A 70,851-nucleotide genomic window follows, 5' to 3' on the forward strand; every position below is an offset into this window, starting at 1 on the left:
GACTAATGACTGTGCCATTCTATTCTGCAGTGAGAAGGTTAGCCTAATTAAGGCCCTCCTCACAACACTTTGGGAAAAGTATCTAATTATTTAAATTTTAAAAGGCTTTTTGGAAGTCATTCAGATAGAGAGAAGTCATCATTTTGACTATTCAGATACTGAAGCCATGAAATTCATCTTTGAATTGTTTAAAAAAACAAGTTTCTAATAACATATTGATCTGCTTTAAAGTATTTGAAGCAGTGTTACCATCTGGCATATGCTGGCAATAATAACATGTTTTCTTTATCATTCCTGTGTGTCAAGGCCAGGGGGACCCTCATGGCTACCTGAACAATTATTTAAGAGAACACAATTAGCCACATAAACCATAGCCTATTGTTGCAGTTGGAATACCATACCAACCAAAAAGATCTCAAAAGTGAAAACTGCATGGCATTGCATCAGAAACCAGAAGAGAGGGTTGAAAGACTCATTCAGTATTTGTCCAACTAAAATGTAACTGCATCCTGTCATCACAGACATCACAGGTGATATTCCAGTGCCTACTGAGCCACTTCAACTCCAGACACACGATAAGTTGCAAACTATGTTCTTAAATCCTTTACTCAGGTGTACTTTAATTAATTTATTCTCTCTACCAATGCAAATGTGTTGCTAATTGTTAAAGGTTTCCACAGGCCACTGAACCTGAAGGAACACTATACTATGATGAATGACAGAATTCCATTTTACAATGAGCTGACTTTAGGACGAAAGATTATCCTACCCTTTTGAATTGCTGGGTGGTTGAAGTGGTTGGTTTTATACTGTGATCATTTTAAATATGTGTACTTAGCTTCTATTATTATCTTTTGTGTCAACATATTTTCTGTTGAGGTTTAACTACAAGGACATGAGTAAAAAATATTTCTGTGGAAATTGACATTTCCATATCGACAGACATATTAAGCTGAAAAAATATATCCAGTAGACCAATATCATTTTTATCTAAATCTGGTGCAGCAGTCATTATCTTCTGAGCAATCCTCTAGCACAGGTACAGCAGATACAGTTATCCCTCCAAAGGTAAGTCCTAAGCAGTACTTGAAAGAGGTCCATTTAAAAAGCAGTTGGATGTATGGCTTGTGTAAAGAAGCCCAGCTTGGTGCATGTGGCACCACACTGGAAGACTGATGAAGTGACTGATGGTCAAATCACACAGTCCTGTGTGTGTGTGTGTGTGTGTGTGTGTGTGTGTGTGTGTGTGTGTGTGTGTGTGTGTGTGTGTGTGATGGGGCAGAACAGTGGTAAGTCTATTGTGCTGTCTAGTTTCTATTTAAAACCCAACTATATGTTCAGATTTTAACATTGTGAAATTTATTCCTGTGGTCAACCTGAATTCATCCCACTAGTTTTGTAAATAATGTTTATGCTATTGAACAACAGCAACCGTGCTGACACAACAGTGGTTCAACGACAAGTATATACACTTTGAAATATATAAGAGACAAATGTACCATTTTCTTCAGCAAGGCAGACACCTGGTCATATCAATACATTTAATGGACATTGGATATGAATTCAATTGTTGTATTAATTATCTATAAATAGTGTAACTGATTTAATGTAAAATGAAATCCCAATAAACAAATACATGCCCCTATCATTTCCCTTCTCATTGCTTGAGTCTGCAATGATCTAATCTTTTTCATGGTTAGATTGAAGACGTATTATTGTAAGAAGTGTGACCAGAAGGCGATCAGACAAATGATTTATGAGGGCCAAAAACACCACAGTCACCACACTGTCGCCACACAGTGATAATATTTTGATGAAATACTTTCTGCCGTAAGATGTGTTCTCACATCTCACAGCTCTCTGCTGTGAAAAAACAAACTCCAGAAAGCCTTTCTTACTCATACATTGTCCCTGATTGTCTAACATCATCACATGAGTAAAAAAATATATGTCCAGATGAAAATGTAAGTGACATCACAATTTTATTATCTTTCCAGAAATCTCATAAAATCAATAAACCCTTAAAAGTCATATTTACACAGGCCTATAATATTTTGTAATCAAAATTAAAAACATAATTTTTCAAACTTTCTAGTAGACAACTGTTCTGTTTTGATGTGCTTTCTCAACCATCAGTATAGATAAATGGTTTTGTTTAGAAGGAATCATCTTAGGAATTGTGATCACCTCCCTACAGATATGCACTGTTCTAATCTTAGTATTTGTGGCCCTGTCCTTCTCTCTGACCACAGTTAACATAAATGCCCCCTTTCAAGGATGGCCATAACCTTCCCAGGTGTAAAATGCAGCTCTCATAAATGACCATAAATGAAAGCCTAATCACATTTTACACAGAATCGCTATAGGTCCCTTGCCCTGCAGTTGTGGCCGGTGAATCATGAACCAATCAAGGTGCAACTCCTCCAACATCATACTGTTCAGAGCTCTCGACAGAGCTGCACTATCACTATGCAAGATCCTTTGTTCTATCTACACAAGCAAGCAAACTGTGCTAACTTCTGACTTCTCAAGAGCTGACACCTACTGTAACTACTGCAAATTTCAATACAATCCAACTTCAAACGTGAAGGCGAAGACATGTGTTAGAAGACACATTTTGGACTGAACCCACTTGGTCTGCCAGATAGGATAGGCTACACTAGTCTACACAGCATGGGGTAGGCTAATATTATGACTGTTATATTACTGGCCTACCCTAATATCCATTAACCGGACTGGCAATCAAGACTACAGTAGATCATGTCGAGTTGTTTAGTTGAAAATTAAATGTCACTGCAATGTTTGACAGTCGTGACACCGGTAGCGATGAGGATCATTATCAACTGGAGAAGTTGATAACATAGCGATAAAACATCTAACAAAATGAACAACAACCACCAAATAAAACTGCATTAATGGCGATTATTTAAAAAGCGACCATCCTCAGGCTTACACAACTAATTCTAAGATAATATCAAAAAAGAGGCTACAAAATGTAGCCTACCCAAACAGACAGTGGTGTCAATAGAAAGTCGTGGCAAACACAATCTCGAAACACCTGCTGATGGACAGTGTGTGATCCCTGCACTTGCATGGGTTTTCAACCCACCAGCCATTTATTCATAATACTTCCAGAAGTAGACCGCTCTGTGTTAGTTGGACACGATGGCTCCCTTTGCCAGGACCTTTCTCCTGAAAAGGTTTAAGCCTAGGCGCTTGCGCGCACACAGAGAACACGCACACACAGAATAAAGCTTTTAAAGAGGGGATAATGTAACTTACGTTAGCGCAGTAGAAACACCTGGTCCATCATGACGATAATTATGTAAAATCGTCCAATACATACACAGTCTTAATCACACATTGTAACAGCTCTATTCAGTGTTATTTAATACATTTGTCTTACCTCTTAAATTACAGCTCTGGTGTCCTTGTATTTTCTGTGACGCTTTAATTGGAACGTTCCCCTTGACACATTGCACGCTTTTGTTTCATTGTCAGTCTAAACTAACGTTACGTAGCTAGCATGAGACGACAGCACGGCTTCTGTCACTTTGTACGCCCATTCAAATGCACACAACTACTTCGTTTGAGTAATGAATTGTCCACGAAGTGAATGCTGTTGGCAGATGCTACTGAGCTCTCCAATTCCCACTGTTTTCTCTGCCTCGGCGTATGGGAGCGGGCGACGGCCTGGTCACACATACACACACGTACTCACACGGCGTATAGCGGCTTCTTTCCTAGTCCGCTCCTCCCCCTTTACTGTCAATGACAGCCAGTCTCATAGCGCCCCGCAATGACCAAACTTGGAACTCATTGAAACACCTCTCTTCACTCAGGGGGAGCCTCAGTATTCGGATGCATGTGCGTGTGCATTGTTGCTGTGCGCCTTTTTTCTGATCTGAACAGGCTACAGTGAAATGCTAAAACACTTTAGGCTATTGCATTGTTTTTATTTCATAGTTGACCTACAACAATCTCACAACAACAAAAGCTGTTATAATAATAATAATAATAATAATAATAATAATAATAATAATAACTAGATGTACCGCAGAGCGGTACAAAATATGACCGCCGCCCAGTCCAGCACATTTTTTCCACAAAAATAAATCACGCTGAAAGGCCTATATGATTCTAACTGTCTCACTAAATTGCATTATCCACACTCAATTCTCACTGGTATCTGCTAGACAACAAGTACCAAAACATGATTAGTTCATAGATTTCACATGTAAAATTCATTTTATACAACCCCACCCCTATCTTGCCTGTTCATAATTCTGAGAAATTCTTGAATTGTGTGCATGTGTGCGTGTACATGTTTATGTTTATGTGTGTGGGTGTGTGTGTGTGTGTGTGTGTGTGTGTGTGTGTGTGTGTGTGTGTGTGTGTGCGTGCTTGTGTGTTTGCCTGCATATGTGTGTTTGTGCATGTGCATGCATGCGTACATATGTCTACTGTGTGAGTATGTGTCATACGTATGATTACTGTGAATGTATGTGTGTGCGTGTGTATCTGTTTATGCACATGTGTGCACATGGAATGGGTTAACATGACCCCTGGAGGCAAACATACGGAAAAATTGGTCATCCTAGGCACTACGGTTCTCAGGATATTCACAGAAAACTGTGTCTGCCCTACCCTCCTTTCGGGGGTCCAACACAGCGGGGGGGCTACAGATCAAAACAAAAAACGATGGTTATGCTATCCATGTGGGGTTACATGCCCACCAAGTTTTGTGTACCCCGGTCTTTCAGTGTCCCGGGAATGTAAATGTACACATAAATTATTTTATTGTAAGGCCCCCCATGAACGAAACTTCACAAAACCTGGCATGCATTCGGAGGGTGTCATAATGATCCTACACTTTCAATTTCGTGCAGTTTTGACCATGTCAGCTAGAGATATTATGATGAAAACACCTAATTTTTTGCTTTTTAATTTTTAACTAGGTGGCGCTATACATGAAATAAGTGGTAATGGGATGGATTGACATGCCCCCTTAAGACCAACATACAAAAAAAAAGTGGACCTCCTAGGCCCTACGGTTCTTGAGATATTCACAGAAAACTGTCTCCGGCCACCTACAGGCCAGTTGGTGTATAGTGACATAAATTAATTTATTGTGTGGCCCCCCATGAACGGAATTCCACGAAACTTGGCGTGCATTCAGAGGGTGTCATAATGGTCCTACACTTCCAATTTCGTGCAGTTTTGACTATGTTAGGTCACAGATACCTGCGATTACAACACCTCATTTTTACTTTCTTGTGTTTAACTAGGTGGCGCTATACATGAAATGAGTGGTTATGGAATGGGTTGACATGGCCCCTTGAGATCAACATACAAAAAAAAATGGTCCTCCTAAACCTTACGGTTCCTCGAGATATTCACAGAAAACTGTGTCTGCCCTACCCTCCTTTCGGGGGTGCAGTCCAGCGGGGGGTGGGGGGGGGGCTACAGATCAAAACGAAAAACGATGGTTCCATGCTATCCATATGGGGTTACATGCCCACCTTGTTTCGTCTACCCCGTTCTTTCAGTGTCCCGGGAATCCTTGACGGAAAATTTCGACATGCGAAAAAGAAAGAAAAAAAAAAAAGACAAATCTGACTAAACCTATATGACCGCTGCTTCGCTGCGCGGCGGTCATAATAATAATACCTAGGCCTACACTGTTTTGATGCCCCTACTCCATGGCCTGCAGAATTTAACATAATCTATTTTATCTTATCCATAGGCCTTTGGCCTATAAGCCTATTCCCAGCTGAAGGTTTGGCTAACAAATATAAGGCATACACATATTTTCACATTTATTTTATTTTTATTCACCTCTTTTCACCATAGCAAGACACAAAGTTCATAAAACATGAGCATTATCAGCTTTGTCTCTTCATCTCCATGATGCACAGGTAACTGCCCAAGATGAGTCCTTTTGACATGTCTGGCTGATCACATGCAAAACATTCTGGACCTGATCACAAGGAGGCTTACAGACAAAAATATATTGCACTGCAGCATAAACATACAGTCCAGTAACATCAGAAAATATTGTAGAAATTCCACTTTCACCCTAACAATCCATGGCAACTCCAATGCAATGTCCTTTCGGTGTATTTATAGTGCCATCTACTGGTTATAGGCCTGCTATGTGTTCCCAAAAACAAAAATGTCAACAGGTGTCACTCTTATCTTGGCATGATACTGAGCTGTTAGGCTAAATAAAATAACCTTTGGTGTAAAATATGAAGACATGGTTATGTTACTTGCTATCAAGTACAAGAGCAAGTTTTCAGCATCAGGAATATAGAGGCACAGCACAAAATTTCCGATGGCTACTGAAGCCAAACAGCTTTGGTACTGTACACTTCAATTTCCTCAGATTGATATTTCCTCAGTCAACAAAATAGGTTTGGTACCATCTGATCGCAACATTCTTTATCAGACTTGTCCCCTGCTATATTTCCAGTCCAATTATTTGAAGAAAACCAAGGATGATCCAATATTTCTCTTGCTGTCAGTCGTTCCACAGGATCTGGTCGAAGGATGTTATGGATGAGGCACTTGGCTTTGGGGGATAGTATGTCTGGAAGACTATATTTACAACGTTTGATCTTCTGAAAGAGGGAACTGTGGTCAGTGTCATTAAAAGGATAATGTCCTATCAAGATGGTGTAAAGTATGACACCTAAGCACCACACATCTGCAGCTTTCCCTGATGATGTGCTCTCTGATTCCAAGGACTCAGGGCTTATGTAAGCGGGACATCTATGCCTTCGGGGCAGAGAGTTATCTCCCTGCACCATAAGATATGCATCCTCCAAGGTGTCAAGCTTTAAATAAGATCTGTTAAAATAAAAGAGTTCAAATAAAAAGATAGTACATTTTCAATGGACCACTGCAGGTAGCCTAGGCTACACATTACTGTAGACCTACAACATTATTGCACTGAAAATGTCAGTAAAATCACACAAGGCCTACCTGTCTTCATCCTTAAAGACAAAACTTTTCAGCTTGAGGTCCTTCAGAACAACACCATAATCGTGACAATGTACAACAGCTGAAACCATTTGATGGAATAGTCTGGCAGCTTCATCCTCTCGAATTTTTTTCACGGACCTCAGACAAGAGTGTAGATCTCCATAGTTATGTTCAAAGAATACATAGACCATGGTGTCCCCATGGACAGTGTCGATAATTTGGCTCAGATTTCTGTGAGCTGGAACTTGAAAGTAGGCGGCTAATGATTCCCAATAACGAGCGAAGTAAAACACCTGCAAAAGAAGACTGCCATGAGAAACAAATGTTTCCTGTAACATGAGGTAACGTTAATTTGACCAGTTTACATTATGCTTATAATAAAAGCATAGCATATGCTAGGCCTACTCCTGCTGTCAACGGAGAGGCTACCAATTGTGTCTGTAACGTCACCTTGCATATCAATTTCTTCCCAGTGTCCATGTTAGCTGCTCGTAAAATATTATTTCCGAGACAATCCAATAATACATATTTCCCCATACAGGGCAACTTAGTATTCTTGAACGTTTCCACAACATACTTCGCATGTCCCATGTTAGAGCAGTAGGTAACCTATTTGAACCTATTTTTATCCTTCAGAATCTAATTGAGCTGTGATAACATGCGTAATGCGTAACGTTCTAATATCAAAAAATGCAATTTTTACAAAACAACCCTGGAACGCAGAGTCTGATGCGGATACTTCTATTTTTTTTACGCCCCCCCCCCCCCCCCCCCCCCTTTTGACTCAGCCCAGGTTCAGATAGTGATGTTTTATTCTCATTTATTCTGTTCATCACATCATACAAACAATCATGGAACACGTTTGAATACTTCATTACAGTAGCCAAGACTACTTCAACGTGAGATGCTGAAATGTCAGATCTGATATGCTTTGAGTTATACAACCTTCAAATGTTTACATCATTTTCCCCCTCACAACTGACATATTTTTGATCAGGGCTCTAATCAACTGTCTGTTGATATCTCTGTTGGGTTACGGACTCCATTTTTAACAGATAAAACCTTGTCAGATTGGGAAGTTAAACACAAAAACATCCACAGAGAAGGAGTGCTACAAGAGTATGGATGTATTCATTGATCACACTGATTGCATACCAATAAGAATATTTCATTCACAATCTTGATTAATAATACAATCACTCTTATAGATCATGAAGACAAAAATATTAAAGGATAACAGAAAAATAGAGTAAGTCATTAAATGTTAACTTTTACATATAGTGTTTATCTGTTATATGATCTCAATAAGAATGGATAAGTATTGCACAAGCATGCCCAGTGACTGACGTCACTAAATCACTAAAGGTCACACATCTCATCACTTTGTCAAAGTAGTTTCATTGTTTCACCAAAATATAACATTCCAATTGTTAACCCCTCATCTGATCAAACTGTAAATGCAAACATTTAAGACAACTAGGAAGCTATTTCTTTACAGCATTTGTTTTCTCCATCAAGGTATATCAACCTTGATGCAATAACGGCACAAGAACAAAAAAATGGCACTACGAGAAAAAAAAAGAAAATAAAGGCGACTTTAAAGTTACATAGACACACGTAATCTGTTAGTAAACATTTTAAAAGACAAATGCACATCATGCAAGACTTTATTGAGTACATGACACTTGGTAACAGTTATTACACAGCAATAACAGTGATAACGGCAAAAAGGTCCCAAGATTTTAAAGGTTAAATGCATCCCTTAGATGGATGTGGGTACCAAGAACAACACTAGCTGTGCAAACTATAACATTTGAGGATCATGGCTTTACCTCTAGGCTACTGACAATGAATATATTCAAAGTATAGATGATTGTATGGTTCAGCATTACCCAGCTATGATGCTGTTTAATTCTGAAACACAAAATCATCCATACTAAGATTCTTATTTGATTAGCACTGAGGATTGCCACACAAAAACAACATTATGAGTTTGTGGAAATTACACTGTGCACTGTGTTTGACACTTCACTTCAGGTCACCAGCATCTCCCTGAATGGTCTTCTTAATACGCAGGAGCATAGTAGTCAGCCACTGGTCGATACGAGAGATTGAGTCATATTCCTTAACCTAGGAGAAAATTATAGAGGATAAAATGTTGCACTGTTAGTGTTGTGCAAATCTTGGATTAGTAGATGTATTATTTTAAATATGCAATGTTAAAAAAATCAGTTTCCTGGTGCTCTTTCAGATTAGAGAAACTATAGCTAAACTCCTAACCCACCCACAGTTCCCTGCTACTGCTGAGAGATGCCATTGTGGTAAAATCAAACCTGCAATAGATTCAGGTCACACACAGATAATGCAGCCAGGGAACTATTCAACCCAAAACTAATAGGTTTCAATCGGACCTCATATTAACATGTTTAACAAATAGAACAAATCTTGAATTTCCCCTTGGGGATCAATAAAGTATCTATCTATCTATCTATCTAAATAGGAAGTATTCAAGTGAAAACTACTGTGGGATGGCCAATGGCTTGTCACTTACAGCCTCAGTGAAAGCTTCACTGTTTTGTTCCTCATGAGCATCCAAGAGTTTCTGAAATGAAGGACAAATGGGAATTCAGATCTTGAATAGAAAGTAAATGGATTATTGAAATGTGAAATAGAATGTTAATGTGATTCTTAAGTCATGCCAACTGGGCGCACATGGGAAACACATATTCATTCATCAATTGCTTATTACACAAAATATATCAGACCAACCTTGCAAATATCATCAACAGCAAACAACAGCTAGTTAGCTTGCCAACTGGCGGATTTCAGTGTTATAGGTCATACTACTGTGAAACAATTATAATATTTTTGCATAGATTCGGATGTGGGGCATCAAACTACATTTGCTTTGGTGGCTAGTGGGAATAACGGATGTATTAAAATGGTAAAAACCTGCATAATGCTGCCTTCACAATTTTAGCTGGTACAATTACTTTGGGTTTCTGGCAGGACAACATACTGCAGAATGCAGAGCCCTCAAGTGTCTTCCTAAGAGGAAATGCTCGTATCATAGTCTTGTCAATGTTCCCTTTCAATGTACCTCAAATCCAAATTTTGAACAAATTGTCTCCAATCTGTGCACTCTTGTGACGTGGGGGCCTATGAGACAAGTATCTGGGTAAATAATGTAATTTTAGTAACTAGATACAGTATGTTTGATAGATTGCCCAGCCGTCCGAAGTCATATATGTGACAATTCTCTTTAATGAGAGCTTTGGGAAATCTCCATCTTGAATCTGTGTAAAAGTGTTTGAAATGTGGGACATCAGTGATTCCCAGAGTGAGTATGACACATTCATGTTAAATCCTTCATGTCAAATCAAACACACTTCCACTTTCTCAGGTTTTGACTATGACGGGAAAAATAAGTATGTAGAATCAAATAGGTTAGGCCTAAACACACAGACAGTATTTGTCTTTGCATTTGTGCACTATTAGAAGATTCAGCATTAAACTAATATCTTTTAACATCACGGATGACATCAAGTAAGTGTCCTTTGTGCTATCTCTTCCATTGATAACAGTTTTTGCTACTGCCTCTTCATGTGTCCTGTGCTCACAGGGATGAAAGCCAATGTAAACAAGCTTCACTTGACAGCATCATCACATCTGAAGTTCCTATTATCCTATGATGAAAACCTCAAATCTTCTGTGCAGAAGAAGCAATATGCCTGTCATCTGTGTGTTATACTTTAGCTGTTGGTTAAGGGGACTCAAACTGAGGCTGCCATGTGTTAAGTGTCCCGAAGCCTAACACACATATCAAAACTGATGCAACTGAGACCAGTTCACAGAATTTCATCCATGTTACAGATAATGTGTTCAAAATAATCTTGCTTTACCTTCACAAGCTTGCATTCTCTTGAGTCGGAGAAGGCTGGGAACATGCCTTCATACTTTTCAATAGCAAGCTGTAAAAGGGGAAAAAAGTGACATTAAACCTTATGCAAGGAAGGCCAGTAAATGTTGTGCATAAAAATACCCTTCATGTACCTTTTCACTCAACCCTTCAAAAATGAAATGGTTACTTTCTTTTATGATATAACTGTGTTTCAAAAGACTTTGAAAAAATACGGACATTCATAATTTTAATTTTGTGCTTAATACAAATTCCTACAAATTCCTTGCCGAATCCCCAATTTCACCTTGGGGATTCAGCAATTGCGTAGACATAGGGGAGTCGGTACATTTTTAAATATTCAAGTTCAACAAGGTCAGTATTTTGAGGTATTTTCCTTAACCGATCACCAAAATGTACCCATGTACCTTTGCATTTAATTCATCAACAATAAAGTGGCACAGAGCAGCTTTGAAGAAGTACTCTTTGGCATTGTACTTCAGTAATGGGTTGTCCATTGTGTTGGTTGCAACCTGGGAAGAAGAGAGAACATTATTTTTGCAATATAACAATCAGTGAAAATAAATTCAGAAGTAAAAATAGATGCTTTAAAGAGAGGTAATCTGCATCAGCCAAACCTGCTCATATATCTCAATGGCTTTGGGGTATTGCTCAAGTTGGGCAGAGTACAAGCCAACTTTCAGTAGACACTTGTTGGCAGAGCTGCGCACAATAAAAAATAATGAATAATATAATATTTTGATTTATAAACAAACATATACAAATAGCCTGTTAGATGTGTTCACCTGTTAGACTCTTCTCCCTTGTAATAGTCTGCTGCCTGCTCGTAATGTGCAATTGCCTGCAAAAACAAATGAAAGAATAAAAGATATTAGTACTTCCATAGTGTCCTCCATCAATGTACTTGAGAAAAAAACAATAATAACTGTGATAGTTATACATACATATGGTAGCCCATTTCTGGCACTTGGAAAATAATACAGCAACAAACTAAGTCAAAATTCGGAGATACTAATTAAACATTTTGAAATCCATATTCAAAATGATGAGATACTTCATCTCATAATTGCAATCTTTATCTCAAATGTTTGACTTTGTATCTCAGAATTCCGATTTAGTATCTCAAAAGTTTTACTTTTTATCTAAAAATTCTGACTTAGTATCTCAAAAGTTTGACTTCTTATCTCAAAATTCTGACTTGATTTGTATCCGACATAGTGTAGATGTATCCTTAGTATCTCTAAATGTCTTCATGTTTTCCCTAGTGGTGGAAATGGGCTTCCACATAGAACCACATACCTTCTCGATGTCCACAAGCTCAGCCTCGTATATTTCTGCAATCGTCATGTGGTGCTTGGCAGCAATTGTAAATCTGCCCTATAAGAGAAAAATGCAAAACAGTGTGTATATATCAATAATTAAACTAAACACACTACATACACACAATAAACCATGAATAAAATATTGATATGACTCTGTTGCCCAAGTGAACTAACAGCCCATTCATAAAATGTGTTTACAATGCATGCTTATGTACAAAACAAAACAATTCCACCAATGAACAAATAATAAAACCAATATGTCTAAAACAATAAAAACATACATTAAACACAATTAACATTTGTTAATTGAGGCATTGTACAATGTAGGGTATATATTTAATTTCATTTTGGATGGTTAAACACAGTTAAACACAGAGAAGTTCACAGAATAACTGCTCAACAAATAGGAGATAATTGAAAGCATACACACATTCCAAACTTGTACCAAGAACATGCTCAATTAGCATTTGTACAGACCTTATTTGAAAGACACTTTTGGTAAATTTGTATACTAGAGCCCTCTCAAAAGGTCAACTCCAGAAAGGAGTCTTACCATGTCTGTATAAATATCGATGGCTTGATTTAAACAGTTGATAGCCTCTTTTGATTGCATTGGGGGAAAGGAAAAATACTGTTATTTGTGTAACAATCAACCTCCCTGTTCGAGTGGATGCAGTGGGTCTTACCATTGATTTAATAGGCTAATGCTGCAATGAAATTAGCTAGGCCTATGATGTACCCTTCGTAAAACACTGTTATCATGGAAGAACCCAAAACATCCTTTACAACAAAACGTCTGTGTATATTCAGCGAATGGCTGGAAATGACAGCATTATTAAGTCCTTTCTCACCTTGTGGGTCAGCTTTTTTGTAAGCGTTGCCAGCATCAACAAAGCTGGTGGCTGAGTCTAGCTTATTCTGCATCTGCATATGAAGGCGTGCGGCCTGGCAGAAAGCGTTCCCAGCAGCTGGGCGATAAAATAATGTAAAATAAACACATTATCATCCTGAAATTACAGGTAAGCCTACATATGACGCGTATGCCCAGTAGGGTCATATTCTTACCAGTCCAGTTTTTGGCCATTTTGAACATGTTGGCTGCTCTAGCATACATTTCGCAAGCATCTTCAACCTTATGGTTTCCCCTATGAAACAAAAAAATGCAGTCAAAATGACAGTCCTCGCTGAATTCGTCAGTAACTCCAATCAACTTAACTGTTTTGCATTTCAATGATTTTAGAGGATAGCATAGGCCTGCAGTCATATCTGCAGAAATGTGCTGTGCTGTGCTCTGACATTGCACATTCATCTTAGCCACTGGCAAGAATTGTACCCGACGCAATATGCAATGCTCGCCAGAAGACTAAGCGGGGGATCACAGATGTCATGTAACAACAATGTAGCAACCTAATGTAAATGTAAATTTAGACGCAGGTTAATCTAGTTTCCCAAATGTTTCGCACATCAATTGTCGTGAGAATGGTACGTGGGCGATGTTTCACTACATGAACACAGCTACTAGCTTAGCTAGATAGCTACCAGGTACAGTAAAATAAGCTCACCCAAACATTCCTCCCAGGAACGAACCAGACGACTTTACTTTTTTATCGGCGTCGGCCATGAGCTGCATGGCCTCCTTTTCTTTTCCAGTGTTATCCATCTTTGTTACTTGTAAAATGGCACAAATATGTCCGAGGCTAGCGACGTTGGAGATGCAGCACGGATGAAGGATGCTCTGATGACCGTCTCTCTCCTCCGCTGTGTTCGTGTAACGTTAGGCTTCAACGCCACCTACTGTTGTACATTTGCTGTGCACACCTATTTTTTTACAGTCTATGGTGCAAACCGAAGAGAAATGGCAATTCTGAATTTCACGACTTGCTGTTGGACAGCATCGAAACGAGTTACAGTATCGGTTGCTGTCAGTTGTTCACTATCAATTGGCATAATCAGTAAATTTAGTTCATTTTAGATTAGGATTTGACAAGTAGTTTTTCTCCACCATTACATCAAAATACGCATTAAAGCGGAAGTGACGACATTATAGCGCCAAATGTTGAAAGAGGCTTTGACAGGGGAACCCTGAAGGTAAGTAGATAACATAAATGTTTCGATATTAAGTTCATTTTCACAAATAGTTAATGTGTCGTTTGAAATGAACATAGAAGTCATGAGATATGTTCGCTGAAGTTGCCTGTAACGGTTCAAACTGTGATCAGGAAGTTGTCTTTGGCTAGCGTTAGCTGTCTTGACATAAATGTACATTGTTGTGCTGTATGTTGGCTAGCAACATCGTTAACGCAACCCCCAACGAGCGAGCCCCTAACACAATAAGCGACTGAAGGTTATCAGTGAGTTGTTGTTATGTTGTATATTCTGAAGTCACTGAATCAGTGTGTTACTATGACTGCAACAATACAAAATGAGCTTGCTAATCCTCGTGCATAATATGCGAGGAGATGAGAGGCCAGGGTCGAGGTCACTGGAGAGGCGGTTCTGCGGGAGGCTCCGGGGCTTGGAGAGGTGGATGGAATTCTGGACAGAACCGTGGCTGGAGGGGGCGACCTTGGGGCAGAGGAAACACTAACTCTAACTCGACAGGAATCCAATCACAGAGAGGTAAACAAACTTTACCGACCCTAACATATTTTGTAAAATGCCCTCTAAAAATACAGTATCACACAGTTATACATGTGTCAGTGTTGTGTTTTATTCTCACAGGCCCAGGGTTTGTACCACAACAGTCTCAGGTGACACAAACGACCCTTGACATAACATGCCCTTACAAAGGATGGAGACTCTATTTTTCTGAAGGTGAGGTGCAATGTGTAAAGAAGTTGGCCATTTCATTATTATGCTCCCATATTACCTAACAGGGACATTAAAGATGTGTATGATCCCCCCCCCATATTACCAGGTTTTATTGAGAGTGGTCCCTACGTTGAAAAGATAAAGGCATTTGAACAATACTTCCTATCACAAATAGAGCTTTATGACAAGGTACGTTGTGTGGGATTCAGACACATTTGTGATTACAACTGTGATGTTTGCTTTGTGGTTTGTGATACTCACAGCATCTTTTCCTCAAATAGGATGAAATTGAAAGTAAAGGCAGCATCTTGGTGGACTTCAAAGACTGCCTGCACAATAAGCACCTCGCTATTGCTTTGCCTGAATTAGCCAAAGAGCTCAGAGAAATGCCTGAGAAAATCCTAGACTGCCTAGGCCTTGCCATACACCAGGTTAGTGCTCAAGCATGCCAAAGTTGCATCTTCCAGCCTAGAGTTTGTCTGGTGAATATTTGATTACATTTTCTGTAAACAAAAAAAAAACCTCCTTATGTGTATTTTTATTCTTGTGTTTCTATGTCAGGTCTTGACAAAAGACCTGGAGAGACATGCTGCTGAATTAAAGAACCAAGAGGGACTACCCAGCCATGCTACACCAATCATTAACATACCACATATTAGTGCAAGGTACAGTGATAATAACTTGGCAAAGAGGCGGCCTCCTTACTTACACTCTTGAGGCCAGGGTCTATGAAAGTCCAGATGAGCCCTCTGCTACAGAATGAGCCCAAATAGTCCAGAACTGTAACAATCATTTTTCATAATTTCAAAATGTATTTCACTCATGAATCTGACATAAAACTTTTAACTTTAACTTTTGAACATATAACAGTTCAACACATGGACTCATTACATGTGCCCATGTATTCTGGAAAGTTCTGAATGAATTGTGCTGAGAGGATGGTTTGATTCTGCTGTCTGTCAGGGTGTATAACTATGAGCCACTCACTCCACTGAGGACACTAAGGGCCAACCTGTACGGAAAATATGTCGCCATCCGGGGCACAGTAGTGCGGGTCAGCAACATCAAGCCGCTCTGCACCAAGATGGCCTTTGCCTGTAACAGCTGTGGGGACATCCAGAGCCTGCACATGCCTGATGGGAAATTCACCACACCTACGAAGGTTGCTGTTAGGGAATTGGGAAATAATATTTTGTTAAATTTGAGAATCGCAAAAGAAAAATGGTGGTAACTATTTGTCATTATCATTTGTAGTGTTTGCAGTATGAATGTCGTGGCCGGTCGTTCACTCCAAACCGAAGTTCACCACTGACCCTCACAGTCGACTGGCAAACCATAAAGTAACTCGGGCTGATTATACATTTTTTCCATCATAGATTTCATTACAATCACACTGTACAGATGTCATTTGTAATTTTCCCAGTTATTTTGAATGGTGACACCATCTTACTATTAATGTCTTGTTCTGTATACAAATAGTAATATCGTACTGTACAAGTGTATTTTCAACGATTGTGGGTATTTTATTTATTTGAGCTATTTTCATTCGTCCATCCCACAGGGTCCAGGAGCTGATCTCCGATGACCAGAGGGAGTCCGGCCGGATCCCACGAACCATCGAGTGTGAGCTGACTCAGGACTTGGTGGACAGCTGTGTGCCAGGAGACATGGTCACCATCACTGGCGTGGTCAAAGTTTCCAGTGAGGAAGGTAAACCCATAGTCCACCACAGACCTCAGCGACCACACAAACACACAGCGTCCCCAAGATAGATCAGGGCTCTGATGAATCAGCAGCGGGAGAGTAGAGCAGGGAGCCCTAACTCAGCCCCGCCGGTCATTCGAGTTGAGCCGACTATTTTAAGAGAGCACAGGCATCCAACATGGTGGCCAGGCCCATCTTGTTGGACATCAGCTTGCGGCCCATGGTCTGACATATGCCACCTGCTGGGTTCAGTCCAGCGCCCCCAATGGTATCATATTCCCTCCACATCAAAACATAGCCCTTGCTGCCAAAATGTGGCCAGAATTAGATGGTGAAGATTTATTCAAATGATATGTTCATCGTGTTTATAAATGTTAATTCATATTCATAACCACTTCAAAAATATGCTAATCACGTTCAAGTTCAAGTTATTTATTTTGTCACATATAATTATACTAAGCACAATATGTGGTGAAATGTTTAGTCCTCTGACTTAAATGACGAGGATCATAGATAAGTTACTGTGATAAGTATGTATGAATGTCAAATAAGTATGCTTATATGCAAGCTGATGTGCATGACTTACATGACAAGGATCAAAGATAAGTGTCACTGTCATGAGTATGTGTGAATGTCAAATAAGTATGCTTATGTGCAAGCTGATGTGCATGACAACGGGCATTTCCTCTGGCTGCTGCTACAGGAGCTGGGAGGAACAAAAAGGACAAGTGCATGTTCCTATTGTACATTGAGGCAAACTCTGTGAGTAACTCCAAAGGGCAGAAGTCGAAGGTCACCTCGGAGCCAGAGTGCCAGGGTGCATCGGTGGAGTTCTCTCTCAAGGACCTCTATGCTATCCAGGAGATCCAAGCCCAAGAGGGTTTACTCAAACTGCTTGTCAAGTAAATCTTTATCGATTTGTACTGGCTTATACAATGGGTTTAACGCTGGATGTCGGATTTGTGATCTTATGGTTTAACTCGGTTAAAAACTAGATGTTCATTTTGTGTCCTTTTGCAGTTCCCTCTGCCCTGCCATATATGGGCATTTGGTGAGTCTAAACACTATGCTACACAATGGGCATCTGTGGTGTTTTAAAAGCATTTTAAGTATTTAACTTTTTGTACTTATTACTTATGGATTTATAATATTGCATTGTCTAGTTGGTGAAAGCAGGATTGGCTCTGGCCTTATTTGGCGGCTGTCAGAAATACGTTGATGACAAGAACCGAATCCCTATCAGAGGAGACCCTCACATGCTGATTGTTGGTGATCCAGGTCTTGGCAAAAGTCAGATGTTACAGGTACATCTCCATGTCTAAACGAGATATGACTTTGATGTGAAGTGACCTCTATAAAATGGATCATTGAATAATACATTGGTAGTAATAATACATTGGTAATAATACATTGTTTGTTAACGTGTCCACTTGTGTGCTCAAAGGCTGTGTGTAATGTGGCTCCCCGTGGCATCTATGTGTGTGGGAACACCACCACGACCGCTGGGTTGACCGTGTCCTTGTCCAGAGATAGTAGCACTGGAGACTATGCGTTAGAGGCAGGGGCTTTGGTGCTGGGAGATCAAGGTAATGACATGCATGGTTTCTCTAGCCACAGCATCATGTCATGCCCTGATTGGTCACGACATTAACATAAAAATGGCAGCTGCTATAGTGGATGTCACTGTTGCCTTTAAATGTGTCAGGAGTAGCTTTAGTGCTTATAAACAGCATCCGGCAAGCTGTTATCACACTCATTAAGGGTTTTAAATGGGTTTCAGTCTTTTAATAATTTGGAGCATTCATCACCTTTTTGTTATCTCATATTCCTGTTTAAAATGAATTATTGTAGACTCTGTTTTTGCCACAGCAATTTTTTTTTGCTGGATTTAGAATGCTAAATTCTAAATGACTGAAATGTCTTATTCAGAATCTTGCTTTGTTGGAAGGGAAGCTATGTCTCTCTCCCTTTTGCTTTTAAACTACATTAGAAAGCCAAAAAAGGCAGCATTACCTAAAGGCACTAGAATCAACCTCACTAAACTTTTTCACATGCCGTTTTGGGTTCATCTGGGTTCAAGTATTCCCAGTGGCCTCAGACACATGATAATGCCTGTGTACTGTTTGCAGGGATCTGTTGCATTGATGAGTTTGACAAAATGGGCAGTCAGCACCAGGCCCTTTTGGAAGCTATGGAGCAGCAGAGCATCAGCCTGGCCAAAGCGGGGATCGTGTGCACCCTGCCAGCCCGCACATCCATCATCGCCGCTGCCAACCCAGTGGGAGGTCACTATAACAAGGGGAAGACCGTCTCTGAGAACCTCAAGTGAGCACTTTCTTACATTCTAATCAAGCATAGAAAATTTTGTGTTTTTAATTGAAATGAGTTACCTTAGGCTCATAAATAACATTTTGAGATTTTTAATTCAATGTTTATTTTTTTCTTCAACACTGGCTGAAAGTAATTACACTAGTGGAGCATTTGAAAAAGTAACATGACATATGTACTAAATGCCTACAGAACAGCACGGACAGGCAGAACAAGCATTGTGACTGAGGGCTTGCTCATCAATAGCAACACTACTGCTATATAATTAATTTTGCGTCCCTGCCCCACCCGTAAACATGTTGTGACTGCACATACAGAAGTAGATACTTCGTTTATCATACACAGCCATGTGATAACTCCTCAGATGTAATGCAGTGCCAGTTTAATGTTGCTGCTGGCAGGGAATGTTTAGAATGTTCCGACAATTATCAGCTAGACGATTAGTGAAATAAATTATTTTGTATTACAATATTGGACTTCATTCAAGTCATCATTTCATTTTGCTTGTGTGTGGACCTTATACACTTTTATATATATATATATATATATATATATATATATATATATATATATATATATATATATATATATAACTATTTAATTTCTAAAGTGAAAATTTCACTCCTTTGCTGTGTCCATCTCTGCCCACTTGAGTAAGCTCATGAGTTTAACCCACACCTCCGTCTCTCAGGATGGGGAGCGCCCTGCTCTCCCGGTTCGACCTGGTATTCATCCTGCTAGACACGCCCAATGAGGACCACGACCACATGCTGTCGGAGCACGTCATGGCCATGCGCTCGGGCAGGAAGGGCACTCTCAGCAGCGCATCAGTGAGCCGCTGCAGCACCCAGGACTCCAACGTCTCCATCCTAGAGATCCCCTCCGACAAACCCCTTTCGGATAGGCTCAAGGTATAGTTAAGAACAAAATTAATTACACCCCTGGCAAATATTGATTTAATGTTGATTTTCTCTTGACCAATATTTTTGTTCTGACTGAAAATTACACTGCCTGCCTCATGCCAAAAAGTTGTAAGACAATATGGCAGAAACATGGAATCCAAAAAATAATAATATCGACAAGCGTGATAATTTTGGTCACAATAATCATCATGTTAAATTTTCATACTGTTGCATCCCTATTCTTAACTGTCCGTAACGGAGGCCGTTAGAGTGCTCATGGGAGTCTTAAACTTGCAGTCTCTGATTTCTAATCCATGTTTTGCCAATTGCAGTAAATTCACATCTTACCATCCTCTAAGTATTTCTAAACAGTCTTGGGTCTGAAAACAAACGTTGTTGCTCATTTGTAATACAATTCTAGTGAATCAAAATGTTGCTTTAGTGGCACAGAAGGGAGAAATGTAATTTGATTGCCTATTAAGCTGAAATAAAAAAATAAATCCCGGAATCACTAGCTGTAATTTTAAAGATTACAATCAGTCTGTACCGTAAAATAATCAGATATTACCTTAGATTATTCAGTTTTTTTTAGTAGTTCCCAGTATTACAGTTATCACATTAAAACAGTAATTCAGCCACAAATTACCTTATGAGATAAGAAAAATGTTTCCCCTCTGACTCGTAGGTGACTCCTGGTGAAAACTTTGACCCCATCCCTCACCAGCTACTGAGGAAGTATGTGAGCTACGCACGCCACTACGTGCACCCCACCCTGTCCACTGAGGCTGCGCAGGTGCTGCAGGATTTCTATCTGGAGCTGCGGAAACAGAACCACGCGGCCGACAGCACGCCCATCACCACCCGCCAGCTGGAGTCCCTCATCCGACTCACAGAGGTGCAACAAACAGTCCATAGGAGGCCTGTCCAGCCCAATTGGGAATTTGTTGGGTTTTTTTTTTTTTTTTTTACTCTATTACTATGATTACTTCTGTTATTATTATTTTATGTACCGGTACTCTTTTTTTTTTTTTTTTTTTTCTTTATATGTAGGCATTTTGGATTGTGTTACTGAGTCCATAGGATGTCCGTCCAGCCCTACTGGGAATGACCATTTACATTATTATTATTTTTTCTGTTTTGAAGGCAAGGGCCCGACTAGAACTTCGGGAGAAAGCCACTCAAGATGATGCTGAGGATGTGGTGGAGATTATGAAGCACAGGTACTTGATCCACACAGTCTCCCTGACAATATCTATCTATAAATTGCAGGAACTTCTGTCTGTATGTGTGTGTGCCGCATATCTGACGAACCGTTGGCCCGATTGGTTTGAAACTTACCAGGTGTCTCGGTACGAGCATGAGTAGGTGCAGTGCTAAATTTGACATACAAGTTTGGATAGGAATTGCAAACGATATCGGTAAATATATCAGTAAAATAGGCACACATTGGCTTTTGCAGCTCTACTGTAGCCACTCCCCCATCGACATGTTTGTGTGTTAACCGCATATCTGTTGAACCATTCGACAGACATGGTGACAGAGGTGGGACCAAGTCACTGTTTGGCAAGTCACAAGTAAGTCCCAAGTCTTAGCAGTCAAGTCCAAGTCAAGTCCCAAGTAAAGACAGAGAAGAGCAAGTCGAGTCCAAGTCCAAGTCACATCAAAGCCAAGTCGTGTCCAAGTCCAAGTCCCAATCTTTTTCAAGTCCTGAACAAGTCATCAGGTACTCTTGCTATAACTAATTAACCTCATATTTTGAAATGAATTAATCTAGATTAATTGCGGTTAAAAAGTAGCCTACATTTTCTCCCTAAATACTAAAGCTTCTTATGGCATATTAAATACAGCATAAATCACAAAATTACTGAGTAACCACAAAGGTAAAAATAAAACACTTCTATATTATTTAAATGATAATAATGACACAGTAATTTTGTTTTAAAGTATGTGATGCTGTTTACCCTATTTGTAAATGATGCACTGTCACTTTAAGCCCATTGTGTGCCACTGTCCACACGTTCTCCTAATGATCTTTTTAGCTCCGTTCAAATATAGCCTAGCTATGGCTAGTGCACAAACTCTAACATTGTTTGTGCCACATAGCACAATATTAACAATGATAAGCATGATATTAGGTTGGCACAAACAGCTTTCATTCCTTTGGAAATAAAAGCATGTAATGACATGATGCTTGCTAGACATTTTCTGTTTGCAATTAAAAGTACATTGTGAGCTGCATGGTAGCCAGTAGCCACCTAGCTAAGTGGAATGCGTTTCAATCGGCATAATATCATGTGCTTCATGTAAACGAATTATTGAAGACTTCAAGACTCACCAGTTCCATTACACAAAGGCAAAGACAACTTTATATTCTTTTCCATTTTCCCAATCACAGTGAGAGCAGCCTATGTCAAAGTGCCCTGGCTCTCACAGTTTATAACAGTAGTGAGGACGGAATAAATCCGCAATTTCCTCTAATCTCGTCTTTTTTGCCTTCATGATTTCCTTTTATACGTTTCTTATATTTAAAAGGAGATATCAATCATCATCAACAATGACAAGCCAGCCCAGCAGGAACCTGTCACTCATTTTCTCTCCCTTTCGTGCGCACTGAGACGCGTTCTCAATTAAATGAGTAGGCTAGCATACGTTCAATTTGGATCTTAATGGAGAGGACCCGAAAAGTATCATCTTTATGTAACATGCTGATGGTGCATTTTGATATTGTAAACGTTCTCTAACAAGAGTGCAAACCAGTTTGCAGTAAAGCTACTATTTATTTAATGTTGGTCCTTTCTCTTTCTCTGTCTCTTGGTGCCCTACACTAGTGCTGCGTGGTGGTAACAGCAGCACTGATCACTGTGCTCTGCAGTTTGTGTCCACTATGTGTTTTGTTTTTTTTGTCGCGGAAGTGAAAGCATCTTTGGGGTGACTGGTCCACGATCAGGAAATGTAGGCCTATTGTTTGACTCAAGACATGTCAAGTCATTACAAGTCAAAGAGGCAAAGTCCGAGTCAAGTCTCGAGTGAATAGTATTCAAGTCCAAGTCGAGTCGCAAGTCATGCCGAATTTTACCAAGTCGAGTCTGAAGTCATTAAAATCATGACTCGAGTCTTACTCGAGTCCAAGTCATGTGACTCGAGTCCACATGTCTGCATGGTGACATGGCATCTTGCTACGGGCACCAGTAAGTGCAGTGTCAAGTTTGACGTTGTTTGGATAAGAATTGCAAAATATATTGTTAAATATATTGGTATAAGAAGCACACGTTGGGTTTCTCCGCTCTACTGTAGCCACTCCCCCTCTCACACAGCACAGCGCGGGACCAGAGACAGTAAGGTCCGAAGCGGAGCTTTGGTAGCACTGAATCAGGGCACAGCACGAGTCAAGATGTTTGGATGATTATCATGTCTGACATCAACAATAAATATTCCCTGTATGCAGTTTGCTTGCATAAAATGATTCCGCGGATTTTGCAACCACACGCCAACAAAGTGGCTATTCAAAATGATGTGCAATAAACTGACACTTTGAATAACCCAGGCTACTTTGGACTTGAGACTGAATAAACAAACAACAATTCCGACTGCAAAGTCCCAAATTGAAACGAGCGATAGGCTAATGGTTCTTAATATCACAATGCTCTGGTGAAGCTCTTTCTTTCTTTCTTTCTTCCTTCCCCTCTCTCTCTCTCTCTCTCTCTCTCTCTCTCTCTCTCTCTCATTTTCATTCTTTCTCTCTCATTTTCATTCTTTCTTTATCTTTCTCTCTCTCTTCACTACTAGCCTAACGGACACTTATTCAGATGAGTTTGGGCGGCTGGACTTTGAGCGCTCACAGCTGGGCTCAGGGATGAGCAACAGGTCACAGGTGAAGAGGTTTGTTGCTGCACTCAACCAGGTGGCTGAACGCATGCATAAAACCAATTTTGAACTTCAGCAGTTGCGACAGCTGGCCAAGGAACTGAACATTCAGGTAAGAGTATTTTGCAGGGCTGGATGAAATATCGTGTTTGCTGATTTTTATACAGTAGCTGTTAATGGTGTTGGTAATTACAATCCTGATATTTCTTTCAGGTTGTGGATTTTGAAGGTTTTATTAGTACCCTTAATGAACAAGGTTATCTTCTGAAGAAAGGAAACAAAGTTTACCAACTACAGACCATCTGACATAAAGTGCCACCTGATTTTCCTGGTTAGTGTTTTTGGTCAGTACCAATGCCCTGTAAATGTATGTAAATGTATATTGAGTACAATTTTATTTGTTAAACCTGTTTATTTTTGTTACTACTTTTCCTCGTGTTAAAAAATAAATGATCTTTGAATGAAAGTAAATATTTTAGAAAGTGGTTTTATTAATTTAATATTCATGATTAATTTGGAATTTAACTATACATTATTCACAGTTCCTACTTTCAATTTCCTAAACAGGTCGTTTGTCTGCTATTTAATGTGCACATTTCAATGCATGGGTGACCTGTGGGGTTTGTTTGTGATGGTTGTGGGTATGGGAGATAGATGGCTTACGTAACTAATATAATACTCATAATGCCATGCCAGGCAGGTGGTTGGTGATGAAGCCTACGTGCGAGTGCATTTGCGCATGCGTATGACGGACGTCCTTCAAGGAAAACCCGACAGAATTTACCCAAATGTTTTCATAAATAGTCTTGGTATGGTCCTAACATAATCATTTGTATTAAGTTCATGTTATTAGTTGTGGGTGTACTTCATAAATTAAAACCCTATAATTAGTCAGTTGACGCGTAAACTAGTATGCTAGAAGAAGGCACTGTCGCAAACGCGAACGAAACGGAATACGGCAAGATGGAACACGTTGAGCGGTGTGGTTGATGGTCTTCACATTCCTCAAAATATGAAGAAATTGTGCAATTGTGTGTCAGACACCTCTCAGATAAGTAGAATAAATAAATTAACGTTAGATCGATGAAGTTTGATCATTTGCCTTGTACGTTTAGCAGCTGGTTTAGAATCGGATATGTTTTTGGCAGTTTGCAAAAATAATTTGTTCAGCTGTGTGAGAGGACACGTACCTACCCTCAACTGTAGTAATATTGCTGTCACTAAATGGCCCAAACTGTTCAAGGGTGCGTCAGCAGAATGGTGTCAGAAAGCGAGATCAGATCTGAATTGGCACCATCGTTTAAAACAAAAAGTTTGCTCTCTTGGACAATGGTGGAGGTTGGCGCACAATGACAGGCTACATGACCGCAAGTCAACTTTCAACGGCGAGGGTATTAGTGATCACTGTCAGGGCCACGCTTGGCCCGTCTCATTTACACCGCTGCCAAAAAATCAGGAAAGTTGTTTAGCATTGAAGACAAGGACACGCAATCTCACATCTTTGACTTTACGGTCAAAACCTCCAGTGTGTAAATATAACCTTCAACTATTCGATTCCACTCGTGTTTTCAACGTCCGAGTTCCACTTGCAAATTTACCTGTTCACTCTGGAGCGAGAGGTTTCTGTTGTCCCCGTCCAAAGAAACCCATTTTGGACGAAGAGCTAAACTCATCTCAACAGGATTCAAGGGAAAGTGCATCTTGTCAGCAAGATGCTAAGCCTCCAGCCCCTCACCACGAACATTTTCAATTCAAAGAATTGGTAAGTGTCAGTTGTCGTTTTCAACTAGGTCACTACATTGGTATGTGACCTTATGCTCCTGGTACTTTTGTTTTTTGTTTACTTGTGTATGTTTGCATTTTGTTCACTAATGTCTCCTAAGTGTTCAACCATTTGTGACATTTTATAGCGACTAACCCAGTGCCCCTTGCCACATTTAATGTAATCCTATTTTTTTTTCCCCTGTCAGTATGAAAACCCATGGACGATACCCAACTTTCTATGTATGGCCAGGATTATGTTGGCCCCAGTGTTGGGTTACTTGATAGTCGAGCGCTACTTTCACATATCACTTGGCCTTTTCATGTTAGCTGGAGCTACTGATTTGGTAAGTTGATATCAAAATATACAGGGCTAATAACCCTGAAATTAGAGAGCTTTATAGATTCCATGACCATTAACATGTGCTGGTTGATGTGTGTAACTTCTATCAGTTGGATGGCTGGATTGCACGTAATTGGCCCAGTCAGAAGTCTGCTCTAGGTAGTGCTCTGGATCCTCTTGCTGACAAGATCCTCATCAGTGTTCTCTATGTCAGCCTGACCTATGCCAACCTCATCCCAGGTATGTTCACCTCGGGCTATCCACAGGTCAAATGACACATCACATCACAGTATTTCCTAAAAGCTACCCAGTAGTTCTCCTCTTTGCACTGAAGCCTGTTTGACAGGATTTGTTATACTTGCACGAATGCAGTGCAATCCGTTTTTGAGTTCAGTTAGTTAAGCCGTTTGTCTTGTAACATAGCTTGCTTAACACATCCTGTTTCCTGTGGACTTTGTTCTGAGGTCTTTGTTTTGTATTGTTTTTTTTACAGCCCCTCTTACTGCTCTGGTCATCTCCAGGGATATTGCCCTGATAGCTGCCGTTTTCTATGTCCGATACAAGACTGTTCCACCCCCAGTAAGTTTATAAATAAAATAAACAAAACTACCTAATGCCGACTCTGCCAGACTGAAGATGTTCCTGCCCCCTTAGCAGGCATGCTACTTAGAAAAGTTAATCCAATTTATTTACACTGTCCATTTCAACTGTGTTAATGTACGTGTTCAGTATGTGGTTTTATGACATAAATTACACAAAATGGCTAATGTTCTACTAACTTCTCTTACCCTGCAACAGCTCCTTTATGTGCATTCCCTATGAGAGACATAACTCTGGTGAATCAATCAGATGACCGACTGTTTATGTCTGGTCATGCTGGCAATGTGTCTGAAACGGATTACGTGGCATCTTTGCAGCCTCAGTGTACAAATTAACATGACCATGTATACATGAAACCATTACATTATGAAGTAGTGTTCAGTAACAGTTTATAAAAACGGGCAAAAGATATGCAGATTGTTTTGTGTAAAACTGGGAACAGACCTCCCAATTTTTACGGCTGATTTAGAAATTATGGTCACGGCAGGAATCGTTATGTTTGTGGGACAAATTTGAATCCTTTTATTCTTTCCATTGCTGGCGCTATCCAAATTCAATCAAACATGTTTGTTACAGTGTTTCCTCTAGATTTCTTTTTTTAGAAGTCGGGCAGGCCAGTCTGCAGCAAAAAAAACCTAACTAACTAAATATCAGAAGGTATTACATATTACAATATTAATAATTTGACATTTCATTAACAAAAACTAGACTATCGTTCTTAACCTCTATTTACACACAACACAATGACTCTTTGACTAATTACTTACATCTGAGGCATTTTTTTTTTTTTTTAAGGCTTACACTCTAGTAGTCTATAACTTAATTTGGACTAATAGCCTAATAAAAATAACACGGGGGTCCGGGGGTGTCTCACCCAGGATTTTCTTTTTAATTCTGGTTGCTAATCACATTATTTTAATGTGATTTGAGAGGATTCAGGAATAGGCTACTAAAGACAGGCCCACCTTGTATCTGACTTGCGTTACCCTGTTAATTTAACCACATGTCACTGCTTGACTAAATGAAAAACATACTGAACATGAAAAACATACTGAACATGGACACAGTCATAGTTCACGTTGACAATAGAAAAAACGCTTAGCCTACTTAGTTTCTGACAGAAATTACATTTTGTGCCAACATGTTGTAGAAACACCACCACAGCCTTTATTTGGTGCAAATCCGCCACAAGTGCATACTAAACGTTTTTGCCAAAGTTGTGCCGTCCTCACATTTGCAAAATTGCTATAATCCCAATTACCTTCGTTATTAACCTACCAGTCGATACTTTTTACACTTGATTAATTTGCGGGTCCATATGCAACATGGGTAGTGCGCATATACCAGGCTCAACTGTCATCCTACTATGGTTGTTATAGTTACCATTCATAAGCATTGATATGGTACCGTGATTTAAACTTTTTTTTTTTTTACCAGATCTACTTAATAGGTGTCCCGTTATTCAGAATTAATAGCCAACCCACCAGCCAATCAGAAAAGAGTATTTATTTTCTCCGGGTGCTCAAAAACGAACTCCCAATTACACCTGACTCTGTTTCCATTTGATCTACTCAATATCGATCTTATGGAGTGTGATTGAAAAAAATCGGGAGGTCTGTTCCCAGCTTTAGAAGAATCACTTATATACAATACTTATTCATTTTTATTAATTGCCAAAACATGTAAGATCTTTGTTCTTATGGATATAAAATTATTCCTTTTTATTGTATTGAAAATATATATTATTTCACCAGGTCACTCTCAGCAAGTTCTTCAATCCCTGCTACACCACTGCTCAGTTGAAGCCAACTTTCATAAGCAAGGTAAGACCCTTGTTCTTCACATTGTTTTTTTGAAAGGGGAAATATCTTTTCAGGTGTTGACACCAGAAGTACCAGGTTGGACTACTGAACAAGGACAGGACGATATTTTAAGGAAAAAATGCTTTTTCTTTTTTCAATTTCTGAACTTTTACCGACTTTCAGGTTGAAATATTAAAAGCTTCAGCTGTAAAGTCTTACGAGTTGTCTGGAACACAGCAATGTTTTTGTTAAACAAATCTATTATTGTGCACATGCTTGCTGTTTCAGCAGACAGATGCATATTTTTTTAGCCTCAGGTCCGTTTCCCCAACCTCTTGTCTTGTTACATATCTTCAGAAGTAAGCGTCTTTAAGGTCTGAATTTCCACAGAAGACATTACGGTCAAGCATAAAATGTGTGCTAAGAGGCTAATGTGTCCAGTAAAAAGCCAAGTTTCGTCAGTCAGTGCTGGAGCATATTGGTAACTGGAAAAATTGTATTTAATACATGACTGGTGGAGGGCTAATATAATATCACATCATTTTGTGGTAGAAATGGAACAAACAGTTGGAGGTGAAATTGCAGGGAATCTTTGAAGCTTTCTTGGTGAAATGGCAGAAAGGCAGAAAAACAGAAGCAGACATTTCCCTGTGTGCCCATACCTTACTTGAGCACATGAAGGAAATGTGAATTAACATAGAATAGTCTTACTCTTGGTTCACTTAGTACAAGACTGTTACAGCACTACTGCAGCTGCCCCAACTCAGTTAAGATTTTATGTGGCCCATTGACTAATAAAATAAAGCATTGCCTGTTGCAGGTGAATACGGCTATTCAGTTGCTCTTGGTGGCTGCTTCCGTGGCCTCCCCAGTCTTTCACTATACAGACAGTCTGCTGCTGCAGTCTCTGTGGTAAGTAATAGCCTCTTCTCAAGTGTTTTAATAACCATGACCTGACCTGTCATACGCTCACATGTACTGACCAGTTGGTTATTATGAGGAGTTTAAACAAGTGCACTTATCTAAACGTTGTCGTTGTCCACAGGTACATCACGGCGCTGACAACTGTATCGTCTAGTTACAGCTACTACCATTATGGTAGGAAGACTGTTAAAATATTGAATCGCACCAAGTAATTGCATTGTCATGGAGACAACTTTGACTCGTAAGCAACAGCAGCTGGGAAAACATTTGGATAACCAGGCTGAGAAAATACTCTGATTAGAATTTTGAAACGAAGACAGTCTTGTCTCACCCCTGAAGATCCAGGTCTTTTTATAGTACTTTGATTTGTACATTGATTTGCTTACTGCAGAACATGGAATCATTTTTTTCAGTGTAATGACTAGCAACTGTTCAACTGATTGGTCTGCTGCTCATTTTTTTAAATCCTTTTTTGGATCATCCGTGGACATGTTTTCTGATTAAAACAAACTGACATAATCAACACAAATGATGTCTCACTTACATTTGTTAATGACCTGTTTGTGTAGACATGCAATCAATGTTATACTTTTTTGAGCTATGCACTTCTTGGGTTCATTTTTAGAAGGAAGTATGGGAACGATACCTATGAAAATAAGTTCTCAGGAACACTGAACTTCAAGGTGATCTTTTCCAAGAAAGGAACATATAATTTTTGGATAATAAAAGTTGAAAGCTCATAAACATTGTCAGTGAGTGATTCAGTCTTCAAAAATGGGTACACACAAAACTACATTCCTGTAATGCTAAACTCTTACTTATGCAATCCCTCTTAGCATGTAGAATTTGTCATAAGGTTGGGTGCAGAAAAGCGAATGGATCTCCATAGCATTGGGCTCTTGGGGAGTAGTGGAAAGCTGTGTGCCATGCCCACCACCACATGTTCACTGCTGTAATTTAGCTTGATCCTGTTTTATGTATTGCTATGATATGATGCTGGCTGTTCTTCTCCAGAGGAGGGGGATATACCATGTTATCTTTACCATCTAGTTTCTGATCTGTTATACAATTTCTTTGATCACGGATGCCATGTAGATGTGATGAACACAATGCAGTAAGACTGCACAGCTCAGTGAACATGTAGCCTATGACCAGGTGTAAAACTGGATTGTCTATCATCTTCTGGAAAATAAAACAATATAACCAAATATAATCTGTAATTCACAATTTTGCATAATACTGCACTTGAAGGGAATGTAATTCATTTACTGAATAAAGTTGGACCATTTTAGCCCAGTATCTCTTATCTTTGATGGTATTTTGCCTGTGTGGTGGGTTCTGTGCAGAAGTGTATCCAGCCACACATCACTAAGCTGACCATATACCCACCGTTTCACAATCATGGTTTACCACAAGCCACCAACTTCTGTTTCAGACCTTGAGACTTCCCCTCACATCAAACCGGGTATCTAAATAAATTGTCAGCCTAACTGTAGGGCTTTATTTGAGGACGTACTACTCTGGCTTTTATAGATATGGCTTTATATAGGTCTTATTCATGACCTGTTAGCATTGTTAACTGTAAGTCAGTTATCAGTAGTATGTTAAACACTGTAAATGTGAACATGTCCATTCACCACTTGTAAGGTCATCTCCAGCACTATACACAATATCCTCATCACTGTTATGCTCAATGCCAAACCCTTATTCAGCATAAAGTAAAGATCAATACAGATTAACAGTTAACCTGTGTATGCTCGTATTTATTTAACAATTAACCCATGTATACTCATATTTCTGAACAAGTTAACTGAGTGAATGCATCTAATCAGTTTGCATAGAGTAGTTTGTAAATGCAGCCACCAGGGGGCATCTGATTTAAGAGCACATTTAATGTTGTGAGTTCCTCTTCTAGTCCCTTGGGGGCAACTTTAGCAGATGGTTTAGTCCTCATGGACATGCCAGTTTTTATCTAGTGTCTATCACCACTGTTTAAAATAACTTTTTAATTGGAAATTCATTATCGAAATCTTGAGTGAAAGTTATTTTCTGTGTGTGTCTATAGGGAAAAAATCCTACACACTTCCTGCTGTTGAGATGGGAGCACGTAAGCCAGACCTGCCCCATACAGTATGGCACAGCACAAGCGTTTTACAAGCTCTGTGTACAGGTGAATGGGGTCCTGATAATAGCATTTTTTCCTGTAAATACATCCGATATGCTGCATCTGTCAAAGGAGGCTTTTTGTCATTGCTATATTAAAGCATCCTCATATTTATAGTTTTAATGATACATTATTGGTACACTTCAAAATGCTCCAAGACATTTTTACCACATTTGCCTTGACATGAACAGTGGCGCATTTATGCAAGCAGAGTAGACAGCAGAACTAATGTTAAAGATTAAAGATTCAGCTTCCTAGTGTATAGTTCTGTTACATGTCTGTCTAGAGACAGGGTTTGTCTGGGGAGTTCAGCCTGAACCCACCCACAAATTCCAGGGATTATACATATAAACTCTCAACACGCAGGTTAATTATTAGTTGATCTATTTGTGTGTGTGTGTGTGTGTGTTAACACAAGTTGTGTGATAACCATGCAGAGCTGTTTCTACCTCACCAAGTTTTCATTGCGTGCAGAGAGGTCGATGAGGTGCTTGGTCTGACTAATCTAATGATATAGCTAAAATGTTTGCGAAGTTGGTGACTCACCGTGACATTAATGACAGGAAGCACATGCCATAGACATTGTTCCCATCCTGATGGCCTTTGATGAGGTTCTGTCCGAGTCACCAGCATGTGACAGATACACTCAGTACGAATCATTTTGGGATTGAGCGTGGATTAGACCAGTCCAGGAAGCTGATGACACGCACTGGGCGAAATGACCACTGCAAATCTGTCAGTGCTGCCGTCTTACTCTGAGACAGAGGACAAAGCTGGTAAGGTTTTTTTTAATCTATCTACACTTGTACAATACTACTTTCATGTGTTTTTTTCCCTTAACAAAATCCTTTAACTCAAATATGCTGTTGACTACAACATGTCGAACAACAACAGATGGAGGCTTTGTGCTGCCTCTGACTTGGTGTTAACAAGCTGGAGGATGAAGCCATTAAACTCTACTATCCTTCATCACACTCACATGGTTATCGTACATGACATCTGTAAGAATGCCGGTGCTCAGCTACTGAACTGAGACATTTGAATTATATCCATATACTGGAGGCTGAGCTCAGAGGAGCTGCTGGTCATTTTATTTAGTTGAATCGATTTGTTTGAGAGAATGAGCCTTCCCAGTCTGTGCATGTGGTGCTAAACCAAAATGACTTCGATTCCAAACTAACTACCTTAGTTACAACCTTCATTAGAACTGGGCTCATCTCTAGTTTGCTCGTTTATTTTTGGTCAAGTCAAGAACAAACATGCCAATATTTCAGCCCCATGGCCTTCATTAGAGTAGATAGTCTGACTCTGATGGGTAGTTAGTTTGCATTTTTTTTAGTTGTTCGAGAGGGACGATGTGCAAAACATTATTTTAGTGAACCTGAAAGGTGGTTTACAAACATGGACATCTGTGCATCGACGGCTTAATAATGTAATCTGAAATACAGAATAAATCCATATTTTTTCTGACATGCAAACAGCATTTAAGCCTCATGTTAGTTGATAGATTGACTCCGCGTAACCTGTTGCACAGACAGATTCAGATCAAATCCAATGCTGACACCTTGGCAGTGAATGGATGAACACACACACACACACAAACACACACACACAAACACACATACACCAGAGTTGTCAGACCTGCCCCATATATCAACAATGTCTCCAAGTTTCATACAAATAGCCATCTGTGACAAAACATGGTAGTGACATGTTCCCCCTCTTCCCACATATAATGACAGCATTGTTTGGCCAACACTTTTCTCTCTCCTTCATCTGGCACAAAAGGCAGAAATCCCGGCCCCAGCTGCAGAGTCTTGGTGGTGTCTTATTCAGTATGGTGGGGGTAATTCTAAACCTCACCGCGCTCATTGTCTCTCTCCCCACAGACTCACCTGGCACAGGGCCCAGCCCCCTGCGGCTTCAAACACCTGCCCTTGATGGCAGACAGAGGAAAAGGGGGGAGAAGAAGGGATGGAGGAGGAGGAAGGAAGGAGGAGGAGAAGGGGGGGTACACCCTGCTGTGTACAGTGGCATCAGAGCCAGTCATGCCACTGCACGTTGTGAGTATGTCCAGGGTGTACTTTCCCTGTTCCATTTTAATGCATTTGAAGTGTGTTCTGAGGCTGTCCCCAGGCAAGATGACCTTTACGTGTTGTTTAGGCTGCCACTGTGACATAGTAATATGTGCTTGAAAGTTAATCTTATATTCTCCATTAAAACTAGTGGAGTAACACATATCACAATGGGATTAAACTGAAAGAAAAATAAAATGTCACCTGAACATTTGTCATGGCTTTCTCTCAGCTGTTTACATGTGAAATGAAGCGACAAAGCAGAGGATTATGGCAGCTCAGAAGGTGCCTGGCTTGAGTTGAATTCTGCTTCAGCAGTGGCAGTGGTGGTGCATTTGGAGTCCACCTGGGTGTTGTTCCCTGGACAAAAATCAAACAGTAGATGTAGCCAAACCAAAATCTGGATAGCACAGTCCCTGTCATATGAGAAGTCTGTCATGGTGAACTCCTCATGAGATTGCATTATCCATGAGTTGTAATGTTGTGCTTTTTTAATTCTACTGGTTTCTTAAAGAGGCTCCTCTTGTTCTGCCCAAACAGATGAAAGTTTCCCATAATGGGGCTGTTGAAAGCACACTAAAAGAACTTGTGAGTTATGGAAGACAGAGCCATTGCCGTACCTGCTCGTTGTCAGGACACAGGTTCACGTCGACATTGTTCACACATCTGCGTGATTGACAGTTTGGTGCGTCTCCCCTCTCTTCTTCTTCTTCAGCTTTTCCAGACTCCTGGAACACGTGTTGCCACATGTTTGGTCTGTAAATCCTCCGATGGGTTGCATCACTTGTCTCTTAGCCAGCAGTGATTACATCCTTGCCTCTTATTCAATTCTGCTCTTTCATCCCCCCCAAGACTTCAAGCGAGAACTTTCCAGGCTAAATGGGAGAGCGCTTGCGCTCCAAGGGACACACTAATCTGCGGCAGAAGCCATTTAAAAAAAATAACAGGGATTTTTTTAACATTAGTTTTTCCAAGTGTGTAATTACATTTAGTTTGCTCATTGCAATTTGCAGTGTTTTAATCAAAATTTAAACGAAAAGGTTATTATGGTAAGAGGGATTTTTGTTTTTACGCAAGCACGTGTAAATGAATTACAATACTGTATGCGCAGTGCATATTTTACAGAGAGAGCCGACGATACTTCAAGGCATTTATTATTAAGACATCAAAATGTGATGTTTGAGCCTTTTAACTGATAGCAGATGTTCTAATGATCTGAATCCCAAACGAGGATTTGAACAGTCGTTGTACAACACAGCTGAGCACTTCAGACCCAGAGAGGGGGAGGAGGACTTGCAACCACAGAAAAGCCAAATAATTGATTGTTGAGTGCCACTCAATGAAAGAAGAATGCTTTAAACCCCAAGAACTACTGTGGTCTGCTGGATTAAACCCCTCTCTGATCATTTATCCATCTTAGTTATGAGCAGGAAATTGTTCACCTGTCATGTTGAAGCTCTGTAATTATCCTGATTTGGGTATTCCCCACGTCCTGACTCACCTGCAACCTTCCCCCCGTTTACACATAGGCAATCGACTCACCAGTCTGTGTGCCGAATGCTCATGTGTTTTACATTGTAGTTTTATGTCTTTCAAGTTTTTCAAAATGATGCTTAGTATTTGTTGGCAATGTAGTTGGCTACAAGTGAGATTTGTTTGTCAATAATCATGAAAAAATTAGAATACTTTGTTTGCATACTGAAAATAACTGATTCAGCCATGCAATTAGAAATGGCCCCATTCTGAAGTTTGCTCCTGCTTAAATGATAGAGAATATGATGGTCGCAACATTCAGGAGGACAAAAAGTTACCATCCCCGAAGTAGAGTTCCTTTTGGTCAGTCGCTGAAGTTTTGTGTCACGTGTTGTCATTCTCAAGTGTCTGCTCCCTGTGGACTGAAACGATTCTGTCCAAAGATGGCCGTCGTCCAGTCACCATACTGAGCTGACTTGGTTCACTAAGAGCGCAATAGCAGTTCCACAAAAAAAGGCCCTATCCACAGAAATTAGCTGAGCATCACAACCAACAGCATCTGTTTCCAATATGTAGCGTAGCGGAAGGGTGGGTGCTTCATTTGGTGGGGAAAAAAGTACAGCCTACTGTATCTTTAAATAGCCTGTGGCTTTGGGCTGGACGGATGTGTGGCTTATTGTTGTATCCCAGATTCCTTGAATCTAGACTACAACTGCTTCCCTTTGAAGACAACAAGTGTACAATTACCGTGGAATGTGTGCAATGCAGCCTGTTGTAGCTCTTACATGTTGTGCAGGATCTATTGGTGGCAAAAACAATCGTCATAACACAATATGTTTTTAGGGCTGTTGAGTAGTGGTCCGACATCATTCTTGAAGTGGCATGCAGTTGCTTTTGCAACATGATCTGTGTCTGAAATACACGGATTGAGAGGTTGTCGCTGTTAAAATCACTGGTGACATCTTTGTGTCAGTTTGAGTATGATTTTGTCTGTATGTGTATATCAAATTAGACAGTAGAATCAGACCGTCAGTAGCATTTGAAATACAACAGACTGGCAGATGTGAATGTACAATATTAAATATTCTAGCAAATTGTATATTCACATCTGCTCATCACAGTTTTGTAACAAACAGCTTTTGTGCAAATTACATTACTTTCAGTATCAGTAAATGTCCTACCACTAAGGTGTGATGGCATCCTCTAATATATACCACAGTGCATCTTTCATCCACAATTTAACAAGAACAGAATGTCATCTGGCTCAGAACATAATGCAAAAACACTTACGAGAGATAAAAATGTTATTTTTCCCTCTTTAAATAAACGTGCGCTCAACCACCTAACACCATCAGCCAATTCTTTGTGTCATGTCAATATTTGTGTAGGTCCCACGTGTAACTGTGGGAGTTTCTGTTGTTAATTAAAAGTGATATATTTTAAAACACACGTGTGAAGCATTTGTGCGTAGTTTCTCTGGAGATCCATATGAGCACATTTGCATGGGTTTTATATTGCACAATAAATGATAGTGACTGCGGGTGCAGATCATAGGAAGGGCGGGGGGGGGGGGGGGGACGCTGCTGGTAGCCCAGAGCTGTGACACACACATTGACAGCTGTGGCAGAGGGCCGACAGCTAAGCCAACATGGTGAAATATAGATTGCCTGTCCAGCCTCCTCACTCAGTTCAAGGCATACCAGTCATCCTGCACTTTTTTTCCTCTTTCCCCTCCTTGGAAAGTCGTGCTTTGGGAAAGAGAAAACAGCTTTATCCCAACGTTTTTGAGTATCCCAGACAGACCAGCTCTGGACACACACTGCTGAGTTTTTTCCCCGGCTTGTTCAATAATTGTTTTGTTTGAGCAGTATAATGTCACCGTGTGTATGCATATGTCTGTACATGTGGCAATACCTGATTCAGAAGAATGTGAAAGAAAATAGAACGTCAGGACCAATATAGCTTAGCGCTCATCCCTCAAAATGCAAGCGACATAGGATCCTTCAAAGATCTGAGAGTGAGAAAGACAAATCTCACCATCGAGGAGTACCATCACAATAAACCACCTGTGTGGGTGTGAAATCAATTTTATACAGGTGAGCAGCTTATGCACAGTGTTTTGGGTTTTCAGGTCTTTAACCTGTTTACCTCATGCCTACAGGTACTTTCATAAAGGAGAAAAGATCCACATGTGTGATGGTTATCTTGACATAAAAGATCACAAATTTGCACCTGTGCTTTGTAGCTTTCATGCCACTGACAGTGTGATGACAAGCAAAGAATAGACATTGAAAACAAGCCTACTATAAAGCTATTCATGATTTATGGGTTTTGACACAAACAACAGCTAATCAAACACGGTGTTTCAGAACACCTGAGCTAGAAAGAAAAACGAAATGTTTGACAAATAGCCTGTCAGTAATTTGTTGTACGGTTTGTAGATCAGGGTGATAATGATTTCCGTCTTCTCTTTTATTTGTGTTTTCTTTTCTTCCAGTGACAATTGCACATACAATAACAGAAATCTAGTTTACTTGAAAACACTGAATGTGAAGAAAGACATGAGTTGGTTCTAAACTCTGTTTACCACAATTTTGAAATGGACAGGTACATTTTTTGAAAAACATATTAGTTGTTTTCCTGTTGTTTTCTGTGCCCATACACATTTTTATGCAAGAAACCAACTAGTTGTGTTGTCAATAATATTAAAAACTTTTCCCTGATATTTTCCATCTCTGAGTGTATTTGACAGATGTATTTTCCAGAGAAAAGAAGTCACTGGGACTTCCCAAACTGGAATTACAAATTCTCCAAAATGTCAACACAGGACAGTTAGGTTTTTAAAGAAGTCTGAGGTCTGAGGCACATCTAGGACAAGAACATTTGCAATGGGGAAAACACCACACGCAAATCCATTAGTCCCAATGCCAACATTTTTTTTGTATCAGTCATTCACTGACTGTATAAATCATTCCAAAAAGGAAAAACACACAAAAAAACTGCTGAAAAAAATCAGACATACCCTGTCCCATATGTAAAGAATCATTGTCTATAAGTTAAATTTGTAGCCTTTGTACTTCCCCAATGCATTTCTGTTCCCCTTCCTAAATCACAGCATCTCAGCCTTCAGGATTGTAATTCCTTTACCCACCTTGAGACTGTCACTGGGTTTTAGAGCAGACACTAGATGATTGTTTGTGGCACTGAGGTAATGTCTAGCACCCACATCCACTCTATAATTGGATGAGATCTTCTGGCATGACTAGAGACATTGAGGGGACACAGCTCACATTACATTACTTTTTAATTGCATGGTTGATTCGGACCATTCTTAGTGTAACATTCTGCAGGTTTTCATCCTGTATCCTCAGATGCCCAAATGTTAACTTCACAATAGACAATACAGTTATTTATATTAGGCTATAGAAAATGAAATGCATTTGATGAAATACAAGAGAAATACATTTTGATATAGAGACCAGCATTTCCTTCTTCTCTGTTAGCCAACACTTTTAGCCGGCATGCTATTCAGTCAGATGTGTGAGGATGAAAATGCTAAGCTTATTCAGATGCCATTTGAGTGCATTAAAAAGCCCAAAGCAGCATGGCTGCCAAGCTTGAGCACGGTACACAGTCTTTGCATGTGGTCAGAGAGGGTCCACACATCACCTCATCCTGATATCTAGGACATAAAGCGGATATCACAGTGTCAGCCTATTCCAACACCATTTAAGATGATATCCTGCAAATATGACAGACTTCCCCTTGTTTTGTTATGGGATCTGTGAAGTCCCTGTGGTCAGCTTTGTAAAAATGATTTTCAATATGATGTCTAACATTACCGCGTGTCACAAAACATCCCTATGTACTTCTGAATGATTGATTTCAGAAAGCTTCAATGGTGTAGTCATTTGGAAAGCAAATGTGAGAAACAGGGGCCTTTGTGTGAAGTGTGATATGATCAAATCTGCTGTACTACAGAATAAATTACAATCTAAAGTGAAACATAAGGACATAACAAACACCATTGACTGTGCAGGAGTTGTAGTGTGACTAACTCCTCACCTGATACAGACATCATTCATTCAAACCCTGTGTGCACACCACAACCTCTATGTGGCCAGCCCATGTTTGCAACCTTACTATATTTCACATCGTCATGAGTAATATCACAAAGTGTGATTGCTGCTACAATGAAAGGACCACAGTGCATTGTTTTACAAATGTCTTATCTCAGAATCTATCCCAGTAAACAGTGCAATGTTATGACTATGATGAACCTTTCACCCTCTCTCTCTCTCTCTCTCTCTCTCTCTCTCTCTCTCTCTCACACACACACATACACAGATGCGTTCATGTGCACCCAAATGTGATTAATCTTAGTTTCTGCATGAGATTGCTTTGAAGTGTGTTTATCTGATGGAAGGTGCATAACTTCCTCCAAAAAGCTCACTCAGGATAGCAAAGGGAAAAAGCACATCATGCCTTTGTCATAAGCCCACCCATGCAGACATTTACTTCAAAAATCACAGTATACTATTCAAACAAATTGAACAAAAATATGTATTTATTATTATTTATGCATCCTTTCTCTTGAAACATGTATCACCAGCAAAGACATGCATTACTTTGACATGCAAATATTAACCATATTTTTGTTTCACTCCCATCTGATATTGTCTTCTAAACATGCTTTATATATCCACACTATAATCAGTCATGAATTGTATCATACTGTAATACATGTTACATATTGTGACATAATAAACCAGTAGTACTCCTTATATGAATGAAACTCTTGACTGTTGTTTTATGTTTCGTCTAGCAATGGTGGTGCCATTTGTGACTAAATAATCCATATACTTATTCACAGAATAAGTAAAAATTACCAACTCTGCAAAGACAGAAAACTGCATAAAATAGAGAAGGGATATGCTGATTCCAGGCGGTTGCTTCTCATTTGGCCTGGTATACAGAGGGTACCTTTAATCCTCTGGCCTGTCCAGTGTTATTCACTCACTACAGTTCATCAAATGGAATGCATTCCCAAGGTTCAGCCAAGGAACTGTTATCAGCTAAGAGCTAATGGATCAATCCATGTCTTGTCAGTGCTCTTACCGTTCAGGTCTGGAATGTGTCTGATGAAAACAATGATTCTGTTCTGCAAGCAAATAACAGAGAAGTACTCTTGTCTGCAATACTGGATTACAAGATTTGCCACTTTCAAAGGGATTGTGCACGCAGATCTTTAGGGCCATATTCAACTGCCTAATGATTCAGTTAATTTAAACCAGATGTCAATTGATTTATAATCTATGCAGACCAAATCCAGTATTTAAGACAATACTAACAGTAATTGCGGTGCACAATTTAGCCGTCGTCTAGCCACGTTTGAATCGTTTGCGCACGCGCATCGCCATCCATCACACTAGGGTGCCCCTTATCTATCACCTTTTTGAGGCATGTTGTCAGTCTTGGCCAATCAGCATTAATCTAGCAATTGGCACCTTGTTATCAATAGTCCTGGAACAACCTTTGAATCTAAAGATAGAAACGAGGGAAAGAACGGAGGATACAGACAGACCTGACCATTGTGCGATATGGCTGGCTCAACTTTTACCTTGATCTTTTTAATCAGCATTTGTTATGTGTCTGCTTTTAACATTAGCGAGAATCCAGAGTTTCAAGAACAGTTAATTTTAAAGACGCTGGGCCTGTCTAGTCGACCTAGGCCGTCAGCGCATGGCACTGTTCCTTCTCTGCTTTGGAAAATTTTCAAAAAGGCCCATGCGAAGGATAAAACGGTATCCACAAATGATCCATGTATGGTTTCAGAATTTGGTGTCCGTGGCAACATAGTGCGATATGTCCAAGATCAAGGTAAGTTGATAGACATGATTACGTTGATACATGATCAGTGCCATATTGTGCTACTTCACGAGGGGGGAGGGGGCGGGGGTGTTCTAAAATGTTGCCTTAGTTTTTTTTAGGCTAAGCGCTCCACATTTGAATTGACTAACCCGTACGCTCTGTTTACCTAACAGGTAGAATTATCCCGGGATCGAACAGCCATTGCCCTAAATGTGTGGAGAAGCATCTGTTTTTCAACATGTCCGTGCTCGAGAAAATTGAGCAACTCTCATTGGCACAGCTGGAAATTAAGTTCAAGCAAGATTTCTCTCGCGTGTCACAGGACGTCGGTCAGCAAGCCTTTAGTATGTCGCTTTTCAAAGTTCTGAAGACCACACTTAAAGGTGTGAATCACGGCTCCACTCGAAAGCTGCTCTTTTCTCAGTCAGTGCAACTCCTCTCTGGATCTGTACGCTTTAATTTAACAGACATAGCCGAGTCCTGGAGAAAACCCATCAAAAACTATGGCATGATTCTCATATTGCACCCAAGTCAGCTTACCAACACTTTAGACCCCCTTTATTTTGACAATGTCATTTCCCATCAGTTTGTCAATATAGTTCCACAATTCTACACATCGCTGGTAGTCGTGTCTTTGAACCCGCTCCACTGCAGATCGAGGAGAAAGAGAAGTGCTTATTATCTACCGGTTACGCCCAGCAACGTCTGCAAACCGAGACGGCTGTATATTGACTTCAAGGATGTTGGATGGCAAGACTGGATCATTGCGCCTCAGGGATATATGGCTAATTATTGTCACGGAGAGTGTCCATTCCCTTTGAGCGAAAGTCTTAATGGGACCAACCATGCCATCTTGCAGACTTTAGTCCATTCCTTTGATCCTAAAGGTACTCCCCAGCCCTGCTGTGTTCCAATTAAGTTGTCCCCCATTTCTATGTTGTATTATGACAACAATGACAATGTTGTCCTAAGACATTATGAGGACATGGTTGTGGATGAATGTGGCTGCAGATGAATTGTAAAAACTGTGTACATAATTTGTGTTGTGTTAACCTGAATTTCAATCAGCTTCGTAATTGGTCTACCAGAGCGGTCTTGTTCTAAGTTCTATTAACCTTTTAGTTTTTTTTTTTTGCATCCTTTTCCCCCACATGGATTTTATGTACATTATAGCATTCATGAATAAAGGCTTTCCACTGATATCCCGCAAGTAAAGCTCTTCTAAAGAGTAGTCTATATTTTTCTCCACTTGTTGGCGCACTGTACCCAAATATGAACTTTTGAATTAAAGCCTGAAGTTTTTCTTGAAAGTAGGTAGGCGGCTATACCTTATTAAAAAAAATAAGATGTGTGTATATGTGTGTGTGTGTGTGTGTGTGTGTGTGTGTGTATATATATATATATATATATATATATATATATATAATTACGCCCTGAGAATAGTAAAATCTACATAATGTGTTCCTATCTAGTTCATTTATGCATTTGGAATGTGCGTCATGGTCGCAGAACTTTAAAAAAGCTTTAAAGCTGTCTCATATCTTCTGCTGTGTACGATGAGGGAATGGTCACTGCATATTCAAAGTATGGAAATATTAAACGCAGTGGCACGAACAGTCTTCCCGCTGGTGATGAATCGCAGTGTTTTTGCTCGTGACATCACAGCCACAAAAGAGACGGCCTCAATCAAGTGCTGCGCTCACAGCTGAGTTCATGCTGTGACCGTGGAGAGAAAGCAACGCATTCCGAGAGGAGTTCGGAGTGGATCATTGCTTCGTTTGCCTGACTCAAAGTCACTGGTGTATTTGCCGACGTAACAGTTGAAGACGCAGTCTGAACTTGGACTTAAAACATGTTTTCTCATTTATTTTAAACGAGTGCGACTGTTTTAGAATGTGTAAAAAGAGGCGGGCGGTTCTCTGGAAGCTTTCTGTTTTCAGCAAAACGGCTTGAAGAAGTGCTATGTGAAATGGAAAGCAACCATATAACTGATTGAAAAAGACGAAGAGGCGAAGAAGCATTTCAACTAAAACTGAGCGTAGACATTTCTTTGGAACCTGCTCGACTGTCATGGGGAGGATCGGTACGCGCCGCCGTTTGTAGTGCCTTTGACATGGGACTTGAGTTTTGCCTGGACTTTATCTTATGAACTTGCACTTGTAAAGACAACACCTATCCAAAAGGTTGCTCCGAGCACCGGACTGCAGTTTTACATGCGCATAGTGGATGTATAACACTTGTTACTTCCAGTTCCGGAGGTTGTCAATGGATCCGTCAGTGCCTTATTTGATCGATTGTAATTGCTCGACAGTTTCCAATGCGTTTTAAAGCCCTATTTTTAATCTTTAACAATGTATATTCAGAGACGTGTTAACCTATTTTTTATAATCTTGAACTCTCCACTGATTACATCAGAACTCAATGATTTTTTACTGGATATTGTAAAGGTGTAGCCTAAGCATTTGGCATTAATGTAGGCTACTGAAGCAAATAGACATATCTCAGTTGCACTCATACTAGGCTCAGAAAGTGCTGACCCCTCGACCCGCCTCTTAATTATAGATCCGCTTTAATATGATATATTTTGCGCTATGGATTGTGGGCAGTTATTGCGTTTTAGAGATCCTAATCGGCATGCGTAAATTGAATTTGAACCCAAGGTGCAACGTGCTCTGTGAATGAGGAGAAAATACTGGTATAAACGTAGGCCTATACTGTTGTAAGTTACACTAATTGCATCTACCATGGCAACTTCAAATTGGAACTCATTAACATTTGCATCGCTGTATCCGCTGTGACAGCAGCGATTCAGTATTGACAAGTTGTCATTTATCAGACGAGAGTGATCATGGTCTTCGTTGTCCGTGCTGTTATGGTGCTGTTGCTCGGTCAGGTGTTTGTCGGAGATTGCACCGGACTTATTCCCGAGGTTGGCCGGCGGAAGTACAGCGAGTCTGGAAGGCAAAATCCACCACAAGACGTCTTAAATACATTCGAACTTCGCTTGCTCAACATGTTTGGGCTGAAACGTAGACCGAATCCAAGCAAGTTGGCGGTCATTCCTCAGTATATGGTGGATCTGTACAACATGCACTCTGCAACTTCAGAGAAAAACCTCGGGAGACATAAAGGGTCATTGGCAAGGAATTCAGAAAAGCCTGCCAGTCGGGCGACCACGATTAGAAGCTTTCATCACGATGGTAAGGAAAATGAAATATACAAGTGTCGTTTCTTGTTTCTCACACACTCGCGCGTGCACACACACACACACACACACCTCTTTTCGGTTTGTCCCCTTTCTGTCTCCCGTCCTCATCATTTCATGTCTGTGTAGTGACCTGCTATTATCTTGTAAACTGCCTTAGGATAGGAGTAGAAAGACTATGCAGAGATAAAAAATAAAAAAAACCAACATAGTTTAAGCAGAGTAGTCTGGTGTGTTGCATAATTATTATGGAGTGATTTTTACCAATTTCATTGATATGCAAGTATTAGTTCAGTTTACCTGGAATATACTCTCATTTCAAGCCATTTTGTTTTAAGCTGTAACTCATTTTGATCCATTTAACAGTTGGAAATGTGGCAACAAAACACATAATGGCTAAACAGAAGTGAAAAGAGATGTCTACCTTTAATATGGTGCTATGTAGGGAGCTTTGAATCACTTAAAATATGTGCTTCTAATGACACACACAAGTTCAAACTTGTTCTGAGAACAATTACTTTGTAAAGCCATGTGTTTCAAACATGAATACCACTGAAGTGCATAGTCTTGTTTTAGATTATTTCAGTGATTCTTTCACTACAACTGCAAAGCCACAGGTTTTCAACATTTCTGGATGTCTTCCAGGTAACTAGAGAGAAGGCCAAGAACATGAGTTCTGATATGCCTGTGTTGACCCCAACGTTTTCACTTCAGGGATCCCACACATTTTCATTTACAACTTTTCAGAACTTTTCCATGACTTTTCAAAGACTCCTCCTGAAACTCTTATGACCTATCACAACCAAATTGTAGACAATACTACACAGGTTAAGTGTAATTACTGAATAAAAACAGCAACCTTTCCTATTGCTTATTTTACAGGCTAGTTAGGCTATTGATGTGGAAATTGTCACAGCACAGCTGAAATCCATACTCATAACATTATTATCGAAGGAGTACAATCAAATACAGTTTATCAGACATACATATGACAAAATCGAATAGCATGATTGTTCCAAAACCTTCAGTGAATTTATTACATTTCATGACTTTACCAGGCCTGGAATAGGGAATTTTAAAATGTCAAGACTTTTCCAGGATTTTCATTACGAAGGAATGGAAACAGTAATTTGTTAGAACTGGCCAAATGTACCCAAACTCTAATCTCTAAACTCTAAGACCACAGCCTCTATGTCTACAGACCTCTTGCCCCAGTATTTGTTGATCATGACAATGTGAAAGACCGTATGTAGACGCAAAATGGTTAAGATAAAGAGAAAAGGTTGTCTAGCAGGGACATCTTTGTGTGGTTGGAAATGGGCAAGATCCCATCAAAGACTGCAAACAAAAAATAGCTGTTTGGCATGCTGTGGTGAGGACTTGGCCTACAACCAAGGAGCACTGGTTAAGCCTAAGTTTGCCTCTCTGTACCTCCTTCTGGGTTTAAACATTAGCTCGAACCATGCCACTTGAGGAGTCATTTTCGGAACACCAAAAATATCATTGTTTTGTGAGTGAATATGCACTAATTGCGAGTAATTGTGGTAAAGCAGCAGCTATGAAAAGCCATCTCAGTGAGAGGGAAAAGGTTGCCTGACGTGTTTGTTTCTCTGCCCCACACACATAGAGTCGTCAGAAGAACTCAGCAGTCACGGCGGGAAGACTACGCAGCGGTTCTTCTTCAACCTGACCTCCGTCCCCGGGGAGGAGCTTGTCACCTCAGCAGAGCTCCGTATCTACAGGGAGCAAGTCATGGGCGCCATCGCTAGCAGCAGCAGCAGCAGCAGCAACCACAGCAGCAGCAGCAGCAGCAGCAGCAGCAGCACCGGCTACCACCGCATCAACATCCATGAGGTTCTCAAGCCTGCCGTACCCCTCAAAGAGCCCATCACGAGACTCCTAGACACCAGATTGGTGCAGCACGCTCTCAGCAAGTGGGAGAGCTTCGATGTGAGTCCGGCGGTCATCCGCTGGGCCATGGAGGGGCACGCCAACCAGGGCTTCATGGTGGAGGTGGTCCACCTGGACAGTGCGGAGGAGGAGGAGAGCGACGCGCGGAGACACGTGAGGGTGAGCAGGTCACTGCACCAGGACGAGGACTCGTGGCCTCAGATGAGGCCGTTGCTGGTGACCTTCAGCCACGATGGCAAGGGACAGGTTCTCCACACACGGGAGAAGAGGCAGGTGCGTAATAATAACAAGCAGAGAAAGAAGCACAAAGCCAACTGCAGGAGGCATTCCCTCTACGTGGACTTCAGCGACGTGGGCTGGAACGACTGGATTGTGGCCCCGCCAGGGTACCATGCCTTCTACTGCCACGGGGAGTGTCCCTTTCCACTGGCAGACCACCTCAATTCTACCAATCATGCCATCGTCCAGACTTTGGTGAACTCCGTAAATACAAACATTCCCAGGGCATGCTGTGTGCCTACAGACCTCAGTCCAATCTCCCTGCTGTACCTGGACGAACATGAGAAAGTGATCTTGAAAAACTATCAAGACATGGTTGTTGAAGGCTGTGGGTGTCGTTGAAATTCAGATAAGAAAAAAAAGAAAGGAATAATACTTTTTGCAAGGACACTTTATTTCCCAATGAAATCTTTATTTATAAGAAAGTAAAACACATATTTTGGAAAAAAAGGTATATAAGAGTATATTTATGTCTACTATTAAGTTGGGAAAATAAATATTTTAATCAGAGTTAAAATAATGTATTTCTGATGTACATTTTAAAATAGTACAATTCCGCACATGAAGTATCATGCTCAGACTCTTATTTTGTATTTATTTCTTTCATAACCACTTTTTAGTGAATAGCTTATATCTATTTATGTATAATCAAGTGGAAAATATATAGATGTGTACAATATTCAACTTACCATAGATGTGTTTCTTTTAAACATTTGATTGGTGAAAATAAAGTCTACTCTGGTATCGTACAGAGTATGGCAAGCCCCTTACAAGCTGAAGCCAATTTCCCCATCATCATGACGTTCTGAAGCACTGCAATAAACATCAGTGCTTTCTGCTGTCAGCACTAGTGTAGTCAAGTTAAGCTCTTTAATGTGTAGTTGTGGAATTTGCCTTTTTAAATTTGTCATTCAGTAAACATCAGTGCTGCCCTGGTAAAATAGTGGAACAGACTTCAGAAATGGCACAGACCATATGCACAACTAAGGACATACCTGTGCACTGCAGTATTGAAGAGGTGGGATATCATGGGGTTTCTAAGCAAATGTTAATGTGAATGCACTTAATTGTCTTAAAAAAAAAAAACAATGTGACAGGTAGTTGACACTGAACGCTCAGGAAATGTGCTGGTATGTGAGCTTTCTTACACAATTTGAGCCTATGGAGTCTACTTAATCAATTATTTTCTTTGAGACCATGATTATTGCATGTCCTATCTACCAATGCCTTCCTGACTCGCTTTAGGGTTGTTTTTTTACCATCCCATACACATAGGTTTGCTTTTTGGAATCCCATGGATATAATGAAATGTAGTTATATATTGGTAACTCCTTTAATGTAACAGCATTGTCACTAAAATATGCTGGCGCTGGAGCTCTGTTCCCTGTTAAAACATGTCAACATTTATCAAGAATACCGAATGAGAGATGCTGCTAGACAAATACATCTTTTAGCCTTTAAAGGATGCTAGTCCAATTGTGGAACATGTTGATAACTCAAATTGAATGCTATAGCTGGGTCCTGATGTTCTATTACTTGAACTCAAATGTCAAGAGCTTTGAGGGGAAAAAACACATCAATAAACTGCTTTTGTCAAGAGGACTCAGACTTCCAGGGGGGTGTGTGGGGTGGTCTGCTGTTTGACAACATTTGAACGGGGATGTGTGAAATGAAAACTACATTTTTGTAAGTGGCCTCTTTTGAGTGTGCAGAGGGGTCAGTATTGCCTTGCCATACACTCTTCTGTCAATGAGTAATGAGTGACAACCTTATATACTCATGTACAGATAACTCGTCCAAAGGGTGTTAAAACATGGAGTGCATATGACTTCACGTAACACATAGCAATCAATTAAGTTAGTTTGAGACGTCCCATATAGCCCTGCTCGGGTAATCCAAAGGTCCCGTGATTGGCTGTAGTTGCATGATAAATCTTTGCCATTCAAGGCTTTTTTGGAAACTCTTGGAAAACATCTTACAGCTTTTCAGCTGTGTGTACCATGTTTCCTTGCTCTTTGGGGTCAATGAAGTTTAATAAGACCGTTCATTTTCCAAGGTCATTGAATGGCCGTATGGGTATCTTGTGAAGAATTGGTGCAGCCAGTTGAAAACAGTTTGAAAATAGACACTGGAAGTTCATTAGGGGGTCACTCTGGCAATATGGCTTTTGACAACCATGCTGTTCAGCACATGGATACTACCAGATTGGCCTGTATGGTTTACAGATGTGCCTTCCATAAGGAAGAGACACACCCAGGCTATTGAGATCGTTGTCTGAGGACTTGCACACATTGTTAAATTATGTTACAACTGGCAGTACAACGCAGAGCTATAGTTACAGTGAAACAAAATGCTTAGAGGGTTTTAATTGATCCTCTAAAACATGTTACACACCATAAACGATTCCCATTAGTCCGCCAAGCAAACACTTCTCTGTGACAATGGCCCGCATTCCGAGGACATGCTTTAGATAAGATGGGAAGATTGGGATTTTCTATTTTTATGAGCTTATAATTGGTGTTGTGACTAGCTTCATAGATAAGATAAGGACATGTGGACGTCATTGCTGCTGCTCAAAGAGCACTCCTCGGGAGCTGCCTGGGAGGAAAGGGGTCTTTGGGCATTTGCTTAGCAAACTTATGGGAAGTCCCGAGCGGATGTGTGTTGTGCACCAGTTAGACAGCAACCTTTAGAGAATGACTGGAACACAGATTCTTTAATTAGTTTGGTAACCAGTTTGGCGGTTTTTGCAGTGCTCTTCACAAACTTCTTGTAAAATCTCTCAGATGACTTAAGGTGTTCTTAGCTCATTAGGGTTCCATTCTCTGCCCTAGAATAACACTCCCCCCCTCCTCTCAAACTGCGGGCTGCCTTCCTCTCTCCTTACTGCCCCCCCCCCCCATGTCATGTGACCCAGGCCCTCTACATGTGTGCAGGCCACTGCTCCTTCTGGAGCTCCAGCAGGGCTTGATTTTGGGTGAAGGAGTTTTGATGGAGGGAATTTGTCCCGAAGCCTCTCATTTAGCCCAGAACCGTGAACCAGGATCTCATCTGGTCCACATTTGCAGCGCAGCGGCCTGACCACAGTGCAGGGAAATAATATACCCCGGATGGCTTCGCAGCAGCAGCAGTGGCCAAGTCCTGGTATTTTTATTTACTCCAGGAGGCAACAAGTTAATTCATTCCCAGTTTGCATCCACAGAATATCCACCAAGAATGGCTGAACCAGCAGCCAAGGACAGAGAGAAAGAGAGAGAGAGAGAGAGAGAGAGCTGCGGCTCATTGACAGGGCTCAGACGCTCACAAAGTTAATGTTTTGTTTTCACTGCTTAAGTGTATAAACCTTGCATGGTCCAGGGAGTGTGGAAACTACAGGCTCATTCTGCATCACTCTCTCACATACATCTCTCTCTTTCGCCACACATGCACGGACACACCAACGATGAAGCAATGAGGTTCGGCCAGTTTGGACCATTTCTCTCCCAGCTTCTCACCTACTGTTCCAGTCATGCTATAGATCAAACTGAATAATATTTGGCACACTTTAACACGCCAGACGCAGTGGTCATGTAATGCGCTGGCGGCCCACACAGATTTCCCTTATGTACAGACAGACTCACTCCCCTCTTTTAATAGTATGCTTTAGAGTTTGTGTTATTTCTATGGCAACACATCAAAATGTAGTATAACAGGATCGCAGCTCTTGCATTATCCTCTGTCCTCCAACACAATCATGTCTGACTCACTGCTGCTCATTCTGTGTATGCCTTAACAGCTGTGGCAGATCATTCTTAGACCTGGTCTGCAGTGAAATGTTTTACATTTAGGCCACTAATCTCCCCTCAGAGCTATAACTTTTGTCATTGTAACAGACCATCTAGTGTTCCTACGAAATAACTCACTTGGATGAACATAATTCTGTGTGGTCATGATCGGCCTAGTAGAACAGACAAGAGTGCTACATTTAACCTAATGTGTGCAACACCTACTTTTAGGAATGCATTCGAAACATAGAGGAACATTTTAGTGTGTTTTTGTGTATATTTGTGCACAGTATGTGTGAGCACATCTGAAATGACATCAACAAAAGCCAGTAATTGAACCCTTTTGAAAGGTAGTGTCCACATCATTTAGACAGATCAATATGTCACGCTACGATGTTTAATCAGCAAAAGACATCAATTAAACGCCTACAACCCCTCTAACACTGAGATGATGAAGTGTGTTCTCAACAATAAAAGGGTGTGCAATGGGTAATAGGTGCCTACAGGGCCGCATACTGTGTCATTTAGATGTTTCAGCCACTCGTTGTTCATTATCCCCTCCCTGTTTTCCCTCCTGATGGAAGCCTTGGTGCTTTCAGAGATTTTTGTCTAAGGAAGCTTTCAATGGGTGCTTGTTTACATTCCAGCCGTTGCCGTACGGTAGCCACTTTGCAAAAGCGCAGTCCCCAGGTGGAGAAAGATAGCACGCGTAATTACAAAGGAAATTCCCAAACTACTGAGACACAAGCCCGCTCTGATAATCTCTCAGCGTGAGATTTACTAGTTCCAAAGGCCTAAGCATTGAAATAACACCCTTGGAATAGAAGCCAAGTATTAAGCTGACTTACCACAAATGTGAGTCAATGAGTCACTCATTTTTTTGTCTCAAGAATGCAACATCCAAGATGGCACTGTCTTAAAATACATAGCACAGCATTAATGGACTTCAGTGGGATTACTTTCACCCAAGTCCCAGTTTTGGAATAACTTAACTGTCTTTTTCTTTTAAGTATAACGCACAGGACACATGCGGTTAAAACATAACACCATTAACTTGACCACAAAGTAGTCTAGTATTCAAAAACGTTGTTGGTTTCATTTGTGATGCCATTTTGTTTAATAATAATCGTTGTTATCATTTGTGGAAAGATGTACTCTGAGAACTTGGTCCCCATAATTGTACCCCTACGATCCACCTCTTGTCTCCAAAAAGGGGCTTGCCATTGATGTCATAATTTTCACCAATCAGCTGATGCCTTATGACAGAAGCATTCTCAAGCAGAAATATAATCATCAATAATCATCCGTTAAGAACATATCTAGACTGCAGAACAGTTCTGAATGCAAATATTACTGTCACTGAACATTGACCAAGCTCTATACACCAAGACATGGTCTGATGTTACATGTCTGCCATCACTATTTCATATATGTAACAGATATTTGATCCTACTTAAAGATCATCCTTTGATTGGAGAAAAATCAAAGTTCTTTTGGGGTCAGATTTAATGGTAACATCAGAGGGGAGATGCTTGGCTCTGACAAACAGAATGGTCTTTGTCCTTTCCTGTAAGAGGAGGTGCTTCACAACTTTGACTTAGTAACACTTAATATTCATGATGTTATGAATACAACAGAACTAATATTTGATATCAAACTCATGTTACCATCTGACATTAAGGATCATGAAGAACACAAACAGTATATAAAGAGTATATGAATTAACATAATTAATATGAAATGAATATAAACATGTATACAAACAAAAAAACATAAATAAAACAAATATTCAGGCCTGTATGTATACATTTGCATACTGTAAGTGTATACATTCACATTTAATATGCAAAAGGTACAAGTGTAAGTACATAAATTAAACATCAAGAAATCACAAAATAGTCGAGCTGTTAATGTTGCATTTTTTATCCTAACCATGTTAAATGTCAAACTACACCACACTTCGCAATGCTTGAGCTGTTTACCAGCCCAGATTTCTGACTAATGCGATCGGTTGCTGTTGCAATTTTTCAGTTCTCCTCCACACTTAAGAGCTGAGACTCGTAAGTCGTTTATTGTAACCATTTCCTGTCCTGCCATGTCCATTGCAGTTCCTCGGTGATGCATATAGGGCTTATCACACTGTCATATCCAGTGGTGGGCATAAATTGTGTTATTTCTGCCTCACAGTGCAAGGCCTTTGTTCTGAATCATGTTCAGTCATTGATATCATGACCATTAGAGTCTGAGTTGTGTTTCCGCTGCGTTACGCTTCGCCAAGCGCAAGCATGTGGTCTGTCCACGCTGACCTGGCGGTAGTTTGTAAAGGAGGAGAATGTGGGCATTTAGGTTTGGCTGCAAGGGTGAAGTAACCTCAGTGACCCTTCCCGAGTCATTGCAACTTGCTGTGCAAAAATATGAAAAGCACACAGTTTGACTGAAACCTTACCAAGGCTTTCCCTTTAACAAGACTCTCCTGTATGGAACCACTGCAGTGGTGCTGGGTTTGAGCCCCTTGCTGATTTAGCCTTCAACCAATCGAATTCAATTTATTTTCACATGAAAATACAATGAAAGTATGTTGAGCCAAAATAGACAGTGGATACATCTGGAAACCTGGGTGAAAATGCACACATAGCATGGGTTTTGCAAGAAGATGACAACCAGGACTTCAGGACAGCATTCATGCTGTCGGTATGCAACATTCCTAGTGAGATGCAGTACATCTGGCTCTTCATGTGACCACCTCATTTTGCACTAAGGACGTGCCACTGTGGTGAAATGCAATTCTGAGGGTGAAGTGCTTGAATGTGAAATGCCCTGGTGTGCTTAGACAAGTGCTTCTCCTCCAGTGTTGTCACATTTGCTATAGGACTCTCCAACATAAACAGCTGATGTCACCGGGCTGCCTTGAGAACATACACAAAATTCTACACTCAAACATGTTTGTCACAGCGAAAACCCTGGAGACACGAGCCCCTTCACGACAAAAAAAAGTGCCAGAAATGAAAGCTGTCTGGTTCAAATTACACTTATAAAACACCTATCCTTTGCCAATGCCCCCAAAGAAACCTTTTTTTTCCCCCTCTTAAGCGGCTCTGACTTCCACACAGTGTCGGCTAGCAACAGGAGCCCTCCACCAAAACAAACACACCCAGATTCCCTCCCGCTCTGATAGTCAGCTGTCTCTGCTTCAGATACCAAAGACCTGTAATTTCATGTGCCGCGGGCTGCTGTCTCCGGGGTGATTTATTTTGTGTAAATACATGCTTTCCTTCCACTGGACCCCACCAGCAGATGGCAACCATCAGTCCATCGCACTTAAAACCAAATACAGGCCTGATATAAATACCTTACAGACCACTTCAACGTGTGTGATCGGACTGAGGACTTTAGATCGTAATTGCGTTTAAACGTGGCCCTAAAGACTGCGGCCGCTAGCGCTCTCTGCACGCGCAGTGCAGGCCAACTGCACCCTGCATTCTAAAAGGTGATGCATCACTGAGTTTGGCCTGAGCCGTGAAGTTGTGTCACAGCCAGAGAGATCGCTGCAGGATCTGGTCATCAACCACAGATGACCACACCTTTAACATGGAGGTACCAGATTCATGAGATATGTCAATGAAGTTTGTTTCAAGGTGACCATGTATTTAGGGGCTGCATTTTAAATTGAATTGTAAGAGTAGGCTATATGAAGAGCATTCGGCTGTCATTACTAATTTGTTAAAGTCGTAAACTGGCTTGCTTCCCTTCACAAATTCCCATCAACATTTGTTGTATGTGTCCTGCAGAAAAGTCTGAAACTACTGTACATTTGACACAAACAACTTAAAACTTCGATGCAGAAATTAAGATGTCTGTACATTTTTTCGCATTTGAAAACAAGCATTAGTCATCAAGACTTTGTAGTCTCTGTTCAAGTGTGAGGTGTGCTTGTTGGTTTAGGATTTGACTGCTAGAGATGCATATGGCCAGAGACAGGGTTGGGGAGAGGTACTGGGCCGTGAAGATTGAGAAGGCTTCTAAGTGTTTCTGACACTTGCAGTGGCTCAGGGTTTCAGTTATTATTGGAGCTAATGACATGACATAATCCTTTACATGGCTCACAGTAATAGGTCGTGGCCAACCTAAGACCAGGTGGAACTCACATGGACTCAGCCTTCTCTATAAAAAAGGTAACTAAGTAGAAATTTTAGCGATGAATTTAATCGTACGCATACCACACCATAAGCAATGAATGTCTACACTGCTGTGCATTCCTCTCATTTCATTGAAAAAGACAGTGAGCATGACATAGCCTAGCTCACATATGACCATGCAGCATCTTATTTTAACCTCATTCCACTGGTGATTATTTGACATGTTACTGAGCGTGAGTGAGCTGAGCGCTGAGAGAAACAGGAAGGAAATGCTGGTGCCCTGACCGCGAGCATCACTCAGGACTATTTGCATTAGCTCGGAAGGGGGTTTGTCCAACATCCAGTAGCTCCTTGGCTAATGACTCATTATCTGGAGGGTGTTGCACCACACATCCATGCTAGTTCAGAGCCCCAGTCCCCGGACTCCTGCTGCTCTGCCCATTAAAGCCGAGCACGGTTTCAAAGAGATTTAATATTAGCCACTAGTGTCGGAGATGTCAGCTTTTCAGCCTTGGGCCCTGAATTAGGGGCTGGACCACAGCGGGAAGGGCCCTTGGGAAGAGTTCAAGCATCCTACAGTATACCCTCTCTTTTGTGAGTCACTCGGACAGGCCCAGATGCTGAAGGGAGGGAGTGAACAGGATCAGTTTCCCTGGGTGGTGTTCCAGAAATCTCCAGGACTGTACCACACACACCCTTTTCCCCCTCTGGTGAAACAACATAAAGTAATATGTAGTCTGCCAGGTTTCATTTCTCTTCAAGGAAAATATGTTGCATTTTTTGTGGTATGTCATCTTGACAGGTTAACTAAGTATGTAAATCCTATACAGCTATATAAATATATAATATAACAGATGTGTGGTTCAAGTAAAATACATGAGGGGAAAAATCTGTACATTTATCACTGACTAATAAAACACTTTTAAGATGATACTTGCATTTCTCTATCGTCATACTCGCAGAAACGAAATGTGTGTGTGTGTGTTTGTGTGTGTGTGTGTGTGTGTGTGTGTGTGTGTGAGTCAGACAACCACAGAAGCTCCAGATGACCTGGGCTGGTGTTCTGAAACCACAAATTAAGTGTGATTACGTGTCCTTTAGCTTTCATCTCCGCAGAGGAAGCTGTCTTCCTAATCCATCTCTGCTCTCGGCAGGAGGCGAAAGGTTCTTAACGGCTGTACACTCATTCACAGACTGACCATTCTGAACTCCAACACAGATTTGTTACGTTCTATGTTTAAGATTGTCTGAATATATGGTGAAAGAATCACAACTATAATGAAAATATAAAATTTTCGTGTGATGGCAGTGGTCAAATGAATAACATAGACCTGGTTTTGTTTTCGCTTTTTTTTTCTTCTCACATATTATTATTAATTGTGAGCAACCACATTTCCCATTTTGAGAATTAAGGAAATATTTTCTTAAAGCTAGCCATTAAGCTACTTGATCACTCTAATATGATGAATAAATAAAGATACAGCTTTGGCAGCATAATATCTCTCTAGACTGAGAAAATTGTAAAAGAGCTAAACAGCTGTAAAACTAAACATCACACATGAAGGTTATGGAGCCTGGGAGGTGTCACTGCAAGATTTTGTTTTTATCAAGAGAATGTGCACTCTTTTTAAAAAAAAAACTAAATCCTGTTCTCATTTTACTAATTATGGTTTTACTAAAGCGAGCTTTCATTTTACTAGTTTGTGCACTCAGTTTAGTAAATCACGCACTTGTCTTATTGCATAGTGTGCTCATTTTACTAAATTGTGTGCTCATTTTAGTAAATAGCGCAGTCATTTTACTAAATCGAAATGAGAGCACAATTCAGTAAAACAAGTGCATATTGTCTAGATATACAAAATTAATAAATAAATAAAATCTTGCAATGATACGGAGCCCCTAAGGGGACATAAGCGGAATAAAATATAAAGTTTAGTTTCATGTGCGCATGCGAAAGTTTCATGTGCTCACGCAACACTTTTTCATGTGAGCACATGAAACCCTGCAGTATTGATGCTATAGCCTGATACTGGGGATAGTGACACAGCTAGAGAAAGGACTACAGTAAAGAGTTAGTTGTACTATATTTTAATCTAGGTCTTCATTATGAGGATATTGCTGCTTTGCTTGTAAGTCATTTGTGTATGTTTTATAACTCTTAAGTTGAGCCCATAAATTGATAGCCTACAATGCTATATAATATAAAGAAGTCTGTATAGGCTAATAAATCCCTTAAAAAGTCTGTATAGGCTAATAAATCCCTACTTTTTAGGTCCTCACATAAAACTTTTTCATGGGTGCATATGAATGTTTTGCATGCACACATGAAAGCAGAATGTTTTTTCTGCTCATGTCCCCTTAGGGCCTCCGTACAATGACACCTCCAGGGCTCTGTACAAGGCAGCTTGATTACCCTATTCATTTTTGAGACATGACTTAGCTGTCAGAGAACACATATAATGTTCATACCATGGAGCAGGGTCAGACCAAGGTTATTTGATGATGGAATAACCCCTATTCACTCATATAGACCAAGCAAGTTCACACAACAGGTATGGAGGACAGTAGTTCATATTGGACCTAGGTCACAGCCTGGATAAGTTCAAATTCGGAATGCTCACAATGTGGACAGTTTTGTAAATGCATAATTTTCAGTCATGTTGTTGTTAGCCTTGTCGTGCCTATCACATAATAAATAGCTTTTTCTGACCCAAGTCAAGAGATAGGTCAAATAATCAAATAGGTCAATCCTTGCATGCTAAAAACTCTTCAAGACTAGGCCTACATGTTTGCTGCTAGTACCTCTGGTTGCTAGCTTCAGAATATCCCTGAGAAAGCTGGCTAGCTAACTATGAGGAAAAAGAATAACACTCAGATTTAAATAAGACCCTGAAACTAAATAGTCATTCAAATCAGGCATTCCTGAGACCACAGATTTGTATAGAGCTGTCAACTAGCTGAATTGTCAATCTTATTTGCACTAGTGGATTGTTATGCAATATAATGTATAGGTTTTTTCATCTTCAAACTCCTTTTGATGGACTTACTGTAGGGGGAATGGCATCCATCTCATTGGCTGCCATGCCCGGAACGCCTGGCTATTGCACTATGTAACTTACCCTTTTCATCCCTTTCCAACACACTGGCTAGGCTACCCCTTTAGCATAATTTCCCAATGTGCAGGACAGTCCAATAGACCTCAAAAGTTTGCCTACAAAAAGGACCCAAATCTGCTATCTTTGCTCATATAAGGAGATCCGGGTACCATCTTTGCCCATAAGTACCTTAAGATCTTCTTATATGTGCACAGATGGCAGCTTTGGGTTTGCCTTTTTGTAGGCAAATGTCAGAGGTATGTTAAAAATAACTGCATGTCAAACTTTTGCATGTTGTTTCATTGTATTCAGGGATGTAGTAGAGGCTAAACGCAAGTAAACACAGTTTAACCTTCTCTGAAATTTCAGAAATAGAGTTTATCCACCTCTTATTAGAGTTTACCCACTTCTCAAAAGAGTTTATTCACCAATTGCAGCTTTTAACATTTAATAATCACACTGTATTATCCACATTCACAATATGTACACTCATCAACACTCTATGAACCATTTAATACCACTTGTATTATTATAAACATTAGGCAATAACCTCCACCATCAAACAGGTTCTGAATGCCTTTTCTAAATATCTGATACCATGTGGCGCAGTCCACCTTACCATGATCACAGAATTCATATACCCACCTCTTATTTTACCACTACAACCCTGATTGTATTCCAGAAATCATCAAGGAGCTACCTCTTTTAAGTCAGACTTCTCATATGTAACACTTTGATGCTATTCTGGTACAATATTCTGGCAGCTGTTCACCTACAAGCTGAAACCAACCCCCTTCCAGCCCTGGGTGAGAGTATTTGTATTTGTCCTCTGTATCTGTTGGATAAATAACTGGTTGGCAGTTTAGTTTGACAGACAACTTTAGGGAGTAAGTAGGTGCTCAGAATAGTTGTGTTACCTTGCAGCATTGTTGCATCTAATAGTTCCTGAGATTCATTTTGAGTAACATTTTTGTGGTCATTGTCTTTTCGATACTTGTACTCCAATATTCCCAGAGATTTAGCCACTGGGATTGATTATTTTTATGAACATTTAAAACCCAAACTTTGGTACACAATGTTTTGTGCTTTTAACACATGGCTGTTGTGTACGTGTCAGTCTAAGCACGAGTCAGTTTATCTCTATTTCCTTTCAGAAGGAAGTCATAATACTTCTAAATACTTTAAGTTCCTTGTTTTTGTGGCATTTTTAATGGCACACTTGAGTGAGTTATGGAACTTCCATCTGGGCCTACTGTTTTATTAACTCTTTCTTGGCTCATGGGAGCACCCTTAGCTGGAACAACTAGAGAGACCTGCTAAGCACTCAATATTTGCATTTAGTTTATACTGGCTAATAGATGGCAGATTGGAACATAGAGTCTTGGCATGTTGCATGTCACACTGGAACAGTTGACTGGTCAATGACATGGAAGGGAGGGACATGAAAGAGAAACGGTATTTGAGGGAGAAATTGAATTCATGTGGATGATACATGGGTGAACTTAAGTTTCAAGTTTATTGTCAAGTTTATAAAGAGGCAAGTTAATTACAGCAAATAAACTGTCAGAGGTAACTCAACTTTGCATAAAAGTTCATTATCATCATGTGCTTGGTAACAATATGAGGATAGATCTCGATCGACATATACTGTACCTTTATGAATAAGACAAAAAATGAAGAATGCTATTTCATTTGCAGGCTTCCTGTGTGCCCAAATCAACTGGTCTAGGTTAATTTTGATGTAGGTCTAGGTTTTTGGTTGTTTGAAAACCTACAACTGAAGTATTCTTGAATTTCAAAATATGTTTCTCTTTCCATATTGGTCCCCATAATCTGTGACTTTGTCATCTTTTCAGACGTGATGTGCTACGGCTTACATAACACCCTAGACATGATTCAGAACACTGAGTGGAGCTAATGACAGACAGCATTTGCTTGATTACAAAAGATTAGCATGATTAACATGCAGTGGATACCAATATGTAATGCCCTCCACCCTGTACTTGCATGTTGGCACAAACACACACACACACACACACACACACACACACACACACACACACACACACACACACACTCACACTCACACACTCTCACAAGCCAACCGTGTCAGTCATTGTAGTTGGTTTTCTAATTTCCACAACACTATTCTGAGTAGTAGAAATAGTCCCGTGAAGACCTATAGCATTGAGTCGGAATGCATTAAAATGGGTCTTGCAACATTTTGTTTTTATACCTTTTTGTTCAACAGAAAACAGAGAGTTCATTATTCTTTGCTTGAGAAAACACTGGAATGCTGCTAAAACTGACCCATTGTTTTGGCGATTTTACAAGAATAGCTTACTAGGAGAAGTGTGGGTTCAGGCTTTAAGAATAAGCTGATTTATTAAATTGAAAGAGCTTTTTTCCACAGCTGAACAAATCCAATCAGAACGAAACTAGGGACCATTTCATTCCTGAAATGGGCAGCACCAACCAAGTATTGGGAAAGCTGTTTGAGTTGACATTCACAAATACTTGGTCATGCTTGTCTGAATATCAAAGTAGATTCAGTTGAGGGATTGGTGGCTGGAATAGAATAAATTGGCTGAGAGGTTTAGTGGACAAGGCTCTTTTCGTAACTTGCTTTTATACTCTGTGCTACGGAAGTTCCTGCTCTGCTCAATTATTTCTTTGGCACCTGTACAATTTCACACCAACTCTTCCAGCCTGTTGATTTTGCACCGCTGGTTGATTTATACAATATCCATGATCTCTGGATGCCAGATGTATTTAACTTGCTGAACAAATGTGGCTTTAGTTTTCCCGATGAATCCAAATCATTAGCACACTATCAGCATAGAGCAAATTTAAAAAGTCTTACAAGTCCATCTGAATGGATAATTGTCACTAAAGTACCGATTATGCATACCATTACATTGCCCCAGCAGAATAAACACTCCAAGATTTTTACAAGACTATATGAACAGCCCATGAAATCTCCAAGAGAAAATCCAAGATGTTCTTCTTGTCTGCATTACCACAATAGATATCTTGATGAAGTATTGTTGTGGAGAGCATAGACGGAGTTATATGATGTGTGATATGTGAGGCTTAGAGTCAGTGTGAGCATTATACTGTCAAGAGAAATTGCCATCAGTATCTATGCGATGGCTGTTAATGTTCATTAATCACTTCAGAATTATGGTTGCAGTAATGGAGCCGTGGTCACATATATGATGGCCATCACCATGCAGGCCAAGGCTATCCTATCTGCCTGCCCCATTTCCTACTGAAGCCAGCTGAGATGTGAGGATGTGGTTAATTTCCCCAAGAGAGCAGTTCAAAGGCAGCAGAAGATTATATGTCTTTATAGTCCGCGCATGACATAACCTTTTTAATTTAGCATACACCAAGGTCATAGACGACCCATAATAGCTTGGAAGTAACCAAAGACAAACAGAGACCTTTAATCTGCATTTCTAAAATAGAGTGCAGGCTGATCGCTGTTATTGCCAAGTGGGCGCTGCTCTTGGTTCCGAATGGTCATATGCTAAACATGCGTGGCCACATGAAAGGCCCAGCCAATGGGCCTCGTGCATCACAATAACGGAGCTGCAGCTAGCAGCGGTGCGCTGCCTTTAATAAGGGACGCGTGTGTATGTGTGTGTGTGTACGCGTGTGCGTGTTTCTATGTGTGTGTGTGTGTGTGTGTGTGTACGCGTGTTTGTGTGTGTGTGTGTGTATGTGTGCGTGTGTGTGTTTGTGTGTGTGTGTGTGTGTGTGTGTGTGTGTGTGTGTGCGTGTGTGACTGTGTGTGTGTGTGTGTGTGTGTGTGTGTGTGTGTGTGTGTGTGTGTGCGCGTGCGCGTGTGTGTGTGTGTGTGTGTGTGTGTGTGCGTGTGTGTGTGTGTGTGTGTGCGCGTGCGCATGTGTGTGTGTGTGTGTGTGTGTGTGTGCGCGTGCGCATGTGTGTGTGTGTGTGTGTGTGTGTGTGTGTGTGTGTGTGTGTGTGTGTGAGTAAGCGGGCGGGCGTACGAGCGGTCCAGAGAGAGTCCCTGTCCCCACATGTCCCCACATGTCCCCCGGGTGCCAGGACACACATTTGGCCTGCATTTGGTTTTTTTTTAACCAGCCCTGTTAAAATTACCTGCAGTGACTGCAGACACTCCCTTATATATCCTATGAAGAGGGATTTTGAGGGCTGCCTTCTGCTTCCAACTGAAGTGCAAGGACACGTTCATGCCCCCTGATGGATGTTTGTAGCTTGGCAAAGGAGAAAAGACCAAAAAAGATTAATTTTTAACAGAACTGCTGTACTACCATGCTTTTGCAATGGTAAATATGGTTGGCTGTGACTGTGGCTCCCTCAGTTTGCTGAACACACCTAAATGAGCACACTATAGGCAGACAAGCCATCCAGGAAACACCCTGATATGTGCACTGTCACTCCCCTCTGTGTAAAGAAAATGATGACTTCACTTGATCCATGACAAGCACTGTGCATAAACACAACAATAACTTGAGGCATGATTTCATCCCTCAATCTGATGTTAAAAACCTTAAAAAAATAGAGAGGAATCTATATTATGTTGTTTTGGGGAGTCTACCACTTTTAAACAAAAGTGAAGAAATGTGGTTTAATATATATTTGATTTAGAAACAGAAACTCACAACTAATCTTTTTGATGCACAGTTCTAGTCTTTTAGTCCGCTTGGCAACTCCACATTTAATGTACTTTATTTTGTGCTTAATTGCACACTTCAGTGTGAACAGAACACACTAGAATTATGACATTTGTTTGAAATCAGGCTTTCTTTTCTCACATAGTTGTTAATGTATAAGCTTATTTCAGACTATGATGTACAATGCGAGTGAGTTCACGCTTGAAATGAAATATTGCTCGGATGCCTAGCTAAGGCTCTGTTTTACTGTCAACTTTAATCGTATATAGGATGTGGAAAAGAAGCCAAGTGCAACTCAAATGATTTAAATAGAGAAGACAGAAAAAAAGACATAAAGTTGTTCCACTATAATCCATCACAGCAGTGTAAAACTGTGCCGTAGAGGCAACCATTACAGCTAAGAGCTGGCAATACGTTAAATCTGTTTTCTCAAACAGCTTCATCGTGAGTGACTTATGATGTCATGTTGTGTTTCTTTTACTAAGCTTTAAGAGTATGTCATTTCCTATCCACCTCAGATTTGTTGTAACTTTTTCCAAAACTTAAATTTGCCTGCCTCTGTCTGGCCCTCCAAGATGACCATTAATGTACCCCCGACCCCCACCCCGCTTTCCTCCATGTGGCGTGGAATATTAAACCAATTATGTAAACCGTATTCTGTTGAAAATATCCCATTTTAACAATTTATTTGTCTTTTGTCTCTGGACTTGAAACCATAGTTGTTGAATAAATGTGTTTCAGTAACTTAATACTGTCTCTGTGCTGGGCAGGCGAGAGACCAAGGGCTTACCCTGTTGTACCAGCAATTTGAACCATTATTTTAGAAACCAAAACAGACAGCTTTGAGTGAGGCCTGGCATGAAAGCAAACAGTGTGTGTTGTTTCAGAAGTAAAGATGTGCCAGACATTTCTCCTCAGAAGTGCAACGATCCCTAGTATTTATCCTCGCAGATATGTTCCTGTAATTGGCTCAACATCAGTGAGAAAAGCAAAAAAATTAACTCACACCAACTATTAGATATGAACAAAATTCTATGATTCTCATTCATGGAGCTAAAACCAAATACCACACCACACATGGCACAATGAAGACATGTTGATTTAATGAATGACTTCAAGAAGACATTCAGATAACACAATAAACCCAAAACTGACTCAAAATCCTTTAAACATATAAAAAAAACAAGTATACTATAAAATTAAACTTCAGATCAAGTATGTTTTACGGTGATATAGACGTTTTAAGGCTTGAGCATTATTTCTAGGCAGACATGTTTGTTTGTGTTGCTTTCAGAAGTGCAGTTAATTTGGTCAAAAGCCTTTTCAAAATGTTTACATTCACATTGAGGGAAACAACGTGTCAGTTTGACTCGGTGACCTTTCCTCCCTAATTCATCTTTAGCGATGAGAACCACCACGCTGCTCTCTCAATTAGTTTGTGGGTCAACCTCCCGAGTGGGCTTGGATCTCTCTCCGTGATTGTAAGAGATATAAACATCCTGCTTGCAAACTGATTATTAAGATGTGCAACAGGGCCAGTAAACATGCAGACATATTTCAAAAGTCCTAGAAATGGAGGGGGGGGGGGGGGGGGGGGGGGTGAATAGGAGAGCATTGAGAGCCTCTTGCAGTCAAATTTGTTTGTCTACAGAGACACATATTTTCTTGACAACAGCAAGGGAAAACCATCTCTTAATTTCTGCTCCACTGAAATTCACAGCACTGAAATGTTTTAAAATGATTGATATTAACAAGCAATGCCATTACTTGCAGTATCTTTTAAAAATGTTTTTCAATACAAATAGTCATAAAAAGGCTGTCCAGAAAAAGCACATGGCTGAATGTTTACCAGACAGACACCTGCATTTTGGTTCTCTCAGTAGAGAAAATAGTCAGCAACAGTATAAGCAAGAATATAAGGCATTTCTGTGGTGGAGCTCTGAGCAGTATTTTGTTCTTATATACAGATTACCCACTTTGCCATGCCTGGTATGTGAGCAATAGAAGAGACTTGACACGGTCTCGACTAAAATTAGAAAAAAACTAAAAGACAACAAAAATATCTGAAAACACAACCCACCCTGCACACGAACTGTTCAGCCTCCTGCCCTCTGGAAAGAGGTACAGGAGCCTCCGCTCCCGCACCACCAGACTTGCAAGTAGCTTCATCCACCAAGCAATCAGGATGCTGAACACTCTACCCACTCTCCCATCACTGACAGCCCCCCCCCCACCAGCCAGCCAGGAACCTAGGACCCTAGGATCCTGTCTACCCTAACCTCCCCCCCCCCAGGACCGCCCTGTGAAACTGCACTGTGACTGCGCAGCCTAACGTGTTGCTGCTTCATATCAAGCCTGATATACTTGAAATGACTGCATATCAATGTAAATATACAGTACACACAAACACAAGTTTAAACTTCATGTAATAAGAAGGTTACGCTAGGACTATGTAAATATACAACACAACTACCTCTATTTTTTTGATATATGTTCTATATTTCTATATTTTGATATATGTTCTATATTTCAGTCTCGCACTTTAATGTCTGTATGTGGTATGTCTGTATATTTTAATTTTTTATTGTCTATGGCTATGTCTATGTATGTCTAAAGTATGTATATGTCTGTATTTAAAGTATGTCTATGTCTGCATTGGAAAGTAAGAAACAAAATTTCAATTCTTTGTATGACCAGTGCATGTAAAGAAATTGACAATAAAGCCGACTTGACTTGACTTGAACTCTGTGTTTCACTAATCCATATTTTTTGCTGTCTTTTGCCATCTGTCCATCAGATACAGTTTGAGAATTGAACAGCTTGCAAATTGAATAATATGAATGAATACACTATGTGTTTTTAATCCAGCTGGTGAGGAGCACAAATGTAAGTGTCAGAGCAAACGTCTACTGCAGTCCGAGCCGGAGGGCCGGTAGGGTGAGACAGCCGAGGTGGGAAGTGGGAAAGCCTTGCATGCTTTCCAACCTGACAACAGACCAGAGGCAGCAGGGCTTGTATGCTGAGCCCAAGTGGAGCATGACAGCGTAACCGACGAGTCGATATTTAATCAACCCCACGCTGGGGCACCTTTTGAATATTTGATGGCGCTTTTCTTCGATGATTACCTTCCCATTACTGTATCTTATCACCAGCTGTGGGGAGACGCTCCGGGCCCTATTGTGTCAGCCCAGCACGAGCCTGACGTTCCCCAGGGTGGGAGTCCCATTGTTGGGCTGTCACCACCTGGGAGTCCTGCCCCTCTGACCTATTCTTCCCCAGCCTGGTCCTCGGAGCTCCAACTCTCGCTCACCCCTGTCATTCATCACTGCTTGCTTACCAATGCAGGAGGTGGTCTGAATAAAAGACAATATATGGCTGAAGAGGAGAGGGGGAGATTAAGAAAACAAGTAAGGGGAATGTGTGTGTGTGTGTGTGTGTGTGTGTGTGTGTGTGTGTGTGTGTGTGTGTGAGAGAGAGAGAGAGAGAGAGAGAGAAAGAGAGAGTGAGAGAGAGTGTGAGAGAGAGAGAGGAGAGGGAGAGAGAGAGAGAGAGACAGACAGACAGACACAGAGAGAGAGAAAAGAGAGATTCAAATTCCAATTCTAATGAGTGAATGAGTCCCCTCCTCTCCATGGTGACCCCACGTTTTAATTTACTGCTCTCCATGAGTAAAAGGGATTATGAATCGGGGGGAAGCTGCGCCCTGAGAAAGGCTCTCTCAGCATCTGCAGGGGTTCATGGGATGGCTAAGAAAGGCTTGATAAAAGCAACTCCAACATGGGCCCTTAAAATAGTTGGATGAGAAACATCTCTAAGTGGAGAAATGCATTACTCTGATAAAACAATCAGGCCTTGTTGAAAAGAAGAAAAACAAGCTTGCTTTTCCAGATAACAGCTGGCTCAGGAGCTGATCTGGCCCTATACCGGCTCACTACTGCCAGAGCAGAGCCATATCTGTGCTGTCATGTCAGGTTTAGGTGGCCAAAGGTGCACCAGCTGAATCAATTATGATGAATTATGATTTGTGATGTGATGAAGATGTTGAAATGGATTTGATGAAAATGTAGAAAGGTCAAAAATGATATCAAATAAGTTTGTGCTTACATTTTGTTCCAGACTTGTATGAGATTTATCCCTATTAGTTAATGCTATTCAAGAATGCTGTGTATGAGGTTTTGTAAAACCAACTCAGGATGGCTGATCATGTTTTCCAATTAATGTGACGCTGACAAAACAACTCCAGACTTTGTTGTTAATCAAGTTAACGCCCTGAGGACACGCGGCTGTAATGAGAGGACCAAGCAGACACCTAGACTCAGGTCATATTCGCTGGCATTCATCAGGCTAATTCCTAATAGCAGCCACCAGTGCTAAGTCTCTTTTACAGTAGCTTAAATTATAATACTGCCAGCAAATGAGCCAGGTCCCACTGAACCATGACTGCGCATGTAGCTGTCTTTTCAAATGCCTGTTTGCAACTGTTGTTTACTCAACCCTAGAAGGCACAGTGGGAGATGCATGTGGTTCCTGCCAGAAAATGAGGATTATTTCATCACCTGCTTTTTTAAAGACCAATTTAAGCACTTTCATAAATCAGTTGAAATCTACCCTGCATTGCTCTAAAATGCAATGTTTGAAGGCAGAGGAAAGTTAGGTAGTGGGGCAAGAGCCTGTGAGGTACTGGAACGGTACCAGCTAAGGATGGAAAACAAGCTATGATGAAAAATGACATAACCTCATATACATTGACAGGGCAACTGTAAGTAAAATGTATTACAGTTTAACAATGTTTGACATTATAAATACTAGCCTAGTGCTGATTGATCAAATAGCTGCAGAGGGGAAAATGTGTCATACTTCATAATTTCAAAGATATCAAGAGGTATTCAAGAGTTTGAATACCTGTCTGTCAGTGTTGTTTGATAGGAGTATGGATTCAGGTCCTTGGGCCCTGATGTGATTAACCATACACTTTGCTATTAGATGCTAAGCTAAATCCTAAACAAGAGACAACACCATTCTGGTCTGTATCTTTATGGAACTGCAAACTGAAAGGGCAAGTGACATCATCCTGGCTATTGCATTAGAGTGATCGCATCACCATGATCAGATCACAGTGTTTAGATCAAAGAAGAAGGTGTGTTAAGGGTCGATAAGTAGCCTATTGATAACTATAACTATAACGATAAAAGCACCCAGACTGGCCAACGATAAGAAAGGTCTGTCCTCGTGTTGATGAATGAGATGGCAAAATGTTGATGGATTCTGATTCTCTCTCATCTTTTTGTCATTCTCAAAATCGGCCCTTTAGAGTCAACCAAATGCAATAGCTTGTTGATAGCTTTGTTGATTTTACCCTGTGAGGCACATCTAGATTACTCAGAACTCCTGTTTTGTGACATTCTCACAAGTAAAAAGAGCTGTAAGCGTTGGATTAAAAGTGCCATTGAAGTATCATTGAAAGAGTATCATTGAAAAATCATTGGCAATTGGTAAGCACACTGACTATAAAAAACATATGTCTCTTATCTGAAGTAATATCTTTGCCCCTGTGACCCAGCCTGTTTTTACAGAATCACCAATTAGCCCACAGAACTAAATGTATATAGGATAGTTGGGGACTTTGCTACTTGACATATTAGCCTGTTGCTACTTTTCAAGATCCCTCACCACATATGCATACTTTTTTTATTTTCAATCCCCATGAAAGTCTAATGCCTTTGTGGATATGAAAACTTAGACTTAAGAAAGGACAAATTCAAATACCATTGACACTTAATGAAGAACATAAATCATTGCCTGAAAATAACTCACTCAATATTCAGTGGCAAGTAGCCAGCATATTTTAGAAGTTCTTTATTTTCCAGGCCAGTGGTTTATGAAAATGTCGTGTCTTGATTAAGACTTAATTAATATGCTAAAAGCCAACTTGCACATCAGTAAAGTAATAATAATCAATAACATCTTCAACATTTTTTTTTTACTTTTTCAGTGACATGAAATGTAGTATCAGATTAGTATTGCAACAGAATCCCATCATCCAATCAGTCGTTCTTTTTTGTAAAGATTAATGTTGCTTCCTACTGGTATAGTGGGGGCATATATTTGCGCCTCCTAAACCCCCCCCCCAAAAAAAAAAAAACAATATAATTTTTCATTTCTTTTGCGTCTGAAACTGGGTGAATGACAACTGCCTATGTGAAAGAGAGGATATAAAAAGCCTTGGACAGCCACTAAAAGTGGCCAGTGCTCTTTGGTCTCCCGTCTGTAAAAGAGACTCAGGGTCACTTGTTAGCATAATAGTGTTCCACAGTGCCGGCAGCATCCTGATCAAAGCGTATGCTATGCGGACGATAAGATCTGTTTTTGCAGGCCTCCATCCTCCCCGGCATGGGAGATTGGGCTTGTGTCTAAAGAATAGAGCCCAAGGCCCCTCCTTCGGGTGACTGTAAAAGGAAATATCAAACACAGTTGATGTCTTTTCCGAGGAAGTACTTTTAGCTGGTAATTATTGGCCCAGCCTCAGCCCTTCCTGTGAGATGAACCACTTCACAAAATGACCCGAAAGAATAGTTTACTTGATGTAAACTGTTTATGCAAGACATGTATGCTCTTGGGGGTGGAGGGGTTACAAATTCTCTACCCGTCCACAAAAAAGGTCTTTGCAGCTGCCATGCCAAGTTTGGTGTGGTGCTTCAACAGGGAGGATTAGAAGCTGACGTGAACATATATGTCAGATATGTCACCAACTGGTGTATTTATCATGACAGTAATCCTGTAGCAGCTCCTTCTAACCCAACCCCTTTCACACACACACACACACACACACTCACACACACACACACACACACACACACACATACGCACACATACACACATGGTCTCTCTCTCTGTCTTTCTCCCACCCACACACACACACACACACACACACGCACACACACACACACACACACACACACACACACACACACAAACAGCTTTACAAAACCTGCTGTCATCAGAGAGCCAGAGCCAAATGTCAGGGGCTACAATTCATCATTTGCATCTGTAATAGTTTAAGACCACATTTTTACCTGATGTTATCCAAGCTTCCGTTTCCAATGACATGGTTAAATTCGTGACGCAGATCTTGTCTCACATTCTTTATTAATGAAGCTGCATATGCAGTATCTATGAGAACGCTTTATCAGTGACATCTGCATGGGCTAAATTGCTTCCTCCAAAGTGATGGTGAATATGATCAGGGCCAGCGGCGGACGACTGGGAGGACCGGTGGTGTGCGTCGTCCACTTTCCTATGGGATTTCCCACACACCGGAGGAGCAAATACTCCCAGTGCCTCCATGACAAAAAAGGAGCGGAAAAACGACGTGCTTATCAATGTCATTATGTAAGCGTTTCTCTAAGTGAGAATTGAATAGTGGATATTTGTTACTTTTATTGCTAGCTATTGGATCATGAACAAGGGGTAAAAAAAATCCTTTGGTGAGGCTTCAGAGCCATTTTGTTTTATGATTGAAGTCAGCTTATGTGTGCAGTTACTGACTCTCTCCATCTTGTCGAAAAAAGGGCTTGCTTCAGGAAACAGTCAAACTGTCTGACGAACATAAAGTCTGGCTGTAAAACTCAAACCTCACAGGTGATCGCCATCCTGGTCTTCTCCAGAGCCTGCTATGTAGTGTGCCATCAGGTGTCTGACATATCTCATTTCCTGTTCTAAAAGGTAGATGGTAACCAGACCTCCTTGACCCCCCTATCCTACAGAGGCAGGATATGACCCTATTGTTCTGATCATATTCAAAAGTAATTCGCCACTGTCAAGAACAAAGGCCATTGGGTATTAGGAAGGATTATGTATATTGTGGTCTGAGGCTTTGGCTTTTTCCACCCAAGCATTGTGCGCAGCATTGTGGAGTCAATGTGCTGTCTTTAATCATTGATGTACTGTTTGTTACAGTGATCTTGACAGCAGCCTCAGGAGCCAGTGATAAAGACCAGAGTGTCACTCTTTTCTGGGCAAGCTATGACCTTTTACAGTGAGCTGTTTTTACAATAGCAACCAACAAGAAAAACTATAGATAAAAAATATAAAATTTCAACTTGATATGACTGCAGAACACTGACAATAATAAAGCAATGACATTTAAAAAAGCTTTCAAACATTGAATGAATCCCTTCATGGATTTTGAAACAATTTGAATCATGTTACTGGGTTTTTTTTTTGTTTCAGTTTTTTCAACAATTGGTTCTATGAGCAGAGTTTCTTGCTGTATGTGTAATCTTTTCTTACCAATTTTACCTTGAATATAATATTGGAATGATGAGTTTTGATCCCCTGGATGTGTTTTTTTAACAATAGCATTAATAAAAAAGGCCTTTACAAATAAAATTGTGGTACAGCATTTTTTCCTGTTAGTGGCAGTAGTCAACATGGCAGCCACATTTTAGTTTTAGCTCTCTCCTTTTTCAATCCTCGTGACTTGGTGAGCCCGGTCCTTTCTTCTGAGAGCTCTAATTGTCAGGTGGAGAAAAGTTCCTTATCTGTTATTTGAAAGTAATGTTCTAAACATGGCAGGAGCTCAAAGCCACAAGAGAAAGGTAGCCTTCCCTGTAGTGTCACTGGGGAGCCCCTCCCAAGGTCTGGTGCAACCTGCAGTCTCTTGTCACACCCCTGCAAACATTCTAATTACCCAACAGGCTTACACATTTTCCTTTAAACGGATCCAAGTGGGCCGCTTTGAACCACCACAGTTAAAACCAATGTCATCATTTTAGGCACACAAGCGCACTCCAGAAATAAACAGAAGTTTATTAACCTCAGTGCTTTTGCTTCTCCCGAGGCCATTAATGAAAGACATGGCCGTGATCTTACAGTGCCACATGTGTGTTAACGTTGAAGTCTGACATCGCCTCGCCGTAACAAATCTGTTTTTGTGCGTCACGGCTGG

At 40.4% G+C, this 70,851-nt stretch overlaps 7 protein-coding genes across 8 annotated transcripts in view; 4 read left to right on the plus strand and 3 right to left on the minus strand.

Annotated features, from left to right (window-relative positions):
- Nucleotides 1–3,720, minus strand: part of LOC121693579 (kelch-like protein 29) — a 79,983-nt gene extending 76,263 nt beyond the window's left edge. Inside the window, exon 1 of the mRNA XM_042073122.1 lies at nt 3,407–3,720. The gene's annotated coding sequence lies outside the window, so the exon portion shown is untranslated. The remainder of the gene's footprint in view (nt 1–3,406) is intronic.
- Nucleotides 3,721–5,810: 2,090 nt separating this feature from the next.
- LOC121693145 (tribbles homolog 2-like) lies at nt 5,811–7,654 on the minus strand. Its single transcript, XM_042072355.1, has 3 exons — nt 7,438–7,654; nt 6,988–7,280; nt 5,811–6,852 (listed from the first exon to the last, which is right to left on the minus strand). The coding sequence occupies exons 1-3, from the start codon at nt 7,576–7,578 to the stop codon at nt 6,405–6,407; spliced, it is 882 nt and encodes a 293-aa protein (XP_041928289.1). The 5' UTR covers nt 7,579–7,654; the 3' UTR covers nt 5,811–6,404.
- Nucleotides 7,655–7,790: 136 nt separating this feature from the next.
- On the minus strand, nt 7,791–14,196 carry napba (N-ethylmaleimide-sensitive factor attachment protein, beta a). Its single transcript, XM_042072110.1, has 11 exons — nt 13,791–14,196; nt 13,294–13,373; nt 13,080–13,196; nt 12,782–12,828; nt 12,206–12,283; nt 11,692–11,747; nt 11,524–11,608; nt 11,314–11,418; nt 10,890–10,958; nt 9,539–9,589; nt 7,791–9,117 (listed from the first exon to the last, which is right to left on the minus strand). Exons 1-11 carry the CDS (start codon nt 13,886–13,888, stop codon nt 9,016–9,018), a joined length of 888 nt encoding a protein of 295 aa, XP_041928044.1. The 5' UTR covers nt 13,889–14,196; the 3' UTR covers nt 7,791–9,015.
- Nucleotides 14,197–14,237: 41 nt separating this feature from the next.
- On the plus strand, nt 14,238–24,308 carry mcm8 (minichromosome maintenance 8 homologous recombination repair factor). 2 transcript variants are annotated; one of them, XM_042072107.1, is made up of 19 exons: nt 14,238–14,316; nt 14,688–14,847; nt 14,950–15,042; nt 15,146–15,228; nt 15,321–15,470; nt 15,601–15,704; nt 16,003–16,201; nt 16,294–16,379; nt 16,601–16,749; nt 17,447–17,645; nt 17,764–17,794; nt 17,907–18,047; nt 18,188–18,329; nt 18,873–19,068; nt 19,763–19,982; nt 20,659–20,868; nt 21,117–21,193; nt 23,760–23,949; nt 24,051–24,308. In XM_042072107.1, the coding sequence occupies exons 2-19, from the start codon at nt 14,688–14,690 to the stop codon at nt 24,141–24,143; spliced, it is 2,523 nt and encodes an 840-aa protein (XP_041928041.1). In that variant the 5' UTR covers nt 14,238–14,316; the 3' UTR covers nt 24,144–24,308. The 2 variants fall into 2 exon arrangements, with proteins under 2 accessions (XP_041928041.1, XP_041928042.1); XM_042072108.1 differs by having other exon boundaries at nt 14,289–14,316; nt 14,685–14,847.
- Nucleotides 24,309–24,556: 248 nt separating this feature from the next.
- Nucleotides 24,557–30,566, plus strand: crls1 (cardiolipin synthase 1). Its single transcript, XM_042072109.1, has 7 exons — nt 24,557–25,599; nt 25,808–25,945; nt 26,052–26,181; nt 26,435–26,520; nt 28,296–28,364; nt 29,164–29,255; nt 29,389–30,566. Exons 1-7 carry the CDS (start codon nt 24,973–24,975, stop codon nt 29,477–29,479), a joined length of 1,233 nt encoding a protein of 410 aa, XP_041928043.1. The 5' UTR covers nt 24,557–24,972; the 3' UTR covers nt 29,480–30,566.
- Nucleotides 30,567–40,472: 9,906 nt separating this feature from the next.
- Nucleotides 40,473–42,052, plus strand: gdf3 (growth differentiation factor 3). The gene is made up of 2 exons (XM_042072818.1): nt 40,473–40,859; nt 41,024–42,052. Exons 1-2 carry the CDS (start codon nt 40,580–40,582, stop codon nt 41,863–41,865), a joined length of 1,122 nt encoding a protein of 373 aa, XP_041928752.1. The 5' UTR covers nt 40,473–40,579; the 3' UTR covers nt 41,866–42,052.
- Nucleotides 42,053–42,568: 516 nt separating this feature from the next.
- On the plus strand, nt 42,569–47,847 carry bmp2a (bone morphogenetic protein 2a). Its single transcript, XM_042072817.1, has 2 exons — nt 42,569–44,050; nt 45,683–47,847. The coding sequence occupies exons 1-2, from the start codon at nt 43,699–43,701 to the stop codon at nt 46,585–46,587; spliced, it is 1,257 nt and encodes a 418-aa protein (XP_041928751.1). The 5' UTR covers nt 42,569–43,698; the 3' UTR covers nt 46,588–47,847.
- Nucleotides 47,848–70,851: the final 23,004 nt, after the last annotated feature.

This window comes from Alosa sapidissima, chromosome 19, assembly GCF_018492685.1.
Source record: "Alosa sapidissima isolate fAloSap1 chromosome 19, fAloSap1.pri, whole genome shotgun sequence".
Taxonomy (NCBI): domain Eukaryota; kingdom Metazoa; phylum Chordata; class Actinopteri; order Clupeiformes; family Clupeidae; genus Alosa; species Alosa sapidissima.

Excerpts from the sequence above, each read along its gene's own strand:
- LOC121693145 (XM_042072355.1), bottom strand. The coding sequence starts at position 7,578 with ATGGGACATGCGAAGTATGTTGTGGAAACGTTCAAGAATACTAAGTTG. Across the intron at positions 7,281-7,437 it reads GGAAGAAATTGATATGCAAG|GTGTTTTACTTCGCTCGTTA; the intron begins GTGACGTTACAG and ends CTTCTTTTGCAG. Across the intron at positions 6,853-6,987 it reads GTCTTTAAGGATGAAGACAG|ATCTTATTTAAAGCTTGACA; the intron begins GTAGGCCTTGTG and ends TTATTTTAACAG.
- napba (XM_042072110.1), bottom strand. The coding sequence starts at position 13,888 with ATGGATAACACTGGAAAAGAAAAGGAGGCCATGCAGCTCATGGCCGAC. Across the intron at positions 13,374-13,790 it reads TTCCTGGGAGGAATGTTTGG|GGGAAACCATAAGGTTGAAG; the intron begins GTGAGCTTATTT and ends TTTGTTTCATAG. Across the intron at positions 12,284-12,781 it reads TCGATATTTATACAGACATG|GGCAGATTTACAATTGCTGC; the intron begins GTAAGACTCCTT and ends TTTCTCTTATAG.
- mcm8 (XM_042072107.1), top strand. The coding sequence starts at position 14,688 with ATGAGAGGCCAGGGTCGAGGTCACTGGAGAGGCGGTTCTGCGGGAGGC. Across the intron at positions 19,069-19,762 it reads ACCGTCTCTGAGAACCTCAA|GATGGGGAGCGCCCTGCTCT; the intron begins GTGAGCACTTTC and ends TCCGTCTCTCAG. Across the intron at positions 20,869-21,116 it reads CCCTCATCCGACTCACAGAG|GCAAGGGCCCGACTAGAACT; the intron begins GTGCAACAAACA and ends TCTGTTTTGAAG.
- crls1 (XM_042072109.1), top strand. The coding sequence starts at position 24,973 with ATGTTTTTGGCAGTTTGCAAAAATAATTTGTTCAGCTGTGTGAGAGGA. Across the intron at positions 25,946-26,051 it reads TAGCTGGAGCTACTGATTTG|TTGGATGGCTGGATTGCACG; the intron begins GTAAGTTGATAT and ends AACTTCTATCAG. Across the intron at positions 26,182-26,434 it reads CTATGCCAACCTCATCCCAG|CCCCTCTTACTGCTCTGGTC; the intron begins GTATGTTCACCT and ends TTTTTTTTACAG.
- gdf3 (XM_042072818.1), top strand. The coding sequence starts at position 40,580 with ATGGCTGGCTCAACTTTTACCTTGATCTTTTTAATCAGCATTTGTTAT. Across the intron at positions 40,860-41,023 it reads GCGATATGTCCAAGATCAAG|GTAGAATTATCCCGGGATCG; the intron begins GTAAGTTGATAG and ends TTTACCTAACAG.
- bmp2a (XM_042072817.1), top strand. The coding sequence starts at position 43,699 with ATGGTCTTCGTTGTCCGTGCTGTTATGGTGCTGTTGCTCGGTCAGGTG. Across the intron at positions 44,051-45,682 it reads TAGAAGCTTTCATCACGATG|AGTCGTCAGAAGAACTCAGC; the intron begins GTAAGGAAAATG and ends CCACACACATAG.